The sequence below is a fragment of the Lichenostomus cassidix genome, chromosome 2, assembly GCF_008360975.1.
Source record: "Lichenostomus cassidix isolate B80296 chromosome 2, HeHo_3.0, whole genome shotgun sequence".
Lineage (NCBI taxonomy): Eukaryota > Metazoa > Chordata > Aves > Passeriformes > Meliphagidae > Lichenostomus > Lichenostomus cassidix.
The window spans coordinates 108,763,152-108,835,240 of NC_139482.1; the positions used below are offsets into that span (position 1 = coordinate 108,763,152).

At 35.9% G+C, this 72,089-nt stretch overlaps 1 long non-coding RNA gene across 1 annotated transcript; it reads right to left on the reverse strand.

The window, feature by feature from the left end:
- Nucleotides 1-22,091: 22,091 nt before the first annotated feature.
- On the reverse strand, nucleotides 22,092-36,920 carry LOC146441954 (uncharacterized). Its single transcript, XR_014849545.1, has 3 exons — nucleotides 36,859-36,920; nucleotides 35,462-35,493; nucleotides 22,092-22,244 (listed from the first exon to the last, which is right to left on the reverse strand). It is a non-coding gene; the product is annotated as an uncharacterized LOC146441954 (long non-coding RNA).
- Nucleotides 36,921-72,089: the final 35,169 nt, after the last annotated feature.

Below are 72,089 nucleotides of genomic sequence, written 5' to 3' on the forward strand. Positions count from 1 at the left end.
CTTCAACACCAGTTCTAGGCAGTGATGACATGCTAACATCACATTGGATTATGATTACAAACCTATTTCCCCTCTTAGTTATGTTTAAATAGTGAAATTCAGTTATCTGAATACAGCTGTTTCTCTTTTACCTCTGAGAATGAAAAGAACCTCTATGAATAAAATGTTATTTCATTCTCAAAAAAATTGTCTCAAAATAAGATTCTGCTTAAATTTTGCCAAACTTTAAACATTTGATCTAAAAATGTGAATGGCAGGTGTTTGCCTCAGGCTGATTTTTTTTGGATAGCCTAAGAATTTTGCTTTTTTTTTTTTTTTTGAGGAATTTTAGGTAAAATACATTCTTCTTCTCCTATTACAAAATCATACTGGTATTTCCTTTACTAGATACAGTTTGCAAAGGGGACTCACATTTCAGAAGGGACAACATTTCTCAATGTGATATGACTTTTTCTTGAAAATATTTTGGTGAATACTGTAAGTCTTTGGAAAACTATTGTCTGCATATAGTCTTTAACAAATGTTTTCGCTTTTATACTTTTTTTTAAACATGTTGTCCTCCGTAAGCATTCTTGACTTTCTCAGTGGTCCTACAGTTGATCATACTTTTTATCAACATTGCTAAGCAAGTAATAATGCTTATTGCTGTGTAATTCCAGCCTGTACATAAACCATCTTCACTAAGTGATTTGTCACACATTAGATCAGGAATGCAGCACTGAGACTTTATTTTTGTCTATAATGTCTGTTATTTTGGTCTAGGATGAAATTAATTACTGACAGTAATGTGATCATCTGTGTACCAGCATAAATACCCATCTATTGGTGCTCAGAAAACCTGGAGAAACAAGTCTTTTCAAAAATTGGATGATGCCAATTTGTGATTAAGAAATCCAACTGTTAATCAAAATTAGTGTAATTCTAACCATCATAGTCTAATTTAGGCTTTCCATAGCAATGCTAGAATACAATGACATCAAAGAGGGAGATCCAAACCTAGACCGTAATATGGAATATCCTTTCCCAGTGCAATAATCTTTTACCAGAAGAAAAAATGGTTTTGTGTTTTCTTTCAAGTGCCAACTGAAATTTCCTTTTCCTTTCCTGAATTTTCTTTCAGAAACAGCCTGAAAAGTAGGAGTGAAACTCAGCCACATGGCTCAAGGAATGGGAACTTCTCTGATTACAGAGACTTGGAGACAAAACTGTGATGAAGAAAGGATGATTCCAGACTAAAAAAATCCAAGCAAATGCAAATCGAAACATTTAAAAGAACGAGTAGCTGGAAATAATGCAGCTATAGTAGGTATATAGAGCTACTTACCAAGGGATCAAAACCATTTGTGGATATTAAAATGAAGAAATGGACTAAGCATCAGCAAGAACGGAAAAATACACATAGCTGAGGCAGATGAGAGAAACAGATGGGCAGAGCATTTCCAAGAAATCTCACTAGACTCAGCCCACTATCTATACCATATTTTGACAAAATATTATGAACCTAAACCATTTAACATTAACAATAACCAATTGAGATGTCAGCAATAAACACTGCAATACAGAAGCTAAAAAATGTCAAAGCAGAGAGCAAAGATCATTTTCACAGAGAATAATATTATCCAGTAAAATATATACAGGATACTATTTAAACTCATAGGATTATTCAGAAAAAAATCTTTTGTGTCCTTCCTGCAAGAGAAATCATTTGCAAAGTAATATTACACAGGATGTAAGGGGATGTAGGGCAGAAATCTTAGTAAACAATAGGCTGGGTTCAGCTGAGGTGAATGAGTGAACCAGACATAGTCATGGTAAGTACCATCATAAAAGTATATCATCAGTTTTCAAAAACAGTTGAAAAGTTTGTGTACATCTGCAGTCATATACTGAGCATGAAATCAGGTTTGCTCTTTGAAGAAGACAGAGAATGGAAGAAAAAGTACACTTTAATATCAAGGCTCTTGGATATAACCCTGCAGAAATATATTATGTTAATATCTCTGCCATCACTGTACCCCTGGCATGTCAACTAAATAATTTAAACTCAGCTTTCCAGAGACAAATGGGAATTCCACCCTCTTTTTTTTGTTGTTGTTGGGTTTGGGAATCTGATTTAAATCTTTAATGTTTAGAGATAATTGGCAACAGCAGATTCAACTGAAGGTAGCAGGGAGATTTGGAATCACAGTGTGCCATGAAGAAGGTGTGTTGCTGACATTAATGTTTCCAGGGATAGATCTTTAGGTAACTGATGGCTATTTTAAGCAGTTAAACCCATAGTTATTTTATGGCATTGACAGTACAGGAAACTAGCATTATTTTGCTGAATTGTTTTATTCAAACACAACTCTGTTTTACATTCAGTGACTATAACCCTTTTAATTCCACTCCTGATTGACACTGATATAACTGACCTTCTGGATTCTACATAACATCATTCTGTAATTCTGCAGCAGTCCCTCTTGAGACATCAGTTTATTACAAAATGTAGCAGACCAAAATGCAGCTAACAGAACAAGCACTAGCTGCTACTCACTGCTATCTGTAGTAGCCTACTATGATTTTCAGATCCAAGCAAATTAGCGTTCCATGTTGAACAGAGACTGATATGTCACTTCTAAATCTACACGTTGTCTATTTCCAATGATGCTAATCTGATATCAGAGGATCCAATATGTGTGTCATATTAATTCAACAGTGCACTGTGAATGCTAAATTCTATGTAAATGACATAAGCCTTATCAGTTCCATTCATTGTTACAACTCAAACAACGGCAATTACAACAACTCTACAGGTTTTGGCACTGTAAGAATGGCAGATTTATTAGCAAAATCCAGTTAATATTTATCTTTTTATACTATTCCACTACCAAGTTACACCTGTACAATATACAAAGCTCCTAGGTAATGAGATATTTCTTTATTGTCAAATCTGCTCCACAGACTGCTGGTAAAGATTACATAGTTCATTTAAATAAAGCTCTTTTGTCAACAGGCTGGATATACTTTAAAGATGAGTAAAAGCCTCATGAAAAAAACAAATCTCAGCTGATGTGCAAGTACACATGGAAAGATGCACTTATTTTTTTGACCTTATTCCAGTTGTTAATGCTTTAGTAAGCAGATTAGCAGTATTAAATTTTAAAAAAGGAAAATTGTATTTCAAGATCCCCTGAAAAACAAACTAAGAAAAGTCTGAAAAATCAGAGTACAATCTTCTGCAAAAATATTGGTGAATGCAGACAGAAACATCAACTAATGGAAAAAGAAAAAAATGAAAGAGTGGTGTTATAATCTTTAACTGCTGTTGGGAAAAATGAGGGAAATAGACAAAAGAGTAGGATCAGGGATACTTCCTGGGCTTTGTGGCTACTAGTGAATTATCAGTCTGAAGATTTAAACTGTGCTTTTTATATAAGATTCCTAAAAATATAGCCTAGAGTTTGATACTGAGTAGATATAGAATATGTGTGATGTTATTCTTTCCTCCAAGATTTCTCTACTTACCAGTTTCTACTGCTAGAGAACGGAAATGTATTTGCATTTATCATCTCTTTACATCATTTAGTAACACTTAGAATCAAATACTGTTATTTTATCCCAAGGAGTCTGAAGCAATGAGTGGAAACATCTCAAAAAGGTGCAGATAATTGCACTTACTCCAAACAAAAGGTTTTATTATTTAATTTTTTTTTGCCTTCTTAGCACTAATCTGCAGAAACCTACAACTTTTTCCAACTTTTGTTTGGTATTTGCACAAAGCCATTAGAGGAACATGTCAGACAGCACAAGCTGAAGTGTTAAAACACTGAAAGTAAAGATGATAGCTCCAAAGAAATTTCTGACCTTGCCATTAATTTCTTCTGTTAAAGCAGCCATAACCCCTAGTCATTCCTTTTACAGATTCTGCTGCTTACTCTGCAGAAACTGCACAATAAAATACCATATCTCATCCTCTGTCCCCTCCTAAAGGATTTCTGGAGTATAAATGTTAACACATTTTTCAAAAAAGTGAACTAGGGCTCTTTTGGCATTTAGTGCTGTTGACACATTTTTTCATGAGCTAATACTTTGAAAATTAAAACTAATAAACAAACTTTAATAGGAACACTACTTCCCTAAACAATTTAATGGTAAGGTCTAAGATCAGCTTCATCTTTGTGAAGGGTAAATTTATGTTTATATCTTCTTTGCTACCTTTGAAATACACTAAGATTAATTACCAAAATGTGCTTCATTTGTAGATCTAGCAGAATAGAGAGAGAGCATCATGTCTGTCTTGACTAAGGCACATCAAATATTATGATGATAAACATTTATATTCAGCTGTTGCTTCCAATTCCTATAAAGTATCTCCTGATCTTTGCAGAACAGTAAAATGAAATTCAAAAGAATACATTTTATCTTTTTCTGGATGGCACATACATTTATTAGTTATCCCGTATGCGTTCATGAAAACGCAAGGATCATAAATCAAGCTGATCTTGCTCTCTGGCCAGAAGTGTGCCTGTTGTCACCAGGGAGTATTGCCATTCTCATTGTGTTTCTGGGCCTTTGGCCACTGGCAGTGATGTCAGTCACCCACCCATCCCTGGGTTTTGTGCAGTGGGACCATGCATTGCAATAACCCAGATCATACAGCAGGCCACTCTGCTCTTGCTCACATCCCTGGATGCTGGGCTGAATCCCCACCAGCATACCTTTATCCATGACAGAAAATTATCTTCTGGTTAACTATTTCAGGAATGACATGGCCTTCAGCTGCATGGGGATCTCCCATGTGGATTTGCAAAATACACCACCCAGCCACCAAAAGCAGCCCAGGGGCTCAGCATTCTGAAGGGCCAACTTGAGCACGGGGAGGTAAGTGTGCTTCCTGGAAGGCAATGAATCAATCAAGAGAACAGCTGGCCAATAAAGATATGCATAACTTCTTGCCAGATGTTACCTTTGTGCTGATGGCTGACTGCATCTTAGAGATGCACATTGTTTCTCAGCCCCTGGGGCTACTTTCATATCGTTAAATAAACAGAGCCAGGAACCACTCTGTGGCAGTAAGGATGAGAGGGGTGGGCAGGGTTTGTCCACATTATGCAGTCCACTGCCACTTCCCAGCCTTGTGTAATGAACTCACTGCCCTAAGACACACACAGTATTTTAGGGGACAGAGGGGTTAATGTCTGAATGACTGAATTAATGTAAGGTTGAACTTCAGCCTATAAGACAAGACACAGAGTAGGCATTGGCTACCCTTGGATATGGCAAAGCTTCTTGGGACAGTGGTGGAGTACTGTATTGTGTTGGGGTAACAAAAGCTGGTGCTGCCCTGCTTGCTCACATTCCCTGCTTGAAGCAGAGCCTGATGCACCTTGCTCCTCACACTGTGTTAGGCTTTTTCCTGGAAAGTTGATTCTGGCTAGCACAGGTCAACACAGCACCATGTGGTACCATAAATATATGGCATGGAGCACCACAGAACAGGTCATGCTACACCCCTAATCCTCTTTCATTCTTCAGACTAGATGTAGCCTTCATGGCCAAGGGTATACTGAGCTATCCTGGAAAGACCCAGATAATCACATGCTCTTAATAAACAATAAGCACGGAATTAATAAATATTAAGAATTAATGCGCAGGAAGGGATTAGGAAGGGATTGTGAAGACTGAAGGGGTCCAGTTTCCACAAGCAGGGGAATAATAGTGAAAATGTGTGTGGCTGCAAGGTCTTACAGTGGGTCAGGTTAGGACCTACACTGTGCAGGGAAAAAAGAAATCTCTTGAGAGTCATAAACTGAAGCTTTTAAGTGATCAACTAACTTGAATTCGATATCCTTTGTCTAACCAAACACCTTTTTCTCCTTATCTAGAAGCAGAGATTAGATTTCACAAATCTTATGAAAATTCTTCATCCCAGTCACCCCTCTACCTGATTTTGACTCCATCTTTAGGCTAAACAATAGTTTTCCTTCTTGCTCACCCCAGAGGTAAGCATGAAGTGAGAAAAAGGCCTTTCTTCCTTACTAAAGATGAGCATCTTCTGAGGTTTACAAAGACGCAGATTCCAATACCCACCACATCTACAAATCAGCTTCTTGGTACAGTCATTTATTCCATGTGATTCTTGGTTGTATTCTCACAGAGATCTCTAAAGAGTCACTTAATTCTTTGATCTGAAAACATAGCCTTCGAAGAGACAGTCCTATATTTTCCCACCCCCATTATCTGCCTGTCTTCAGAAAGGATGGATATTATATTGCAAAATTTAATATTACAGGGAAGGCAGAAATTAAAATGGTGTTCATGGAATATAGTTTACAATTAGTTAGATACTTAACTTCAGTCTGTCATAATATGTATTATATTAAATAGCCATTAAGATAATTGGAATAAAATATTTCAGGCCTTGCCAGAACCTTTTGTCCTCAGAAGGGCTTAGGCATTCTGCCACATTTCTACAGGAAGCACAATGTGAGCAGAAGGAAAAGGCTAAAAGAAGTCACACACTGTCAGTAATTAAATCCCTCAATAGCTACTCTAGGTCATTCACACAAAAGGATCACATTATAAGAAACACCACATGTAATGTGATGCAGGTTAGGACCTAATGTGAAGGAGAAGCTTGAATAGTATTCCAAAAGCACTGATTCATTGCACATCCTTATCAAAGTTCTGAAGAGAAGAAAGATGAAGAAAATTATGAACAAGAACCAAAAGAACAAGAAATCAGAAAGCCTGTGTCTGAGAAGACAGGAATTAGAATTCTTCACCTTGCAGGTCTATTTCAATCTACAATTTCTCCACCTTCATATTTCACTAAATAAAAACCCCAAAATATGAAAAAATACTGTTGGGACAACTTCCATATACATTACTTGTGTTAACTTCTTAAAGTGTTTGGGCAAAAAAAAAAAGAACAAAAAAAAATAGAGGGGGAAAAAAAAGCTTCTTCTGCTGTTCTATCTGCTCTTCTGTACTCCACAATACCTTCTAGCTTTCAAATTTAGGGAGCTCAGTCAAGTAAGCAAATAGTTTACTGTTGCATTTCCAGTCTAAAATTCAGAGTTTAGTCTGTGTCTCTCCTAGTGTGTGCTTCTTGTATTAGGTTTGCATGGCCAAGTTTTGGTAGCAAGTTTTGGTAGGGATGGCTTTGATGAGAAGCTTGCCCATGTCCAGCAGGGCTGCCAGAGAAGAGAGGAGTGAGAGTGTATGAGATTAACAGCCCCGCAGACACCAAGGTCAGCGCAAAAGGAGGGGCAGGAGGTTCTCCAGACACTGCAGCTGAGATTCCCCTGCAGCCCGTGGTGCAGCCCACAGTGAGGCAGCTGTGCCCCTGCAGCCCATGGAGATCTACAGGGAGCAGAGATCCACTGATGTATCACAGGCCAGGAGGGTGGCACAGGCCGGCTCCCCCTCGGACTGGGGTTCCTGGTTCTTGTAATCCCACCGGATTCGGGGCGGGCGGCCCCCGAGGTTCTGCGGCATGGTGTGAGTCTTCAAACCACGTCAGTTCAAGGAGGAATATAGTGAGGCTAAGAAAAGAGCTGGACTCCATCTCTGTTCTGTGAGGGAGGTTTATCTGGGGTAACGGGGAAAAGGGGTGCAGGGAAGGAGAAGGGAGACAGGGCAGGCAGCAGGTGCTAGCAGCTCAGAGATGGAAAGACCACGAGCTGGTCCAGGCTCTGCCTTTTAAGGGGAAGGAGAGGGGGCAGGGGCTGGCTCTCTCTGAGCCAGTCCCAGGAGGACGAAGGGAAGATTGGCAGGAGGGTTACACACCAATAGGTTTTGAGGTACAGCAGAGCATATTTTAAAATGAACCAATGGTACACCGAGTGGGGGAACAAAGGGAGCACATGGAGATCTGAATATTGCATTACTACAATCCACCTGCAGTCCCTGGAGGAGCCTCACACCAGAGCAGGTGGGTGCCTGAGAGGAAGCTGTGACCCTGTGGGAGGCCCATGCTGGAGCAGCTCCTGTCAGGGACCTGCAGAGCTGTGGCGAGAGGAGCTCATGCTGGAGCAGCTTTCCTGGCAGGACTTGTGACCCTATGGGGGACCCACACTGGATCAGGCTGTGCCTGAATGACTCCACCCATGGAAAAAGTGACGCATGTTGGATCAGTTTGTGGAGAACTGCTGTCCTTGGAATGCACTCTGGTTGGAGAATTTCATGGGTAACTCTCTCCCATGTGAAGGCCCCACACCAGAGCATGGGAAGAATTAGTCCTCCTGAGCTGTGACCAACTGACCATAACCCCCATTCCATCTGTGCTGCTGGTGTGGAGGAGGAGGAGCTGGGAAAGAGGGAGAGATGGGGGAAAGGTGGTTTTGCTTCTCATTACCCTGCACCATTCAAATGGACATGGATCATACAAGATGGCTAATAATGATATATTGTGCTGGTAACTAGCACTGAGTCAGCTGCAGCAGTGTAGGTTTCAACAGTGATGTACTTTTAGCCAAGGAGAGACTAATTTGAGCATTTCACTGTTTTCTCTTTATTTAGTCTTCTCATTGCTCAAAATATTCTTTAAGAGTTTTTCATTCTTTTACTTCTGAACTTTTACTCAAGCTGATTTCTGTTGTTTCCATGTGTATATCATATTTCCCTCACTTTTCCTCCTCAACAGCATCCAGAGATTGGCAGCCATCAATTAGATTGTAGTCCCATTGTAAATTATTTATTATATTTCATAATGATAAAGCAGCACTTGATCTTGCAGTAAGATAAGACCTCTGGTACAGTCCCTGATAAAAACTTCAATCACAGGACCATATTCTGTTTGTCAGTTAAAAATTGAATGCAAAAGCTAAATAAATCTTAATTTACTGATACATTAGGAAGTTTCCAGTTACTTCATCCATTTCTTAAGATAAACACACCCTGCTTTGAGGAGTGAAGAGCCACAGTGATGCCAAAGACAACAGCCATATTTTCACTTTATGAGAAAAGTAAGAATCCAAAAGCAATTCTACTAACAAAGTTAGTAGAATTAACAGCAATTCAAGCCAAATTTGCTCAGCATCTGCAATGGCCCCTAGGATTTGTCATTGCCATACTGCAGCAAGGAAACTGGAAGTCCTAGGAGGCCAGGCTCTAGCCCAGATAGATCCATGCCTCATCCCTGAGCACCCCAACAGGGAGCCTATTAACACTGACAAGGCTGACTGCCCTGAAATTGCAGACTTTTAAAACTGACATTCTTGGCACCAGTGGCACAAGGGCTCAGGACCTGTGCCCCAGATTTCGGGCAACACCTCAGAACCTCTGGGTGTCAAGTGCCTGCCTCTGCTGTCAGTCACCAGAGCCCCTGCAGCAGAACTGAGACCTCAGCCTCTATTTTGGGGGATCACACAGGCACAGTCATGCTGCCGAGGCTGCTGGGTTCCTCCAGTTTGTCTGGAGTAACTGTGCTGGGGACACAGACCCCAAACTAGCAAGTGCAATTCAGCATCTTCCAACTCTGAGCAGGGTAGCACTGAAAACTCAGTTTCTGTCATTGAGAAATTAATTGAACACAAGACATTAGGTAGTCACCCTGCTCTTTGTTTCATTAATGTTGCTGACAGATTTTCACTTATTTGTTAGTATCACTTAGGTGTGTTTCTTAAAATCATCCTTTTTTCTGAAAAAGGGTTTTATATATGCACCAATATCAGCCTTTAATAGACAAGTATTATTTTTACAAGGCAAATATGTTAAATAGAAGGCATTAAAACAAATAAATCTGACAAAAATGATTGGACACTCTCTTCAAAGATGTATGTTTTTCATGGATTTCCTCTTAAAATTGGTGTCTTCTTAGCAAGGAGTATGACTGTATAGTGAGCTTTTCCTAACTCATAGGAAATTCTCCAGAACTGATGAAAATTCAAGTGCATATGAAAATAAAGAAATCTTTTCTACTGTGTTAGCTTCAGACTGACTTTCACTATGTTTGTCAAGAACTTTGAGTTCTATAATCCTTCTTTGAAATGTGATTTCTATAAATCCTTTCAAACAGCAGTGTTCCTAGGTAAAAGCTGGTGGCAGTAATTAACAGGACAGAAAAAGCATCTTTGGTTAAACTATTTTAATGAGGAGACACTTAAACCATTAATGACCTAAGTCAGTGACTTTAGTAACCATGAGTTAGTTGGCAGGTTCCACCTACCTTGATTTCCAAGATCCTTAACAGCCACAATTACACAAATAGATTCAGTATTATCTTCCTGATTACCAGATAAATGAAAGATGCAAAACGGAATCTAGTTAATGCCTTTATAATCACACACAATTACCTTAAAAGGATAATAAAAAGGAAAGAAAAATGTTCAGAAGTTAGGAAATGCCAGACTTACGGTTGCTTTTGCAATGTTAATTTAAGATCCTATGCATTATGACACAACCTTATTTATATGGTTCATAGTCCTTTTCATATCTCCTTCAAAGCAACGAGTGGACTCACATTGTGAAAAGATCAACATGTGGAGTGAAACAGAGTATTTCAGGGAGAGGCTATTTCTGCAGAATGGAGAATATTCCATGTGAGTCAGAGCTAAAAGGGGGTGAAACACTATCCCACAGATTTTCATAGATGTTGTTGACAACACTGACAGCTGATAATTCCTTTTCAGCCTTTGAAAGCAGAGTGGCCCTAATGCCTTTCCATCTTCTTCCATGTTCTTCCATTTCTTCACAGATTGACTCAGACTAAGCAGAGACCTTCTGTTTCTCCGTGGACTACTCTTGTGCCACATCTTGTGGCATATTATACATACCTTCACCTTTTCTAAAAATCTGTTCTGATGGATTTACATGAAACTGAAATACAGTCATTCATAGTATTAACCACCAGTTAAGGCCAGAAGGTCCCTGATGAGATGCAGAGGACCAAAATCCATGGTCAAGTGCTGTGTAGGGTGGTCAAGCCGTTGGAACTGATGAAGTCACCTTGGCATGGTAGAAACCAAGAACAGCACCATTTGGACTGGAGCCCAAGGTCTCCATGGTCTCTTTTTTTCAGCCTTTTTTTAATGTATCAAGTGCCTGAAAAGCAATGCTGTCAGTCTTTGTTGCAGGCAATGCTGAAAAATGGAAAGCATAAATGTCAGAAGCTGAATTTTCTGGGTTTGGTGATTTTTTTCTATGCTTATTTTTCTTCTGCTTTTCAGGACACAGGTTCAGATTCTGTAACAATGATTAATTTAACAATAATTAATCAGTTTTCTCTTTCTGCAAAAAGAAAAAGAAAGCAAAGACCTGTACACATTGCATGCATCTAACTTTCTTTTGGAAGAAAATTTGGGCACAAAAGGAAAGAGAGAAACATTGTGCTTGAAAAACTTCCCAGTTTGGAAGGTCAGGAGAGCAGGACTGGAGAGCACACAACAGGTACACTTAACATCAGCACAGACAGAATAATCATATCCTAGATAACAAAATTGTCATTTTTTTTCAAATTAAAGTCTAGACTGACTAGCACACCAACTGTTTTGCACTCCTCTAATATAAAAAAGTGCTTATTTTCATGCTTTATGGTATTCAAGAGTTTGGAAAAGCAATAAAGTGTATATAAATAAATTTAGCTTTTACAAGTTGATTTTTTAGAAAAAACAATACATAAAACCATACTGTGATCACTTTTCTTTAACTTATCTTTAAGTATTTCATTCAAAAGTTTAAAGGCTCCTTAACCCTGACCCTTTCTGAGGTCAATCATATGTGCTATATGGAGTAAAATATTACCATTTCTTTTTTCTGTTACCTGAAACATTTGCTTTAAATAAATCCACCAAAAGTCCAAATCAAGAAGAAAATTACCTGTTGAGTGCCAAAACTATCTCACGTAAGGCAACCACTTGTGTAGGAATACAAAAGTCTTATCTTGAATGGAGGCTAGACAACAGAGGATAAAATGTATCTACAAAGTCAGCTGTCTTGGTATAGATAGCAAAGAAATACAGAAATTTAAAATATGTGCTCAAAACCCCTCTAGGTACAAAACTTTGAACTTGGTCAATAGTCTAGGAAAGCCAGGTTTTGGCAACTACACAATAACTAAAGGGTTGATAACTAATAAACTACATGTTGTTGGACATAGAAAGGTTTATATTACAGAAATCACTGAAATACAGTCACTGGGAATGTAGAAGAAGTATTTAATTTTATTATATAATCTGATAAATATTTATTGTATAGTTCAAGAACGCATCTCAATAAGAGTTTAAGACTCTCCTAAATCACATTCCCCAGCAGAATAGGCATGTTTGTTACCAGTGGCTTTTCACTGCAGGGCATTTTAGGTAAATAAACCCAAAAACCCTAAAACCCAACAATACCTTTTCTCCCCAAAACTGAAAAGGGACAGCTTCACAGGCATTAAAAGAGTTAAATTAATAAAAGGTGGGATCATACACTGATTTCAATTTTGGCTAAATGTAGGACTGTAAATAAGACTGTAAATGCAATAACTGATAGTTAACATCTGTTTATAGTACTAGCTCATCTCCTAATCTCATTGATTATCATGCTGTCTGTAGGAAATGAAACAATAGTATTTGCACGCCTACAGCTCAAGTCTGTTCGACTTCCCGTGGATCATCTGTGTATATCTAGACAGGTGTGTTGCCTTCAGGCTAGTTTTACAGGCAAAGCATCTGAAGTCACAACTGTGAATCAGTTCTGCAGGTGAGGATTTTCCCAACGGAGTATTTACATTTGAATTTGAAAAGTTCTGTGTAGCTTTAAGGAAGAGTAAAGTACTTACTGAACAACTGTGGCCACTGGTTTTAGAGCTGGCTTCCTTATTGGGACCCATATTAATAATCCAGTCTTTCAGAAAGGCTTATTTATTCCGGGAAATAATTTGGGCTACTGTTATCTAAGTGCTTAAATATAAAGGTTTAGGTACCTTGCATGAGGCACTGGAGTTCAAAAGCTTTGCCCAACATCTCAATTAAATAGCATTGTGCTAGAAACATGTAAGAACAGGACCTGCAACATCTCAAAAGAAAAACTGCACCCACACTGCCTGAGGCTACACTTACTCAGAGCTTGACTTCAGAATTCCCTTTACACCTTTAAGAAATTACTGCTTGAGGGACAGTGTGAAGTTCCTATGAGCACAAAAATTAACTTCAATTCAGTATAATTTTCTTATCTGTCAGATTTTTAACTATTCCTTTTCACAGCTTCAGAAAAAAAAAGTAGAAAAACCCAACGTTTTTCTAATGGGCCACTGATCAGAACTGTTATTCTGATGGTGAAATCCCAAAGGGAAACATGTTTCAGATATGAAGTATTCCCTCCAGAGTCCCTGGCAATCATAGAAAGAAGAACTTCTTGATGTATAAAGACGGTGTCACCATTGTCAGAGAATACTGCAGCAGGAAATGAACCACAAATAAAAGCAGTGTCTTTCTGCCTGGGAATCAAAATAGTTGTTTTTTCACCTACAATAATTTTAGAGAATAAAATCTTAATGAAAGCTTGCACACATTATGAGAAAAAACCAACTTGTCTATAGTTATTTTGAATGTGCATATGCTTGGACAAATATGCTGATAATTTACAGAGGAAAAGGTTGTACACAACATGTAGAGAAGGTCCCCATCAAGAAATCAAAATATCATTTTATAGGAGGTGAAATAATGTACAGTTCACAGCCAACCTCACTTTTCCAACAAATGGAGCCATAAATGCAATTTTCTGTCCTCTGCTCTGAAGAATTAATTTTAAGGTATTCATATTTTTCTTCAAGTACATCTTAAGTCTCAATTAAACCTCAAAAAGCTACAATAAAGTAACATTAAGAGCCAACTTAAACCCATCATAGCAAGGAAATTCAGTCTTAGGCTAAAAATTTTGTCTCACTGTTCATCTTTAAATCACTCTGTTTTGGTTAGGAATTGTATGGCCTGGAGAAGTGTGTGATTTTTCATACTGCACAGTACATACGTTCCAGCACTTAGGTTAAAGGAAAGTCAGAATTTTATGCCTTAACTCTGAATTTCTTTACCTTTGAAGGCTTAACTGAAGCATCTATAATTAGTTTAACACAAGTTTTAACATTTAAATCTTTTCACCTTGGAACAGAAAGTGGAATTTCAAAAGCTCCAATTTTGCTGTGTACTTCGATGGCACTTTCTAAATTTAAAGGATTGAGCACCACTTACTACATGAGACTGAATATATGCATTTTTAAATGGCACTTAGACATGAGTGGCTTAAATGTGGCAAAGAAGGCATACACATTGCCAATATAAGTTACAAATTCAAACATTCGGGCATGAAAATCCTTTCCCTAAGTTGTTTTCAAGCTTCCTCCTTTTTTTTCTGTAATAACTAAAGCAAAGCCACAGTAGCTGCAGCCATTTGCATCTAAGGAAGAGATGTTTTGCTTTGGTGATATAGTTAATGAGTCTAAAAATATTCAGTATAATAATTCTGTCAAAGCCCCCACAGTCTCCTCAATGAGCAGAAGCCTGCAGGATTCCAATGGGGAGCCAAGTAATGAGCTCTCAGCATTCGCTCCCACACCGTCCAGACGAAATATACTCGGGCCTCCACGGTTCCACATCATTAGCAACATGAAACAAAGACACATGCTTGACTTTAATAAGCGACTAAAGTTGCTGGCTTATTAGGCTGTCACTGCACATAAACTCTATTTCAGTGTGACAAAACAGTTCCCTGCAAAAACAACAGCAAAACAGAAAACAAAGCGAAACATAACAACAACCAAAAAAAAAAGAAGGAAAAAAAAGAAAGGACGGGAACGCTTTTCCGAGAGGAGATTGGTATAATTTAGTGTAGTAAGTGGTGGAACAGAGTTGAACGGAGGCACATGGGAAGTGATGGGTTTCTGACACCGACTCTCACGGGCACGCTGCAGTCCGCGGTTTCCCTGCTGGAGACGGCGGATACGGTGGGCTGCAGTGATCAGGCTGTGGGCATATGTGACTGAGTTTTAGTTGATATTCCTGCAAGACAGGAAGTGAAGAAGCTTATTTCCCACTGGGAAAAGGTTCAGGCATGATTAACTTGGGCATGACCAAATAGGTCAATGATATGACAATGTGTCTAGCACAACAATTAAGTGGAAAAATGTGTGTAATTTGTTTCTTCTTGTTCTTCACATACCAATAATGCATTAGCAAGGATTCATTTAATCCTTTTCATTAGATAAAAATTGATAGCAACACAGTATGATAGCCTTCAGTTGAATATATTCCTTTAAATTATATTTATCACCTCAGCACAATAGTTGCACTGATGAATGCTCTTCAGTGTTTAAACTTTGATGTTTGACTTGCAGAGGTACTGAAGAGCTTTTTAAATGTCAATTTCTGCTAAAAGTATACTGACAGAGACAGAAACAGAAAAATTATAATATTTACATTTTTAAAAGGATGGCCTTTGATCTTAAGTAAAACTCAACATTTGGGATGTGCAGGAAAGAACCCTCCTGTGCCACATGCTTATTCCCAATTTTAAACATTCTCCTGTTTCATATCAGGGTGACACATGTGGACAACTAGGGACTGAGGTTAACAGAAGGGTTCATTTGTGCTGTTAGTCAACCAGCAGCTGGCTATGGCTCTCATCTGAGGGGTGAAGATCAAAGCTCAGGTTCTCTCTTCTGCATTAATTCAGAGCAGGCATTGATATTTGATGCATTACAGAGTCACCAGAAGAGCTTCAAGAGAAGAGAATGTTAAAAATCTAGCCATACACATTCAATAGTGTGGCCTTAAAAAACCCTGGATTTTTTGAGACAGGTACTGATGTCCCAGTTCCGAACTGGGTTTACCCAACTCAAGTAGTAATATCATCCCAGGCTCAAAGAGCATGTCCGTGTCAAAGCTTCTAAATAAAGTCCTGTGAAGAATTCAATTCTGCAACCCTGCTATTTTTCAAAGTATAAGATTTCTTATGCAGGTATACCCCACCTCTTCAAATATTTATTTTATTCAGAATACTTTTTACAGATATACTTTCTGAGTTCATTCTCAGACTCTTTTGATAATGGTAACACACTTTCAGGATACAGTCATCTAAATATCATTGACATGCTTATATATAGGTTGGTGGGCATGTTTAGGAGAATAATATAGTGATTAAGGGGTAAAGTAAAGATCTATATTTGGGGGCAGCTCTGTAGCACTGTTGTTAATTTTTTTTTTGTTTTTGGAAAATGTTGAAGAAAAAGGGGTTTTGTATACATTGGAATAGCTCCTTTATAATTCCAATGGAGGTGACACAATTTAAAATTATCACAGAACAAAAGAGACAGAACCTCCCTGTTGGCTCAACAGATTGATCCAACAGAATTTCCAAGCGAAAAAATATAGGTTATCTTTTGACAATTTTAAAACAAAAGCAGTTGTTAATCACAGGTTTTATATAAAGGAGGACTTGCAAGGATGAAAAGCTCAGAAAAAGAAAAGAAGCCATGAGTTGCTCTTTTGTAAGCTCCTGAGAAAAAACAGATAATAAATCAATAACAATGAAGGGTACCTTATAGCAAAGAGTATAATCAGCTGCTAATTTCAGATGTAATCTTAGGGTTCTTCACCAGCCAGAACTATGAGCAGGAAGCTACCCTTACCATGAAGCTCAGGATCAGAGTCTGGAACAGCCAGGCCCAGCTCTGTACCACAACATGACTGTGGGAACATAAACCTGAAATGCTGCAGTGAGTGTAGTGAGGAGGACACACATCGAGCATTCCATCAGCATGTACAGCAATCACAACCAGCTGCCTTTCCCCAGAAGGCTGGGAAACATAAAATTCATCTAGAGCTTTCCCAGAGACATGTCTAAAGAGGGACTCGGGTGTATAGATCCTGAAAAGCTGGAAAGTCCTCAGTTAGGCAAGCAACAAGCCTTTGCCATAACTATTTCACAAGCAATATAAGACTTTGTAGCCAGACGGAATGGGCATGGAAGATACAGCAGAAGCAAGTAAAGCTAATAAATTCTGGAGAAATTTCAAAACTTTGTGGGCAATATTTCCTGTAAAAGAAAACATCATTATGGAATCTTGTACCTATGTAGCTTTTATCTAGATCTGGCTAGTAAATGCTAAACACCAAAGTACTGTCAGAGTTACCTTTGCAAGTTCAATAAGCAAAAAGCTGACCCGTACAGGCTAGATAGGCTCATGTGTTTTTCTTAATAATCTCAGACATTTTTTCTAATGATATAATTAATTTTGAACACTTGAAAAGCTTCTGTAATTTATATTAAATGGTAAATAAATACGTGAAAGAAAAATAAAACCCCCAAAATTTTCCTTCAGCAATAATACACTCACAATCCATAACTAACAGGAAGACAAACAATCCATATTTGGCACAAAATACTGAAACTCTATTTATACCCTGGTTCCCAGTTGATTTAAACCTTCATTAGAAAATATACAACTGTTAGTGCAGAAAAATAGAAATATCTCATGTAATAAGAGTAAATTATATAAGAATGAGAGCCAGGCACCCTTTGACACACTGCTGATAAAACCCCTGGCTTCAGGCATACTACTGAATTGAAAACTCTGTTGGGGTAGCACCCCATACAGAATAATGTGAGAATAAAATTATACTGTAATAAATTCATCCTGGTGACAATTTTATGCACCATTCACTACTGTTAATTTAATAAAATACACTTGCAGGGTAGCTGCCCCAGTGTCCCAGAGTGCATGTTCCAATACCAGACTCAAAGCAGCAGCTGGACTTCACTGAACTGATTGTCAGTCACTATTCAGTGGCTGAGAGTACTTTCAGTGATCATGGGCAATACTTTAGAAAATTAAAGCATTCTAGCTATAATTCTGTACTAGAACTGTCTTCCATTTAATTCTGGAAGGAAATTATGGCTGCAGGAATCTGGGTTCCCCACAGAGGTTCAGAGTAGCTAAAGATCTTTCAAGTACCATAGAAATTCTCTTAATGGCTTGTTTGCTATACTTTGATCACCTTGCATCTAAATAGAAGAAAATGTATGAGGAAGGAAAGAGTAACATATTTTATCTCATGTACCTTGATTTAGTATCTTTCATTAACTCCCTTTCATGCTCCTATGTGTTCTTCTATAGGTATTGTCAGAAGGGTAACAGATGAAAGAATTTTGCAATATCTTATGTCTTTCTTAGTGGTCACTTTTCTTCACAACATCTCCTCTCTGGGCAGAAAATATGTTCACAAGGTATTGACTACGGAAAACAAAGATAATCCCTTTTACAGGATGCTCCACATGGCAGTAGGGAGAAATCAATTATCCTGAGCCTTTGTTCCTCCCCATAAAAGAAAAATTGCAATTAGAAATATCTGATGGGTACAGGATTTTCCAAATGGTAAAAAGAAATGTCAAGCCTCTTGACAAGTGTCAAAATACTAACATGAAAGAAAGCTGGTAATCTGCATTCTACCTGTGTGTCTCTCGGACCAGCTCTGATCCAAAGGCTGTCATTGCCACCAGCCTTCCCAGCACAATTGGGTAAATACACCCATGAAGGTGCCAATATATTTGGGCACATATAGGTGGCACTGGGCAGTATGTGCACCATAAATACTTCAGGGAACTAAAAAGGGTGTGGCTGCCTTAATTACTTTGACATTTCTGACCTTAGACAAACCCTGGTAGTACTAAACCAGCAGGGAGGCAGGCAAACTGTATTTAAATAGTTAAGAAAGCATATATATACAGAACTTCATGTTGCTCTAGGAGCCTGTTAAAACAGACCAAACTCTTGTTGTATGAGCAATTGTTTTCAAAAATGCATGTTTCAATGGCATCACCAGAGCACAATCCAAAGCAAAACAACCCTTCGCTAGCAATTCCTCATGACAGAACAACTCGAATTTAAATTCTTTCCCCAGTCTTACAGAAATCTAAGAAACTCTCAGAAATGTCCATTCTTGGCCAAATAAAGCAAAAGTAGTCTCTGATCATTCAACAGCATAATTTTTTGCTTGGTAACAGCATTGGCAGATGGATGATTTAGTGTTAAAAATCCAAAAGCATATGTAAAACTCAAGTTGTCAGAGGGCTTTGACACATGAAAAGGTTACCATGCATCGGCTGCTCTGTCGTTTAGTCACTCTGCATTCTTCTACTCTGTAACGAGCGTTCAATGCGAGGTAATTTAAGGCAGGCACAGAAATATCATGGTGGTGGAGCTTAAAAGACTATATAGACTTATAAACAGCACCACAAGACATGGCATTCATGCCTCTAGTTAAACGGTTTGCATATCTGCATAAATTCTCTCAGTCTCTCCATGCTGCAGGTGCATCCATTGTTCTGGAGTTGATAAAGAAGGCAGTGGCTTAAGTTTCCAAAATATTTTGCTATTTATATTTTTCATCATAAAATCAATATTTATTAAAAGCAAGAAAAATAGGTATTTGACAGTTATTAAACCTAGATGAGGTAACATTTAAAAATTCAGTTTTCTACCAAAGTTTTCATTTAATTATACTTTTGGGTTTTTTTACACAAAACTATTCCCAAAAGTTATTTCTGCTTTCTCATTAAATTTTGATAATTTCTGAAAGTTTCATTTTCTCTAGTCTTCATTATTAAATTACTTGTGACTAGTACAGTATTTGAAAAGATTGACATGAACATGAAGCATGTAATATATATAATACATATATTCTATATACATCATTGCAATATCTTGTCTATGTCAAAATATGTTTTTGTATGACAAAAAATCAGAGTTTCAAACTCAATGGCTTAAAAAAATTTCTTTCACAGAAAATTTAGAGATTTTTGCTCTTCAATCTAATGTCAAGTATTTTAAAATTATTGCAACTTCCTGCTTCTAACCGAGTTTAGCAGATGATAATTTACACTTTCATGGTCCAATAACATATACTTTCCTGGAAAATAAGGTGCACCAGGCAAAACTGCCAGCTACAACACACTCAGCCATATACACTGGTACAAGAGGCTGCAATTTTTGCTCCCAACCAAGGGGCTTAATAAAATACAGAGTACTGAGGGATCTGGTGTCCAGAATAAAAGCTGAAGGACACAACAACAATGTGGCAGATTGAAGTCTTCCTTACCTGAGGCTAGATAATGAAAAAAATTACTGCCACCCACTGTAAGAGAAGGAAAACACTGATTCCAAACCAAGGAGAAGGGATATTTCTTTGCCTTGCCAGCCCTGCTGTATGTAGAAGGAAAGATCCAAATTTTTCCCTGGAATGAATGTAGCTATCAAGCAGCTCCAGCACTTTTTTCCTGTCAGAGCTGTTCTTCATGGCTAACACAATGCTGAGCTGGAAATGGCAGGGTGAAACAAATGGCTGCCGGGAGAAGTGAGCCAGAGAGGGCTGCAAAGCTCAACATTGTTTGGTTCTTTTGGAGCTCATCCAGGCACCCTAACCTGAGCTGTCCTGAGGTGCATAGGTGGAAACCCACATGTTCTGAAGCTTGCAGACACACCTTAGCACAAAGGTTGCTGTGGTGAGAAAGACTGGACATCTCCACACTAGGAGGAGGATCTCCTCAAGGAAAAAAAGATTAAAATACATACAGTGTGCCATCCACCCTTGTAAAAGCAGGGCATACAGAAATCCACAAAGACTTATTGCAAAATCTGCATCCACATCCAAATTAAAGAGTTAAACTGAAGGTAGTTAAGATAGGAAAAGGTGCAATGACTATTGACAATACTTATTTTTATCAACTAAAATATAAATACAATGAATTCTCTGGCTCCTCTTTCCTTCATTCTATTGTCACGGTGGTTCCTCTTTTTAGGCAAGGTGTTCAAAATATGTAAATAAAAGTAGTGCAATTACTGCTTAATTACTCTTTCTAGGAATAACAAGCAACCTATAAAGATGTTAAGATTTTCTGTCTAAAATTAAGGTTGTCCTGAATTTACGCAAATCTCACCCCTGAAATAAATGCTTGTAGTGATGTGAAGATTCAGAAAATGCTTCAACAGCAATAACTGGGATGGACGCTGTGTTGTAATAATTTGGATACACTTGACTAATGCAGTTATTCGCAATGAGGTTGGCACAGTGCCCAAAGCATTGAGCAAACAAATACAGCAAGACATTCAGTCTAACATCTCCCAGCCCTGTGTTGAGATCTTTGTTCAGTCCAGGGGTGCTGTGGACACTACAGCACACTCTGTCATCAAAAATTGACAAAATATATTTATATTTCTTTGTTAAATTCACTAGTGTGTTTTATGCAAAAAATGCTGGTGAGGCACAAGCATTTTTAATCAAATTAGTATGCAACATAAGGCAGCTGTGTATTCAAATGGGTTTTTAAGCAATTTGGTTGTTTTCTTTATAATAACAGGAAAGAACATTTTGATTTTGAAGGTGACAGAGGCAATATTACCAGAATTAAACAATCTGAATTAGCTTTTTCATGAAATGTAATATGTTTTATGCTTTTAGATGGGATGCTCCACTGCTTTCAGATGAGCCTTTCACTGTCACAGTCAATGGCCAGGAACAGAATAAGCTCTGGAGGTAGGATTATCCTCAAATTTAATTTTTTTTTTAGAAGAAGCTAATGGCAAATGTTTCTAGCGAACTTTAGGTGCATCTATGTTATAACTAGAGAACCAAAACAGGATATTAAAAGAAAATATAAGTATGAAATTAGTAAACAAAGTTTGATATTTTGCTTAGCCTGACTTTGATGTATGAAATGAATAAAATCTCTTATATATGTATATGTGATATGATACTGTATACACTTTTGTTTTCAGATACACATAGGAAAAATATAATAGAAATAATTTACATGTATAATATGCTGCCAAAGAAACATCTTCCAAACATTGACATATTAGCCTGTGTAGCATGATAGAGATTTCTGCAAGGAGTGAGTGTGAATTTGTTTCTGTTGCATCTCAAGATGAGGAAGTTTTTCTCAGTTCTATAAAACTGCAGTTTAAATCAGATTCATGAAGGACACTAGTTGACTAATACTGCAAATAATAATTCTCTGGAAAAATAATGCAATAAGTCAGTATTTTAAATCATTCACTGACTTTGAGGTCAAATGTAGTAAGCATAAATTAAAAAGTATCTTTCTCACACCAGCAAGGGTTGTTCAGCAAATCAGGCTTGATTCCTTCTGTCTGACACCTCATCACACCCCTCCCAGGTATCCAGAGGGTTTTCCAGTTGCTCCTGTGCAAATCCACTTCTTTAGAGAAGCCTTCACAGAGATATCTGTGTGTGCTGTATGTCAGGCTCATGTGCTCAGCTGGCCTAAGGAAAGCAGAGCAGGGATATGGGGAGTGACAGAGAATATTTGGTTTGTCTAACACCTTGGTGTAGTGAAGTGTCAGAGCAGTGTAAATCTGGACAATTCTTGATGTATTCATTGCAACAGAATGAAAACTTGGGGACAGAATAATCAGTGGAATGGGGTTCCCATCCATGGCAGGGGGATTGGAATCAGTGGATCTTTTAGGTCTCTTCCAACCCAAACCATTCTATGATTCTCTGATTTGCAGCCCTGTTTTAAGGTACTAATCTGGACTTTGCACTAAATCAAGTGATGTTCACAGTCATTCAAGGCCAAGAGATTAAAAACTCTACTCCTTGGTTTAGGACCCCTTTCTGGACTGCCAATTACCACTCTGGCCTGAGTTTTTACCAGGCTGCTGGCAGCTGTGTGCCCTCTGAGGGCTGTATATAGGACACAAGCACCCAGGATGGTGGTTCCCAGCTGTTCCCAGTGGGTGCTGGGAACAGCTTCCAGATTTTGCTGAGAGTACTGACAAAACTCATGGATCTAAAAGCATGTTTTCCAAGTTATGCAGCTCTAATGGAGTCAGAACATTCATGGTTACAGATTAATCCTTTGTATAAATCTTATTTTTGACTATGTAATCTTGAGGTTTCATTTCAGAGTTTGTTTCAATTAAAGTGGGTAACTGCCTTCTCTGCCTGCCCCAGAATGAGGTAGACAGTCAAGAGATTTTTTGCCTGGTTGTGTCAACTTATTCCTAGATCAACCCAGAGAGGAGTATTGCTGGGATTCCAACATGCAGAAGAAACACGAGAGTCATAGGGCAATATGGGAAGTGCTGGAAAGGTGTCTGCTTGAGTGGATGACAAAATGTAATCATTATTTCAGTGGATCTGAAAGAAGGTGTACATCCGATATGACATTTCAGGAAAGGGAAATTTTTCTTGGGATCTTTGTTGCTGGCTTTGAAAGACCATTTTCAGCATATCTAAAAATGGAGAAACACACATTTAGAATCAATTAAAGAAAACACATGGAATGGTAGAAGGATCAACACTGGATTTCTAAAAAGAAGAACAAGAGGAAACCCTCATGTTATCTGCTAGTTCACCAGTGCAGAAATCAGATTGCTATTGTTTAAAATTATGTTTGGGTTTCTTTCTGATGTATTACTTCAGCCAACTTGCTCTCATCATCTGAAAGAAGCTGGTCATGAAGTCGTGACATCAGAAATGTAAGTACCACTCCTATTAGCATGTGCAAAATTACCTACAAAATTCCTGAAGGCAATCTTTGAAATACAAGGAAAAATCTTCATAAAGGAAAGCAAAAGGCCAAAATTAGATAGCCTTTCCTATAATCTTATACTCTCCGAGAACAGAGGTAAAGATTCCAGCAATATAAGAACTGTAATCACCTAGGAATAGATGTAGAGCATCCTGCAATATGTTAGCAAAAAAGGAATTATTCAGAAAACTTCAGGCCATTAGAGTTAGCCAGAATTCTTTTGCAAGAATATTACTAGAAATAATGGTATGGGACAAGACTACAAGACATTGAGAAATGGGTGATTTAGTTAGGGACAAACAGCATATATTCACACTAAAGGAAAATTGTGTTTGACAAACTAGCTTAAATCTGATTATTTTAATGTTCTGTTGTTGAAGGGATGAATTTGTGTCTGCAATTTATCTGATTTCAAAAGTATGTTTGATATTTGCCATGAAAGAGACCTAGTTTATGAAGGGGGAATTTCAGGCAGTTATCCAAATAGAGTAAAAATTATCTCAGGAAAATGAAAGAGCATGTCAATTAACAATAACACTTCAGGTGGAAAAACATATACAATCAGCAGTCAATAAGCGCCACTTTACTTGACCTATTACACAAATTGCACTGAAATCAATGTCAAGAGTAGCTAGATTTAGTGGTAAAACATATCAGGACTAATAAAATTACATTGGGTTACTGGAAAATGGATATTAAAGCTGCATCAACACAGTTTATCTCTGGAAATTAGACCAGTTTGGGTGCTCTTTTATACCATAATTTCTCATTCTCACCCTCATTTTTTGCACTCAGTCATTCACTCTTCTATTTAGCAAATCCTTTTCAGAAACTGTGAATACTTTTTCTTTATTAAAAGGTCTAGATAACTTTAAGATATCTATATAATGGATTTGTTCCAACAAATCCCAAACCTTTGGTTTACCTGTAGTGATTTCAGGGATTCATACCCAAGAGCACGAATCAATGTGCTACAACTGCTCCCTAGAGAAGTGAATTTCTAGCCTAGATCATTATGTCATTTCTGTCTTTGTCTTGTGGCAGGGGCACATCACACTCCTGTCCTAAAGACCTCTTCGATCAGAGCTTGTCTGACAATTCCATCAGACAAGCAAGAAAAAGGGGTTTGCTTTATATTCTCAGTTTAACTTCTAATAAAATATTTCTCTTAATGCAAGCCTAAAATTCTTCAGGAAGCACTCAGTCTCATCTCTAAGATTATTTGTTTCAAGACAAATTGGTGTATTATTTAATGTCATAGTAACTTTATAACCAAGACTAAAGGGATTTTTGCACGTTCTTTCATAACTGATAGAGTTTTTGAGTGTACATGGTAGGTCAGGTTGAAAATTTCTACCAAAACTGCTCTACAGAAGGGGCTATGTAAGTACTATTAAAAAACTGAGGTATGAGAGAAAATCAGTGTGAAGGAGCTGGGAATCACTCACGCCAAAACTATTGTCCCAGCAGACTGGCTCACTGCAATCAATGTCTGATTGCAACCAAGAAGCAGCAATAAGATACAAATAAGTGTTTCTATGTCAGCATAGTTTTTTTTAATTTGAAGGTTGACTCAGCCTCTCAGGTTGATTGAAAGATATATCCTTGCTGTAAATATAAAATAGCCACAAAAGGGCGATACTAGAATTTCACACCTCATTAAAGGAAAGGGCTGTTTACCAAACAGTTAAGTATACAAGGGAACTTCTGGGTAAAGAATGAACCATTATTCCAATAAAACTTCACTTATTCTCCAGGATCATGTTTTCTGCTAATTTCAAGGAAAGTGCTGGATTCATCTACTAGCCCTCCTAAAAGTTTTGAAAGATGAGAGTGACTGTAGCATGTAAGCTATAACATTAAGAGAGAGGAACATTTGCCAAATCTGAAACACTGTCAACCATCTTACTGAGAGGGAAGCAGAAAGATGGGAATTGACATCTATTTGCAGTGTAAATAGAGTAAATGTAGCTTTTATTTTACTCTTAGTTCACATTACTTTTATCTGTGTTGTCACCTTTTAATATACTAAGTTCTATTCTTACAGATTCAGTCTAATTCCAGACAAAAAAAAATAAAATTAAAGGATCCGGGCAAAGTTACTCTTCACTGAAGGGAGAGTGACACTAGAAACCAGTTCTCTGGGACACCTTAAAAAGTGATCTAGTGTCCCACCACACCCTTACTGTATCCCGGGAGTAAGGAAAAAGCTTCCATCTATGCAGGCCAGGTAGAAACTGGAATAGCAGTGACTGCCTTGGAAGTTCTCTGACATGCAGTAGTAATGTGAAGGGGTAAAAGCTTGAACCATGAAAATCAAGGATGGACTGCTCTCCAAAATCGCAGGGTTGAGGGTTCTCAAGTAGTGGAAGACTCAAATTCATATTCTTGTTTAGAGAAGAGATTTGAAAGGAGATATCTGCATTTGGCATATGCAACCTTTCAGTTGCCTGCCCAGATCTGGGAGCTACATTATTCTGGAGTTCCTTCAGCATTACTGATGAAACTACTTTTAGCATACTTCACTTAAAATTTGTTTCAGGCGGGGATTCTACTGTTAGATGAACATCTTAATGACTATTTCATCCTTTTTGTCTCCTTCAGAACTAATTATTCACAGTGTGTGAAAATACAGTGAGAAACCAAGAGAGACTTAGCCAAGGATAATTTGTAACCTGGTCATTCAGGCAGGTGTACTTAGGAAAAGAGAGAATTTTATCTCCAACAATATTAACAGGACACCTGAACCTGGGAGGATACTGAGCATTGGAATTACTGACATTTAAATGGGGAAGAACTCCATCTCCCCTTGCTGAAAAATATCAAATGTCATCTTTAGATCTACCCATTGGTTTATGGGTATGTCATTTCTAATAAAAACAAACTGATACTTTTCAGAATCTAAACTTTTGTTTTCTACAACCTACAACATTGCTTTCTTTTTTGTCTCAAATTCTGAAAATCTTGGTTATAGATTAAAAAAAACAAATTTGAAGAATCCATGGTATTTGTTTCTAACTAAAAATTGACTTGCACAGCTCTGTTATGCTCATAATACACCAGGATTAGAAAAGAATGACAATTTTTTCTCTTGCATAATCTATTATTCCAGTAGCTGTACTTATTTGTAAATAATTACAGCTAACACAATGTAATAGTATAGCTGACTCACTAATGCTAAAGTCCAGACACTGTAACCTCAGAGATACCCTCATTAGATAGTAATTTTAAATTTTCCAAGGGAAACTTAGTTTAAAGCCCTCTCAACCAGCCCTGCAAACTCATGGGCTAGAATCCTTTTGTCCTTGCTAGATAGATGAAGCTCATCTAACTCTAGCAGGCCTGGTGCTGTAAAATCTTCACCAGTCTTAAAAAAACCTCAAAATTCCACTGATGGCACCAGTCCTAAATAAAAAATTTTATGTTCTCCCTGCGTACCTTCCGGCTGCTAATGTAATTCTTTCCAAGAGTCATTGCCTGGTCTCCTTGTTATTGTCAAGAGAAACCCCTCTGGTTCTGCCTTCTGGTTCTTCCTATGGAGAGGAAGATCTTTTTGAATCTCAATAATTCAAAACTACAGGGACAGCAGGATGGCATATCAGCTCTCAGTATGCTCCCTTCTCAATTCCATGGGTGTTTGCAGTGGTGGGTGGTTCAGTATCTAACAGGGGTCAGATGTAGCCTACCGAAATCACTGAGCTCACCTTGCACAGTCTGTGGCAGTCCTTCACTCTTATGCTTGGAAGTGAACCTGAACTGCTTTTAGTGAACAGCAGTGATAATATTAGTTCCCCAGCAGGCCATGGTTGTGATACAAAATGAAGGTGTAGCACTCTGAGGTGGAGCACTGAATGCCAGAACAGACTGATGTACGACAAATACCAAAATAGTCAAAACCATCTAGTTACTCTTTTTTTCTGAGATAGGTCTCTTTAATAAGATCTTGATCCTTGTTGTGATAACGCTAATGAGGCCTTCAACCAAATCTGCATTAGGCTATTTTCTGTGACTTTGTGAAAATTTCTGATTTGGAAAGCTAAAGTGAATCGTACCATGCAACAGTTCCTTTCTCTGTTTCAAGGAATGCAGTGATTTTTTCTTTCTCACTCCAAATTTCTGTTTTGGAATGAGCCATCTCTCATTTTTTAAGCTGATCTGTAAGATTAATCATTAATATGTCTGGTAGCCATAGCGCTGTCACTTTTCATAATATTCCTTATCCTCAATATATGAGACAGCAATTCTACCTGCTCTTCTTGGAAGGTGGGATATTATCTATGTGTAGAAACTTGAACAAAAAGGTCTGCTGGCAGTTTTAATAGATTCCTTGAAATGGTTGCTTACATAGAATTACATTCTCCATATAAATTACAATGATCATTAAACTTGCAATACCTTTACCCCTAACCCTGCTGAAATATCAATAGCAGACATTCAATAAAGTCAGCTAAGAATTATTTTTCAAACTGTTCCAGCTAATTGTAGCTGAGACCATTCTTGCTTATTTATGTTATTATGCTCCTTCTGGAGCAGAAAGTTTTAAGAAGGCACAACACAAAGTTTCTACCAGTTCCTAGAACAGTAATTTGCCTAATAAGGCACATTAACCTTATATGCTAAGCTGTTAAGGATTTTTTACTTTTCCAAGAAAATAAGCATGGAAAATGTAGGCCTAAAAAGACTTTAACATAAGTACCCCTACTGTAAGGCATTTGGGGTGAGTTACAGTGTAGGTGAGCTTTATAATCATGAAAGATGCTAAGAAATGCTTATTACCCACAAAGCAAAGCAAAAATATTATTATTATTAATCTAGAGAATTTTGTTTGTTATTTTCTAAAAGGTTTTTTATCAGTTATTAAGTGCTAATTCAAGTTACTTTGACAATAAATATTTTTATAATGTATTTGCAAGATTAATCTGTAACACTGTGACCTTAATGATACTTTTAATGTAAGTTTGAAGTAAATCTGAATGAACATGAATTTATGTAGCTATTAAGAATGTAAATCTCAAACTATTAATCTGTGCATTTAAAAATAACAGAATCACAGAAAATTCTGAGCTGGAAGGCACTCACAAGGATCATCAAGTGCAGTGCTTAAGTGAATGACCCATATGGGGATCAAACACACAACCTTGGTCTAGTTAGCACCATGCTCTAACCAAGAAGTAGATAAAATAAGATATGGTTATCTTTTGAACTTTTGGACATTTCTTCAGGATGTTGTTTATTACTCTAGTACTATTAAACTTGGCTGCTTTACATGTAAATGAGAGAATGAAAGTAAAAACTTGAAAGAAAAGAGGGGCTTGAATTGAAGCTGTTCTGCCTCCTAATTATAATTTTTTTTAATTAAATAAGTCTGTGACTCAGAAATAATTCTAACATCTCTGTAAAGTGTTACAGAACAAACCAGTCTTATAGTAGGGTCAAGTCAGCTCACATACATAGATTTCCCTGTACAAAAATCTCACAAAACAGGATCAGGGCAAGGTTTATTTCCTAAAGGAAGTGTATTGTAAAACTTGTCAAAAGCTGTCTTCACCTTGTGAGTATTTTCACAGACATGAAACAACACAGATGATCACAGCCACCAGCTGACCAAGGATGGATCAGCCTCACACCAGGCTTTTCCTGCAGTTTGTGCACACAGACATATTAATGTTTATATACATGTTGGAACTGATAATCTAATAGAATTGCTAACAATGTTCACCTCTTTCTACTTTGCTTAGTGCAAGAGCAGCGCTTCCCAAGTGTCTCTTTTCCTATTGTGTTCAGTCTGGTGCTTAGAGTCTGGAAAAAAATATAAGGATGTGGGGATAAAGAAAAAGCCAAACAAACAATTCTTCTTTTTAATTAGGGATAGAATCTGCTAGAAAATAACAAAAAATAAGTTAATGCAATAAGGTAAAAAGCTTCTGATGGAAGAACTGAGCTCACACATATTTCTTTGATGATTTGTTTCTAAGTGACATTACTGACATCCAGAAATTCAACACATGAAAAAAGCACTACTGATTAAATTCTTTACAAATGTTTTACAAAAGATGATTTTTGTTTATTTGCCTGATACCCCTTAACTCAAAGGCTGATATCATGACCTTCTCAGCATCAATTCATGTCAGTATAGCACTGAAGGAATATTTGATCTGCAGTCAAAATTTCTGGTTTTGTGAATCAAGGTCTAGTGCCCAATGGCATCCACACCCTTCTGTTTAAAGACTATGTACTGTAAGAAACATGAGCCACTAAAACTAGTAATGTTCCTGTTCATCTAATTTGTCTTAATACCACAGGTGTCACTGAGGGAAAAAAGGGGGAAAGTATCCTTAAAATATCTATGACTATTCAAGACAAAAAGAGCAATTTTCCATCATCTTTACTCTCCAAACATTAAGGAACACTCAATTTTTAAATGAAATGGCTAACCAAATTATCAGATTTCAACAGTATTTTAGAAAAAAAAAACAAAACCAAAACCAAACAAACAACAAAACCAACAAACAAAACCAAAAAAAAAAAAACAAACAAAAACCAAAGCAAAGTGATTTCCCTGCTGCTCCTGGGAGACACTAGAATTGAACTAGCATTGAAGTCCAACAGACTTCACTGCATTCTCTGACTGCAGAACTATTGTCTGCATCAAAACTGTGATCTGATTAGCCACTGATATGGCTGATGCATCTGAAAGGGAGATGTCTTCTCCACAAATTAGCTTAAAAACATCCTTTTGCTATCAAACTAATAATTAGGTTTGGTTGCCTGTTGCATTAATATTCTGATTGAATCATTTGAACTTATTGAGTTATTGATTCAAATTTAATTGTGACATTAACTTGATGTTTACAGTGCTTAAATATAATTAGCTCTAAGGAAGTTTAGGAAATTTACATAATAAAAATCTTATTGAAGATACATCTTTTTCCCTCATGTTTTCATATGAAACTGGATATTCTGTCAACATATTAGAGTATCAAAACTCTAAAACAAAGAGAACCTCAGTTAAAGATTCTGTAAACTACACATTTTTGCTTGCTAGTACTATCCAGTCTTGTTACATTGGCAAAACCCAAATGTCAGCTCGATTACCCATTTCAGTCCCTAATCAAAATAATTATGAAAGTTGGTTAAAGATTTAATATAAAAATAGATTAAAAAAGATTAATTTCCTTCCATAACATTTTCATTTCTTTCACACTGGATCCTTGACAGTTTTATTTGCCTTATAAGTTTTGTAAGAAATTGGGAATGGGTGGGAGTTTGTGCCAAAATCTTAACTATGCTTTCAGTATTAGTCTTATGAAGACATGAAGCAAACCCTGATCTCCAGAGAAGTGAACTAAAACCAAAGATTAGAATCAGAAATTATTTTTTCTTTATATGAGAGCTGTATTTTTTTTTCAGTTAGGTTGATGCATAAGAACAACAAAATCAGAAGGAATTAGTTGCCTAAACTGACATTTGCCCATTGTCACGTTTTCTTTATATTTGGCCTTTCTAAAAAACAGGGACATTATTTTAAAACAGTTATATCCCAGATGAGAAATACACTAATGAAAGAAATACCCAAGAGGGCTCAGAGTCAGATATATGCATGAGAAAGACATGAAAATATGTTAGCTATAAAAGCATAAAAGAACTTCACTTGACTTGCATGACTTTTTGTATCAAGCATGCTACAGCAGTCTCTTGATTCTAATATGAAACTATAGTAAGGATCATTGCACTAATGCATGAGGATTTGTGATAATGTTGCAGAAATTTTACTGTCAAAACTGAACTGCAGTGTAATGACTTTTGTTATCATGGTTTCTAATAACTATTCAGCATGAATTGACCCTACATATGTTTTACTGCAATAATGTGTCAGTTATCGAGAAAGTAAAAAAAAAAGAAACAGGAATTAATAGACCCCCTATCCCCAAAATATTACTATAATGTGGCCACCTGAAGATACCAGGTAGTGAATATGAGAATAAATGCTTTACTTACATTTTAAAGCAATTAGGGTTTGCATTGTAGTTTCTCAATAAAATTATATGAACAAAACCAGTAGTCAATATTTCGTAAGACAATGCCATTTGCAATGTTAAGGACAGATACAAATAAATAGGTTCTTAAGTTATAATGACATGTCATACCTCTATATTTTGGATTTTTAACTAGAAGAACAAAAGCTGATGTCTACAATACAACCATTGGCACATTAGCACAACACATTGGAAGCAACAAACTTTGCTCATGGAATAGATATTCTAAGATAATTCAGGACAAAAAGAAAAATATGGTAAATAACTAGATTTGTTTTAAAAGCATAATCATGTTCCTGGAGCTAAAATGCTAGCCCATTGAGATTTCCAGAAGAAACTGCTGCTATATATTTGTAGGGAAGAAGCTCTGTTATGCAAGATTTTGAGATGGGAAGTCTACCACATAAAGATCAATCTACAGGTCTTTTACATGCAGGATTTTACCACACGAACATGCACATGTAAAAATCAGTAACTTATCAACATTACAATCTCCCTCCCTGTCTCTGTTGAGCAGCTAGCAGAGTAATGAAAGCACCAGTTCTCAGTGGCAAGAAGGAATGACCTTTATTGTTTTGATTTCATCACATATATAGAGTTCTCAAAAGTTACCCAGATTGGTCAGTCAGAAGCCTTCCCCCAGGCCTGATTGGCCAGGCCTGCACTGCCCAAGTTCTGGGACACTGTTCCAACAACGTCCAAACTTTATCTTTATTTATAAAACACAAGAAAATTTCTCATGGGAAAGACCTGTGCTAGCCACACCTCCCCTCCCAATCTGTTCAAAAAGCCAAAACCCCAACACTTACCCGCAAAACCAAATATTTAGGGGAAATACTAGGTACTAAATAGAATGTATTTAGAAATAATATCAATATCTATAAGATAATTCCAATATCCAAAGTCATCTAGGAAAAGTGGACATATATGATTCATGTTTTAATGAAGATTGCACATTCAGCATGACAGACATGCCAGTGATCAGTGGAAGGTATAGCTATAAGTGATATATAAAGAATGATGCGTGGACAGCAGTGTTTTTTTCAGTAAGTAAACTACTAAGAAAGAAAATTGAGGATAAGAATTTCTCAAGGTAAAGGACTATAATTTTCTTGTTCAGAATAATATTTGATCAAATTAAACATTAGAACCATAGAATCATAGAATGGTTTTGGTTGGAAGGGACCTTAGAAACCCTCTAGTTCCAAATCCTCTGTTACGGGCAGGGCTCCACTAGACCAGGTTGCTCAAAACCTCATCCAACCTGGCTTTGGGTATTTCCAGTTAAAAGGAAAAAAACCCAAAAATAAATAAAAAAAAAGAAGTTGTTTGCCTTTTACAGTAGTATTTGTAAAAACTGGCTTCTAATTTTCAGTAAGTATGTGTCTACAGAGAAGAAATTTCTCAGGAATTAATTAGGGATGAACACGCTTTCTTCTTGAACATTCATGTCATTGTAGTAGCTCACACATAATACAGAGCACCAAGAAAAATCATTACTTTGACACTCCTCCAGAATTGATTTTCTGTTGCTGCTGTAATTTGCTTATTAGCAAAAACCCAGGAAGAGAATGTATCTTCTTTTTATTGGCAGAGTATATCATCAACACTTTTTTTCTCCTTTTGTTCTAATTCCTAAATACTTTTTTAATGTGAGAATGTTAGGAATATTTTAATAGTTAGACAAGTTATTAATTTAGCAAAATGAAGAGTTGTCAAAAAGGAAATTAGATTAAGGTGTCTCTGTAATACTTAAATTAATATTGTAAAGAGAATTTCTCTTCCTACAATAACACTGCTGGACTGTCCAAATTTCTAAATATTGCTATCACTGATTCCTATGACAAGCTTGGTATATGTATTGTAAGGTTGATTATAAGCTCCTATAGAATTGCAATATCCTCATAACCATTTTATTCACAAACAAGATTTTTAAAAGCAATTATTATATAGCAAATTATTATATAGCACTGCTATGAAACTAGATCCTGTTGGTATTGCATTTCTATTTTGCTATATTTTACTATGTTTATTTTATTGTATTCAAATTGAGAGGCAAAAAAGCAATAATATATGCCAACTCATTTGCAATTTTCTTTTGCTTCCAGACTACATCATTGAGATGCACAATAATATCATCCATACTATGTCCAGAAGAGGTAAACTGTTGAGTGAGAAATCTTTTCACAAATGTTATCAAGAGCTACTAAATTCTGAGAATGTAGAAGCTGGTTATAATAACATTCAAAGAAACAAAATGTTCAGTTGATAACCTTACATAGATATATTTCTCTGTAGAGAGCCTTAAAGAGAGTATGTCCTAATTCCACATTCAGAAAAAAAATACTTTAAATTCCTGCTATAATTCAGTCCCTTTAAGAAAAAATTTCAATACTCCTAGCATTGCCTCTGTTGTCATATCAACGGAATAAAATTTATACTCATTTGATGAAGAAAGATAGGTCATTACTTCTTCTACTTTTTGTTTTACATCTCCAACTTATTCCCCAAATATGGTTATCCCTAAGAATGTATGACTTAAAACCAGTTTTGTTCTGAAACACAGAAGAGCTATATAGTTAACAAGAATATCTGTTAAGGGATTTTCTTCTTTATATTTGTCAGGAGCAAACTGAATCCAGTGAATTTTAAAATGCAAGACTAATCCAGTGAATTTTAAAATGCAAGTGGTAAGAAGAAATGAGCAATGAAAATATGGGTATAAGACATAAAATGGATTGCTAAAAGTAAAGTACTAGCAAATAATCTGAATTTTACAGCTAATTGATTTATTTGAACACTTCTGCAATGTACTTTTAGAAAATGGACTAAAATATCAATATATCAGAACATGGTTCCTGAGTAGGGCCTGACTTAATAAAAATTCCTCCCTGAAATTGTTGGTGTGAAGGTAAGGTCTGTGAAAATGATAACTTAAATGCATATTAATTTTCAGAAATGTAGACATTGAAGGCAAACAAGCAGAAACCTAACTAGTATACATGAACAGTATTTGTAATTGATCATGGTTGGTAATGATAGGGTCTTACTTTGACAGCTATGTATAAACACAAGAAAAAGAAACAGAAAATATTTTTTCTATCAATTGGCATTACACTACCATAACAAAGTTCTGCAATATCACCTGACTTAGGTTTCACAGCACTGTTAATTAAAAAAAAAAATTAAAAAAAAATCTAATGAGTAAATAAAACACTATAGCTAGCCACTATACTTCTGTCAAGGAAGATAAACTAGATTTTACAATTTTTTTTCACTTGACTGTTTTCTAAACTAAAAACTTACAGAGTCTAAATGTAAATGTCATAACACTCACAATCACCAGAAAAAGCTATGAAGAAGCTATATGTAATGGTATGGTACATTTTAATCATTGCAGAATATATTTATATATAAAAATAAGTACATTTCAGTAGCAAAAGTGGGATTTTTGAAAAATGAATTTTGGAAACCTTAGATGAACTGCTCTGTAAAAATAATGAAAAACCCCACTACAGCAAGCAAGCAAAAATGAAAATATGGAAGTGGGAAACAGCAAAGAAGAAAAGAAGAATTTGGGTGATAGGTATTACTACAGGTATCCTATTGTTATTAAGTATCTGTATTGAAGAAATTAATTTTAGAGAAGAGATAAATGAATTGAATGAGTGATATTAGCACTTTAGCTGCTGACAGCCTCTAATAGCATCTCCCACCCTCATACTATTGTCATAGTGTTCTGTGAGATCTAATTTACTGTTTAAATAGTCATTTTGAAAGTTTTGATATTCTTGAGATAACCAACAGTTTTCTTTAATGATTTGATCCAGAGCAGCCTAAAGAGGAAAGCAATTGATTACACTTATTGGAAAATACCTTTCTAAAGAATAAAATTATAGGTCACTTACACAATTTCCCTGAATCATTCACATATGAATATCTGCAAAAGATAGATGACAAGATTATGGTCACAGTGAAACAAATGGAAAAACTGCAAATGAATTTTGGGTGGTCAGGATATTTCTGAATATATCTATAGTAAAGTACATGTTATTAATAAATGATTTGTACATAAAAAAACAATGCAAATAGTTACAATAGGAACTAATAAAATGAACACATCCTCTGTCTTACTACAGAAGACCTTTCTGCATAGAAATTATATTGTCTTAATTGCCAGAGAATACATCAAATTCATTAATGCATTTTACTTTTTCTAACTCTGATTTTCCAACTTGTCTGTAAAGCTGACACAATGAAATACACATGTGTTTCCTTAATAATTTTAATATTTCCAATTGGATTAACATGATTTTAAAGACTAATATAATATTTGACTCTCATAGTCTGATATCAGGTGAAGTTCAAGTTGTTTGGAAAAGATGCTTCTGTAATAACAAAAATTTCCATTCCTTTAAATCTGGTTTTGATTGAGCCTTCTCTGATTATAATGCACTATAATGCATGATTTTTGACACTATACTAATTTTTGGTTTTCTCCTGTTAAAAACCACTTAGGGGAAAGAGAGCTTGGGTAGATTTTGTCATAAGTTACTTGAATATTGAAATTTCACTATTTAACATTTGGAATTTCTTTTAATTTCATCACTATAAAAAAACAGGATGGCTAACTTCCATACTTCAAAATATTTCTGCAAGTACAGCTTTAAAATGCATGTTTAAAACAACACCTGATTAGTGACTGAGTGCTACTCAGTAGATAATAACAAAAAAAAACCCCATCAAGCAAGTGTGAAACTTATTAAATTTGTGTATTTTGCCAGTTATATTTGGGAGATATTTCTGTTTAAAGCACATGCACATGAGAGTTTACAATTATCAGAGTGTGTAGAAACCTGGACCAACTAATTAAGCCCAAATGTCCATGTGATGAGTGGCTGCCATAATCTAAGGCAATATTTTAAAATCTAACACAAAACTCTGAGTCTAAAAGCTTTTAAAGGTAGAGGATTCAGCTTAAGACCCTGGTTTATGCAAGGGGACTCTATGTAAAGCCATTTTCAAAGCCATGTGTGCCCTTGCAGAAAAGCAGAGCTAGCAGAACCACTAGAGCAGCTGGAGCAAATGCCAGCATCGTCTGCTCCCTGGATGGAGCCTGTTGACCCAGCAGGAGTGAGGGCAGCCCTCTGGCTTGACAATCTGAAACTGGGAGTGAAACAGGACCACAGGCGGTGGGATGCAACCACCTGTCCCACTGGTTGCCTCACCAAAATCCAGAAAAAGGAATTGTATATAATTTGGGGTTTATTTTTGAGAGAAGTATGTTACATGTTATTCTGTTTACCTCTCTGCTGCTCTTCTCCCCTTCAACAGAAAACTCTACAGTTTAGTTTTCTGAACATTCCTAATGCAAAAAAATATATTTTGCGCATTAAGGAATTTAGATTAATTTTGTCAGGTTCAAATCTCCATTTTTATGTGAATCCTACAAAAAGATCTTGTTGCTGCTAATCAAGCTGTCTTAGGCAAGACAAGATAAATACATATTGGGAACATTTCTTAAACAACAAACATTTCAGCCTTATATTATAGCTACAAGTTTTTTCACAACCCAGGAGGTCTAAGGAACATTGGTAAAATTCTGACCATGTTTCAGACCATTCTCATATCTCGAAAAGAAATCTTGTGAATTAGTGGACTAATAAAGTCTGAGTCCTTCTGGGGTCCCAGAGCCTAACATTGAAGAATCATATGTTTTCTGAATCTGTTCCCTAGTAGGTAATTTAGTGTCTCACCTTTTAAAGACAAAACTGTCCAAGGGAAATAGTAGCATGCCTGAGCAGGTCCCAAAGAATCTCTCGGAACCACTTGAATTTTGGGAGTTCCCAAGACAGTTAGCATATTAACACTGATTTTACACTTTTTACTATGCAATGTCTTAATCAAAGGCACATTCGATTTTATTTCTGTACTAATACAAAATTTAGAAAACCTTGACCAGAAGCTACTTGTGGTTATGCACATAAATCTAAAAATTCTTTCTGTATAGACTGTCACACTCTACGTCGTTAAAGTATTAAAATGCTATGTGTCTTTTGGAAACTTCAAAATATTAAAAAGATGGATAATTAAGTGAATAAGATGTGATTATCCTCTTGATTAATCTTTGGACAGCGATACAACCTGTTTTCAGGTTTCCTTAACAGATATAGACTGCTTGATGTTAATATGTTTACATTCAATACCTGCAAACAAGTAGTGTTTTCAGCATCCCAGTATTTTCTCATGTATAAGGGAAATGGGGAAATGACAGAAAAGTTTGCAATGTAATAATTTTCACCAGTATGTTTACCTTATAAAAAAAAATCAAAGTGAAGTTCTTCTATTTTACATGATTTAAAATGGCCCAGACATTTTGACAATGAATAACAATATACCAAAGAAGACAACATCCTTCTTCAGATGTTACTAGCCTCAATGACTGTTTCTATATGGCCAGTTATACTGGTTGTCCAGTCCCCAAAATTGCTTCATTGCATAGCTCATGTCAGCTGAGACAGACAAAGTGAAATGGTCCTTTTTCTCTAATTCACTCCACTAAAAAATGAGCTGAGGTTTGGAAAGTGAAGTGCATACACCCTTTAAATACTGGACTGTCACTCACTAACATTTCTACAGAGGATTTCCCAGAACCTAGACAGAAAAAAGAGTCTTTAAGAGCATTCTGATTTTAGGAAAGAGGTAAATGGTCAAACTGTGACCAAACTTAACATGCAGAATATGCACTGCACCTCTTTCTGCTGACCTACGAAAACAGGGATATAAATCTCAAAACTGATTGTAAGATATTCAAGTGGACGATCCTGACATTTTTTGTTTTATCTGTGGGACTCAAACTTCCAAATTTGTAGACTCACAGACTAATGAAAAACACCACTATTCATGTTCTTTGCTCCTCAACAAAACTTGATCAAAGACTTCTAGTACATAAGAATCCGTGTGTTGGTACATTTGACTTCTTCAAACATTCCGGAATTTGCATTCAAAATATGGGAAGAAATTTTTTAGATTTGTGCATTCAAATGAAGTTTCTTTTTTTCAGTGGAAAACACCCAATAATTCAGAGAAATATCTTGGCGGCTCTTACATGAAATGAAATTTCAGTCACACAGTAGAGAAGTGAAGTGAAACTAGCCATATTAAAAACAAATGAAGGAAGATATTTCTTTTCATTATGTGTACTTAAGGAGTACAAATTCTTGTGAATATAAAAAAAAATTACAGAGATTTAAAATGGACATAGAATTTCTAGGAGGAGACCCAATCACTTTGTGTTGCAAGTGATCCAAAAATTATTTTATGGTTCCATGTAAAGAATTGTAGAGACAGATCTTAAGATCAATGATTTTGTCCACATAATGATATACCTATAAACATGATATAAATCCTTGTGGTTTACAGGGTCAATTGTCATTTCTAATGGTCACTCTGACAGCCGTGTTTTATTCGAAAGATAAGAACAATTGATTTTGACAATCAGGTGCATCAGCACAATAAACTAATTATTAAAGGATCTATATTAATTGGCTATACTACTTAAACTTGATGTTGTGAGGAATGAAATTGGTTTCCTCAGGCAGAAATGATGGTTTCTTTTGTAGGCATAAAGTATCCTCTTCATAACATGACCACCAAACCCCAAAATAACTTACCTTAAAATTTACTGTGTATACCTCTCTCCCTGACACTCCACAGAGCTTTCCCAGAGGAGTTTAGCATGTTTTTCCAGTAGTGTCTGTTCCGAATCAAACATGTTTCTTCTCAGGACATGTAGAGCATGGTGGTACCAAGTGCCACAAGGTCATTGTAACAGAGTTGACAAGTCTCTGTGCTATGGTAAGGAAACATTTTGAAGCAAGCATGAGGTGCTGGAGTTTTTCCTCTGTCTGAGGGTCAATTGATCAATGAATGCTTGTTAGGGAATAGCTTGGGCTGCACAAGTCACAGAAGATACAACAGAAATTGAGATGATATAATCAGGGATTCACTCACCTTACTTTTGATCTTCTGTTGATTCTGCCACCAGCATTTGATATTTGGTAATTTATGCACCAAGGATCACGCAGCTACTCAGTAAATCTCTACAGCTGCAACCCTTTTAAGGTACACAGTGCAAACAGCTGAGCCCTGCTTGAACAAGCTCTAACACGAGTCAGGGGATTTATGTTGTTGATATTACGTACTGATCTAATACAGATTTTGATGGTCTCTGAGCTGAAACAGGTCTTCCCCTGTATCCTCAGCCAAAAAAAAAAAAAAAAAAAAAATCCACATAGCCCAGAGTTGCTGAAACTAACTCTTCATCTGAAAGACAATATCTTTTTACATCTGTGGCATGAATTTTTCTTCATTGTGTTTGGGAGGAGTTTTAGAAAATGCACATTTAATTATATGCACAGATTGACAGAGGGAAGTGAGAGATCATATTTTTGAATAATTTTATAGAGGCCATTTGGAAAAAAATAATTATTCTTTCAATAGGAATATGGTGTAAAATAGTTTCTGACAATTGCATTTTTCCTATCTGCAAATTGAAGTAGCAGTAACTACAAGTAGCCATTCACTGATAACACTTCTAATGGCAGTTCAAACAGTTTTAAAAAAAACAAGTTTCATTCTTGTAATTACTCAAATGGAGAATTAATATAGGGAATAAAACCAGATATGCATTAAATGCTTGGTAGAAAATTTATGTGGATGTCAAGTTATACAAATAATAAATGCTGCTAAAATAATAATGAAAAAAATGTTACTAAAATAATAAAGCTATTAAAATAATATTGGGAAATATAAGCACAGACTTGTCTGCTTTAACACTGCAAGTATTCAAAAAGAAATAGTATATTATATTATAAAATAGTATACAATTCTTCATGTCAGCCAAAGCTGAAAAGTTTTTTTTCATATACAGTCTTTCCTATGTATGAAATATTCTTGACCTCTCCAAAGATATTTTTTGGCACATGAACTAAATTTTATTGGCAAAAAAAAGTTTCAGTGGTTGTAGAATAATATCTGAATGCTCTGTTATTTTCTGTTGATGTACCCTTTAGCCATGATTACATTGATGCAGAAGATGTGAAAAAATAAAAGGATACAACAATTTGAAGTACTAGAAATACTTAATTTTATCCGACTTCAGCCTTCTTTGGAGACCAGAAAATAAATAAAGGCATTAATCTTGGAGAAATCAAAGGATTTACCAATCTAAAGGCCTGAACTGATAAAGCAGTGACCATTTTCAAGGCCAGGAAACAGTCTGTTCTATAGGACATATAGTGACACTAATTTTTCAGATGTGAAAGAAAAAAAACACAGTATCTAGTTTCAGTCTTCCCTATAAAGGTGTCTACCTCCAAATTATAAAATAGAGAATTAGAAACACATGTGCAGTTCACCTAATGATAATCTGCTTGCTACTACTGACTGCATTCTGGGGGCTCAACCTGTGATCAAAACATCTAAAAAACAACCAGAAAGGCTCTGGCCAAACAGCAGTGTATTAAATTTATCAGTGTTAAAGAAACATTGGAATAGATCTCACCACTGATTATGCATTTTTAGTCTTATCTTTACATGCAACCAAGAAATACTGATTGCATTCTGGGGAAGTTTTTACTTAGTAGGGTCCAAACTCCTTGAAAATCAAGATGTGTCCATTCTGGAATTCTTCTAATGGCTTCAGTGTACTCCAGAGACTTTTGCATATGCTCCAGCATCAATAGTCTGTCAACAGCTACATGTAAAGAAGCTTTGAGCAAGCTGTCCTTCAGAATATAAGACCAACATCTATCTAATATCTATCAAAATTTTGAAATATTTATTGCTGCCCCACTGAATAGAAATGTACCTCAATGGTGCTGCTTGACAGTTAACTAGTTTTGTTGTGGATAGAAGACAAATATATTTTTCTTATTGAAAGAGTCAAGGATGGGGGAGAGCTTTGTTTATGACTAAACTTTTGCCTCTGCTTCAACTTGTGATCTGGTGTGATCACAGATGTCCAGCAGAAGAAAGGCAATAGTCAAGATCTTTAGAAAGCAACTGGATATTTTGTGTTTTCATTTTTCAAGATCAGAAAATGGCACAGCTTATAGTGTTAACCACATATACATTATGTATAGGTGAATTCAAAGGACATGCAGGAGACCAGAAAGTTCCTAAGACTTGAACCAATATGAGATGAAGGTTAAGGTTTTGATAATTCCCTTCAATAATTCCTGGGGAAAAAATGTAAAATTGTGTTGGAAGAACACTAAAGAATTGGCATCATGCAAGATTATAAAGGAAATGAACTGATGTAGAGATCTTCATGATATCTGATGCTATGGTTGTGTTAGGGCTCAGTATGGATTTGCTGGCAGCAACCTGGATATGTCATTTAAGTCACAGTTCTTTTCTTTCTTGATATCATGGAAACAGATTGGTATCAAAGCACTGAACTGGAAGTACAAGCATGACGCCTTCAGGTAGTAGGGGTCACTGACTCCACCAGTCATGTCAAGAGCAAAGCTTCAGAAGGCATAGAAGTGAACTAGTAACTCCACAGAAGTGAAAAATAGGGAAGTATTAAAGCAAGCAGAACACAGGTTACAGTTCAAAGAGAAAAAGGAGTTGAATAAATAATAGTGCTGTTGCAGAAAACATGAAGGACAACAGATTATAAAACAAAAAGGAAGAGGAAATATGTTGGTTTTGATGCTAACTATGGAAAAGTGACACTAACTATGGAAAAGATTAATTTTAAGAGATTTTGTTACAAGTTAATTGTAAACAATTTTTATGATATATCGTGAAAATAATCAGGGATTAGGGTTAGAGGATGTAATCCCATCCATTGGTTTTGAATGGTTTGGAAGAAAATATCAGTCATACAAAGACCAGAAAAGATAAAAAGAAAAATTCTTTAGAGTTATGTAGTTGGTAGCAAAATACCACTGTATCACAACAGATTTTTACTTTTTTATTTTAGTACATTTGCTTTAAAACCAACATTTATGTTAATTGAGAATAATGAGGGAAAAAATAAATATAGAAATATTCCTTCGAAGTGTGTTATGTAATCTAAAACATTGAATTTAGATTAATTGTTGCTGAATTTTTCATACAGAAAGTTTTTATTTCACAAAAAGCAAAAGCTACTTGTACCCAATTCAATCTAGAAATATAATAGAATGCAATTGAGTATTAAAACTCAGGTTGAAGTTGATATAAATATAAAAAAGATTTTGAAATTACATAGAATTGAGAGCTTCTCCAAGCCTACATTCTTCTCCATACTTAAGTTTATATGCTTTGTCTGAAGGGAAAAAAAAGAGTTTACGATTTCATTATTGTTTTCTGCAAAACATAGTTTTAGACTGTTAAACACAAACTGATTTGCCTATTATTGCATCATTAATTTTGCTTCTATATCATCACAGTTTGATTATATATACCTGTCAATATTTTTAGGGCATATTATGAGGGAAAACTTCACTTGCAATGCTATTCTGGAAAAGATGAAACTGCATGGGAACATCCATTTCTTTATGTTACTATGAACTGCTAAATGTTTATACAGGCTCTCTTTTCTCACATATTCAGGAATGGACAAATCTGCATCACTAGGGGAAAAGGCTAATTACTCACAGTAAGGTCATTAGATACAGACTTTCTTTTTGTCATTACAAAGACTAAGATTTTTGCAAGAATGGCACTATGCAGAGTAGATGAAGCAAATAAAAAATAAACCTCTTTATTCTGAAGCTGACGCAATCCAAATGTTCTTTCAGTTGTACAGCTGTAAAAATTAAAGTGAGAAAGGTATTGAAAAAGCAAACAGAATTCAACACAATATCTATTATTTACACACACTTCCCACATGACTACATTGCCTCTGAAGTGATAGAAAGACACAAATAAAGATAGTTGTTTTGAGTTTTTATTAAATTCATTGGAAATTAAAAAATATTTGTTGCTTCATTTATTGAATTGATTTTACAGAATAATATATTTTAGTTTTACAAACACTGTAGTCAACCATAAAAATACCAGCATTTAATTCTGGTTTTGAAGCTCATCCATTTAAATTTCCACACAGCTAGAGAGATCAGTTTTAAGATTTTGTATCCAGAAGTTTTCATAATTTCTCAAAAAATTATTACCATTAACTAATCTCCTGATGGAAATCAACATTGCTATTTTCTTCTAAATCTATGTTCTAAATTAAATTTTGTAGGACAGCGTTTTGGCTAATTTCAGTTATGTGCTTTGGTCCATGGACAAGCCATTTGACTTCCCTGAACTCTGCCATAGTGATAATGCACGTGACTGATGCCCAGTGGACTTCTTGACCACTGCATTTTTTGCAGTAATGTTTAAAGATTAATAGTAAAAGTTTTGTTTCTAGAATTTTGTTTATTAAATCCCCCTAGGGTTTCCTGTATGTGTATATAGTTCGATTCTAATCATTGTTTCTCATGAAATTCTGAAATCCAGTAATTGACATTGAACTATTGGCCTATTACATTATTTATTTTCCTAATATTGAGACAATTAAGAAGATTAAACTTCATTCTGCACCTCAAAGCACTTACTGGAATATTTATGCATATAATGCATAAACTTCTTTAAAAGATATATTGTGTCTTTCTGAATGAAGAAAACCTCTCATTTCAAAATGGAGCAGAAAAAAAATCCATTCTCAGCTTATTTTTTCCAGATTTTTTAAATAACAGAGGATGCATCTCTGCAGCTTTCTATTCCAATTAGAATAAACAGTTTTAAAATACTGAAAAAAGACGGTTTAGGAAACCTTCACTAATCAAAAAGAAACATGCAGGGAAAAATTGAACAAACTCTAGTTTTTATCAATGGACAATTTTACAATTACATTTTCTGTCAACTCCATCACCTTTCCCAGTAAAAATCTCAGAAGTATCCTGTATCCTTTAATATGGGGGTAAATTTTTCAACATGGAATATATTATTACTATAATCTAATGGAATACCAGAACTTTAGTTATTCTGTTAGGACAGATCTGCATTCTATGTAAAATACATCAGTAAAGGCATCATTCAGCTCTCTGTCAATGCAATAGTGTGACTCTCTGTACAATCATGTTTTGCAAATATGTTGCCATGTTATGCTCTCTATACCACACTAAAATCTTACTAACAGGAAACTTGAGAGATTATTTTATTCTCATTTCTCCACCCTACAGAGAGCGCTTGGCAGAAATTCCAACAAACAGAGATTAAGAGTTTTGAGTTGTATTCTTTAGGCTGAAATCTCTCTTTTTATGCAAATCTTTTCTGTCTAAAACCTACAACAAACCTGTTAAGATGGCCCCATTATCTTTTACTGGAGAAAAACCAAAAGCCAAGAAATACCAATATTAGAGAACAAACACTAGGAGACAGAAGATTATAACAACTGCTGCTGGATGTTCACTGTACAGCATATGTCACCATTCAAATTAAGCCTCAAAGAAGCCAAACTTCAAATCATAAATGGTCTCATAAAATCTAGTGCAGTAACTGTAAAATGAAAATATAATAATAGTTTATGTAAATTGCAACATTTTATGCAAACTACTTACATGGGATTGTTACAGAATTAATAGTGAGGTTTCTTTATTAAACACTCATTTAAAAAAACTGGTAATGCTCAGAAAAGAAAAATATTTTCCCACATAATGGTAAAAGTATATTCCCCAGGAATTTTCAAATCAGGATAGTATTTTACAGTAACTCTTATAAACAAACCAGGATAACTATGGCAAATATTTTAAACTGCATGTAGCATTTTTTCTTCATTAGAATTTCACAGAATCTGACCAACTCAGTAGATGTGTGAAATCTGTAGAAAACAGGTTTAAATACATGGGTATTTAATGTATCTTCTAAGCAAGTAACTATAACATGCATACAGTCACACAATCTCTCCACATTTTTCTACATTTTTTCTACATTTTTTTACTTATTGCACCAACCAGGAGTTTAGAAATTATTTAAATAATGAGATACATTTTTTTCTAGAGATAATGCATATTATAATTTTATTTGTATTTATATTAATAAATAGCCTGTTCAAACAGTCACTGGACTTCAGGATGTATTTGATATAATAATATAACAGTAATTGTAAAGCCAGCTGGTTTTTTCCAATAACAAAGTTAAGTCCCTCCTTTTCTGCAGGTGTTTTGTTTTTCAGCACTGCTCTTTCATTTCAGAAGTGTCATTTTCTGCAGTAATGGTACAACTATTGTACTTGTTCTACATAAAAAAGAGTAACCCTGTATCATTTAATCATTCTTGTAATTTCTATGTAGTTAACATAACTGAAATCACAGACATGGTCATTGAGAAAGGAGCTACATCCTGTGTTTTGGATAAGCCAAAAGCAAATTTTAGGAGGGTTAACCGAATTGCACAAACCAGCATGTTCTACAAATAGTTTCAGAATGAAAATCAGGACAAAAAAAAGAAAACTGTCAGCAAGCTTTTTGAGAAATACCTCCTAAATGTACTTTTACCCTTGTCTGTGTGTGGACATGCTGTCACAACTGAAGAAGATTTCTCTCTCAGTGTCACAAGAACATGGTCAGCTCATAAATGGGCAAAGGGAGCCACACACAATGTCATTTTGTCCTCTGCTACGGAATCCTGAGGGAAAAAAGGAGATTGTTCAAGGACAGGAAAGGAGGGATATAGGTATAAGAATAATTTGTATGTGGATTAAAAAACCTGAAGAACTTCAGTGATCAGAAAGTGGTACCTTTGTCTATCTTTGAGTGATGTACGTATTTGTAATGTGAATGCTTCAAGCAGTAAGTTCCCATATCCACAATCATCACAGGAGCAGTTGCTGAGTTCTTGAAGCAAATAGAATCACTCTATCACATGCTGCATTAGCTTTGAGTCTTCCTCTGTATTACTGCAGTGGTTGATAAGAATATAGATAAAGCTTCAGGAGACATTAAGAATGGAGGTATTTTAGCAAAGCCACTGATACAGCTTCAGCTCTGATGGGCACATTCCAGTGACAGCAAAAGGCTGTATTTCAGTGGTTTGACAAGACACCTTGACAAATTCCATATTCAGTTTATGTATGCAGGCAGAGAATGCCATGCCAATGTCAGCAATTAATATGAACCATTTTGCACGCCATCTTAAGAGCTTGGTATTACCACTCCCAGTTTTCAGGTATGAAATATGGAAAGGTACATGGAAACACCTTCTCTGTGACTAAAGCCAAAGTAAGGAAGTAAGAAAAAGTGTAGGACAGCTACTTCCTATCTGGAAAGAACATCATCTGTGGTAGATAAGTCATAAAGGTCTGAAGGGGTTTATCCCCTCACTCCTTATCAGGAAGCTGTTTCACATGACTGTATTTTAGCAGGAGTTTACTTTGTTGACTTTGGAAGAACTAGTTCTTCTACACGCCAAGGGAAAAGATTCTACTGCCATGTTCAGTAGTGCTGTGATAAAAATGAGGATTGCCACTCATACAAACCTACTAACCTTCAGCAAGATGCTGACTGATCTGGTTGCTCATCCTGGACATTAGTTGCTCCCATTCTTCCCTCTGGACAAAAGCCTGATCACCAAAATATTAGATTTTTCAGTACTACAGTCCAGTTCTTTCAAAGTTTGTTGAATTAATGGCCAAAATCTCATGTCACCTCCCTCAAACAAGTGAGAGAGGATGTCTTAGTACAGTACATTATTTGTAACAATTGGGGGGTAATAGATTTCTTGCATGAATTGAATTCTGATATTTGACCACCTAACAACTGATGCCAGAAGCTACTGGCATTGAACATGTCTAAGAGAATGTATTTTATATTATATGCTATTGCTATGCAAATGTATAAGGAAAATATTTTCTATTTTATATTCATATAATATCAAAACAATGACATGACAAACTTTAATAACAAAATTATAATATATTTGTTTATTTTTTCCCACACATCTAAGGAATTGTCTAATGGTTTATTCCTAACACACCATTAGAAGTCCTCTAATTTATCCTAGAGCTATCTATGCTACCTAATGGAGACAATGTGCTCAGCTTTTCTATTTCCAAACTGTTTCTCATTGGTATCTCATATTTTATTTAACTATTGAAAATACACTGGACTGCTTTTTCTCTGCAATTCAGTGGGATCATTTCAGTTCATTTCATGTGAACTTCAGAGAAAGGAGAGTAAATATTTGTAAATCACAGAATACATTGTCTCTGAAAAATCTACATACCTGGGGCATCATTACATGTCTGGAACTTACGAGGAATGAAATGTATAGCAGTATTTGGCATGTTAAGACATAATAATCCCCATTTGCCTCTTGTCCTCAGTTCTTTTCCAGTAACACTCGAGGAAAAGAGATACCTTTGAGGAAAGGGAGTAGGAGTCAGTAAAAAAGTCTAAAAGCAATATACTCATAAAGACTACTATAGGCAAATGACATCCTTGGCTCACAAAAGTCCTTCTGCTTGTGAAAGATCAAGCAGCATCAAAAATCTTCTTTTTAGAGGACTTTTTAGAGGGTCTTAGTTCATATTTCATGAAGATTGGCTCCACATAATTATGCCAGCTACTGATTTAGATTGGTCAGCCTCTATAGGTGTCTATTATACACATTGAAATACACTATACATAACAGCCTTAACATAAAGCTCCTCATTCTACATTGAAAATAAAAAGAAATATGAGGAAAACAAAGTAAATCTAATATTTTCTAGCCTTCAGCCAACACTGTAAGAATGTGTTATGTTTCTCACAGAAGGCCTTATAGATACATAAATGTTCCATAATTCCTGTATTATAAGAATCTTCACTTACTGTACTTTACTAACCTTACTCACTGAGCAAATTAAAAATAAGAAAAATATAAATGTAAACTGAATAATACCTTTTCTGAGCTTTTCAATTGCTAATCCCAAGCACATGTCACACTGTCATGATCACATGCCAACTCCCTTATTTCCTTCCCATCAATGTAGTTTGTATGCACAAAACTGGTGCTGGGGGCATTGTATTCCTGTAGGAGTTTTCTTTTGGATGAGATATAAATGGAAGGTCCTACCCAAATTGGCCATTAGCAATCCCAGGGAACTCTTCTGAAGAGTAGGTGTGTTAACTTCAGTCTGCTGGCCAAATTCCAGCTCAGGTAATTACATTCAGCCTACCTAATTTCCCACTGCAATTACAAATACAGAGAGATCCTTAATTTCCAGTCCCAAGCCACAGCACAGTGTTGAAGAGTTGTGTTTCACCCAGGGTGGCTGAACCTCAGCAGTGGATAAAGCAAGCTGTGTATAAATTGTGAGAGTTTGTAAAGTTTGGAATCATCTAAGATGAAAATGCTATATATTTAAGATCATTGTAATTTAAATAATTGCCTACCACTGATCTAAGTATCACTTGTAAAAAAGTCATTAGGGAAACCTTTCTGGTGCTCTGGACAAATCAGACAGCAAATATTTAAACAGTCTCAGACAGTAAATATTTAAACAAACTTACTTAAATGTAAGTATTGGAATTTGAAACTGCATATATGCCATAGCGAGATTAAAAAAAAACCCCCAAACTCTAGCAATCTTTAATGCAGTTTGCAAGTATTTCAGCCATCAGCAATATAGGATCACTGCTCCAGTGTAAGATTAATGGCACATCCAATCTGTCAAACTTCACTCTTACTATTAACATCCCAGCAAAGGCCTAGACATGCATAATATACCCCTATGTCAAAGTTATCTGTAAAGCAACAGTAAGAAGGTTACCAGATACCATTAGACAGGGATTGTTTCCAACATGGAGTACTAGACCTCACATTAAAATCCTGTAACACCTCTACACATTAAATATGCAGAGCCCGGAATGGGTCTCATGAAACTAGTACACTAGTTCATTTTTCCTAGTTCAGTGCAGTATCCTGTGATTGGAGTAAAGTTATATTCTATGTCAACTTCCATGCAAATTTAGTGCTGCCTTCATTGCCACCATTGGACAATGGGAATGCATTATCCTGGGGCATAAAAGGTTCCATAAAGGGTAGGTGGAAGACAATGGAACTCCGATGCTGTTTAAAGAAATCAGTGAATAAATTACAAAAACTGTCCGTTTGCCCGCCCCTTTTAATCTTACTGTCGTACTCAAACTATTGGGCATGTAACTGAATATCTCAACTGTACCTGAAGAAATAATGGAGCGTGTCTCTGCAGTAAAACAGAACGGCACTAAACTGATGAGTTTAACCCAGCAGAAAGAGCGGCTGTAAACATGACAAATGCCTGCTATTGATTTCAGGTTTAATTACTCTGTGCAGCACTGACAAAGCCCATCAGATGTTGTTGTGAAGTGTAAATGGAACAAACTACACTTCACTGCCCATAGGAAACTGATGGTGTCTGCAGTTTGCATTGTTTACTTTATCCTTCGTAAACTTCAGCCTTGATCAAATTAACAAGTGCTACTACCCTCCAACAAACTACAATGCACTATGATTTTACAGCAACAGCCTTGGAACAATAGTTCTGCAGCATTTCATTGATAACAAATGTCTGGCTAATGACAGCATAATGACAGCTGTTGAACCTTACTGTCCAGCATGGCATGGCCTCTAACCAGGCTAGGAAGCATTTTTAAAGAGACTCTTTTGCATTTCTTCCCATTTTGGGGGAAAGGACAGATTAGTCACTTAATATTCTAATCAATTTTTGTTTAAAATATACTGTACAGGCTGCCAAGGAAATCTCTAATAACAGCAGAACAATAAAATCAGACCACACCTAATGTGTTTCAGCTACCATTCAAAATGTTCTCTGAAATATTTTCCTTTTCCCATGTGCATACAGCCCTACTTATTCACCCTTGAAGCTTTTCAGTTCTTTCTCCATTCTCCTATACTTCCTTTTCTTTTTTTCATTGTGCTTATGTAACATTCTAGCAACCAAGAAATGTAACATACAATGATGAAAAAATGAATACAGCTTGAATCAACTTATTGTAAAAACCACCCTTCTTTTGTTCACACACAAGACAGTTTCTTGGCTTCTATCACTTTGGGACTGAATTTGTTACTTTACAAATGAATGCTGTTGTTCATGTTATTCAGACTTCCTCTTTCTGGAATAAGATTCTACTGTCAGCAGGGACATAAACAGCATTGTGAGGTGCATCTTCATTGCTTTTCATGTGTGCTATCCAAAAAGGGGCTTTGTTACAAGCAAACTGTCAGGAAATGGAAAACCGAGGTGCCAGTTTGCGCTGCTCAAACACTGACAGGAGAAACATCTTTTGATGTGTAGCTTACTTAGGTAAGCAATAGTTGTGCCTCCAAACTGCTGCTCTGCAGACCCACAGCTCTGAGGATTTGCCCTTGTTCTGCAATGACGTGCATCTCCTCACTGTTTACAGCAATAGACACAAATGGGCTAAGCAATCTGGACTGCCTTATTTCCTTCTAATAACCAGCAGAATCTAGAGGACTCTAAAGAGATGGATAAAAGGATGGGATGTGTGTATCCTCAGAGCCAATATATACTAACTCTAATAATTACAAGTAAGCAGACATTATTTTCCTCATCATACACCCATTTTGTGGGGAACAGAATGCAGTATAATCCTCAGGAGATTTGGTGAAGTAAACAATGAGTGCAGAATTTCTGTTCCAAGATAAACATCAGCATAAGATGTCAAATCAAATAGACTAGCTCTGTGCACAGGCAAGATGAAGGAAGAATGATTTTCCATGAGCGATATTAAAACTACTTTTGCATTATGAAGAACTACCCTGGCCTCAAGGTTGATGCTGGAAGACCTGTGTCATGCAAACACAAAAGTGACATGATGGAGAACATGAAAGGTGTCCTTATAGAAAGACAGTGACAGAGAGTTGTTTTTTATTTAGAAAGAGTAAGTTTTTATAATATAAGTAAATTATTGGCAGAAAAGTTACATATTTATGTCACTGCTAAGAATCTATGTCATACTGACATGTATTAGGGTTAGACTTGCTCCTAAAGCAGGCTAATTTTCACCTGGAAAAAAATCCAGTCCTGAATAGCTGATTATCTGCAGTCAATATGGGAAAAATAGTTTTCCCATGAAATCTAGAAATTGTTATTAAAGTGTAGTTGGGAGGTGGAGTGGGCACTTAAACACAACTGTTTTCCTAACTATTACAGCTTGACAGGAGAAATATAGGACAGAAATTAATTGAAAATCCACTTGAGTCAGAATGAATGTCTTATACCAATTTTATTAGCACACAGTCTTATATGCAACAGAAAATATTTTATTTTACTGATTTTATTTTACTGATTTTAATTTTTCCTTTTGCAGTTCAAAACTTTATTAAACAATATTAAATAAGGATATGAACACTGTTGATTTTTTTCCAGCCTTTCTAAAGAAGCACTCTGTCTTTTTTTTTTTGGAGGACCTTCTTATAAGGAATTTCTCTACAGAATTACATTTGCAATGAATACACTTTTCCATCCATCTCAAAATGTACAATGAATAAATGAACCCTTAAGCTCCAAGGACTTCCTGTACAGTATCCTTCCCCTCTCAGTAGAAAAGATCCAAAATGTTAAAAAAATGTTAACAGAGACGTTCAAGAAAGATTTAAAGGAATGTAAAAAAGTAGTTTGGATCATGTTGTTTCTCCTCCCTTCTGTTCTTGACAGATTTACAATTTGTGAATTTAAATATCTTCAAAGATTGAGCTTGTTACGGGTGAATTTGACTGAGGAGATTATGGAATTCTGGCTGAATCCCAAGAGCTGAAAGTGTCCCCATCATTAATTGAAAATGTCTTTTCTTAAAGTGCTGACAGTCCTAGATTCATGATTATGGTCCTATGACTAGTCTATGGAGTAAACTGACCCAATTTACCAACTAAGGCAGTTTTCTACCATGTCTTTTTAAAAGAAGGAAGGCTGGTGTTCTCCCAGCATGTCTTTTATCTGTGTGGGAAAGGATAACTGAACATTGAGATTATCAATCACCAGGCACAGCAAAGGCTCTTACACTACCAAGCTCTCCCTTCCACCTAGTAATATCATGTTCTTCCCCAGGTAGCAACTAGACAAGGATCTTGTTATTCTAGGAAAGGACACCTTTTGACATAGCCCAGAAAGGTGTTTGTATTCTCACTAGTCCTGACTCTCAGGCTTATATTAATACCCAGACAAGGAGAAATCCATATAAAGATCTGTCTAGGTGTTGGTAATTAACTTTTTCTTTACAGTCACTGGGTGCTACAGAACCAAATGTGTACACGCCAGAAACTTTTGAGTGCCCAGCTTGAAGAACTTAGAAAATGGCTATTTTACGGATTTATTTAAATGAAAGATACCATTCTTCTGTGTTTCTCATAATATTATTTCGAAAGAACAAAGCTTTTGTTTCATAATTCCAAAATCATGGAATTCAGTACAGAATGCAAAGTGTGACTAAATTACCTCTGGACTGTAGGAATTCACAGAACTCCAAAATCTGCCAAAATTCTTCCTTGTATTAAAGAAAAAAAAAAATTGATCAGACCGGCAGAAGAACAGGATTTTTTGTTTGGGTTTTTTTCCTTCTGGATTTAATCTTCAGTGTAAAATCCCCCTTAAAGTTCTTAAAGGATAAAGTTCTTATCCTTATTTCATGTTAGGAAAATTCATTATCAGTACTGCAAGGCAATAATTTTCATTTCAATCTCTCTTATAGCTAAAAATGGCCATTATCTCGAAAGATGCTAAAATAAAGAGAAAAATTCAAGGTCTGCTCACAGGTAGGTCTAGAAATGGTCCATAGTGATACAGACCAGAAAGTTAAAATTCTACAGAAAAGTTCTAGATTTGGAGAAAAGTGCTGCTCTTAAGGGAAATAAAAATAGATTAGACCTGTCTCTTGAAGGCAATTCTAGATTCCACATGTCAATACAGATTGTGGCTATCTCAGCTACTTTAGAAGGCTGGCAAATTTAGTCTCTCCATCTTCTCCCATGATCAATGTACCTTTAAAAATGCACTTTCCTCAATTCTTTGGTTTAAGTTGATCAACTTTCTGGACTCCATGGAAGATTTATCTTTTCCTCAGCATGAATGTTCCCTTTCCAGTCTATAACGCTCATTCTATTCATGGTGACAGGATCTAGTACATCATTGTAATGTCAGTGATGAAAGAATTTTTTCCTTCAAGTTTCCTACTGAAAATGTCTATTAAGGTCTCATCACATTTTTGTTTCCTGTCTACATTAGTCCTCCTTATTCTACCTCAAGATAAAATGGGGATACTCAACAAACTATATTACCAGCAAACATTCTTTTTTAATAAATATATTCAATTTATAAGATTCACCTCATTTTCTCATAAAGTTTAAACACAACACAACAATTTTGATACTGAGTGCAAGATTCAACACCACCTCTTCTGTGTACGTTCTTCAAAAATTAGGCAGATTTTAGACAATAATCAGTACTCAGTGTTTTTTAATTTGAAGAATACACCATATTGGGGTGGGTGAAAGAGTGGAACTGTACACTTTATGTGTAAATCTCAAATAAGGCTTTTAATGTACTTGGTTAGCAGATTTCTTTTTAGAAGTACAACATGTTGATATTCTTATTTTGAATAATTTGTCTGACTTCAGAAACATTTAAGAGAGCTGGACAAGCTGAAACTACCTGTAACTCATGGCTGACCTTACCAACAACTACTTTAATTTGAATTGCATACATGGCAGGCTTCAAAGGAAAGGGTGACTAGAATTACTGGCACTTCTCTGTGTGGTACCCATTCTAATGAGAAAAGGAAAGGGACAAAAGACCTGCGGAGGTCTCTTTGGCAACATGGCTGGCATCTCTCAAATTGTTTTTGAAAGAAAAAAATACCTTCTAAATAATCCCCTTCTGTCGCTGTTGAGCCGCTAGCAGAGAAAGAAGACCCGGTTCTCTGTGTGGCATAAAAGAGTGTCTTTTATTATTTAATTCCAATTTACATAGAGTTTTCAAGGGTCACCCAGATTGGTCAATTCGAAACCTCCCCCTGGGCAGATTGGCCAGGCCTGAACCGTCCAAATCTCAAGACGCTGTTTTTAATAACATCCAAACTTTATCTTTGTTTATAAAACACAGGAAGAAGAGAGAAAAGAATTCTCACGGGAAAGGTCTGTGCTAGCCACACCCTTCTAACTCATGTGGGCAGAGAAGGCATCTATTATTTGAGATTAGCTGTCTCAATGTGGAGAAAAGCTAGATATTCTCACTGCTCTCCTACATAGAATCAAAGAATCATTTAGTTTAGGAAAGACCTTTCAGATATAGTCAAACTGTTAACCCAGTGCTGCCAAGCCCACCAGTTAAACCACTTCCCCAAGTGCCACATCTGCACATCTCTTAAATACCTCCAGGGATGGGAACTCGCCCACACCCCTGAGCAACCTGTCACAACGCTTATCAACAGTTTTAATGAAAAGATTTTAGTTATTATCCTAACTAAACCTCCCCTGGCACATCTTGAGGCCATTTCTTTGGAAAATTTTAATATTCAAAAATCATTAGGGTGTAAATTCCTTTCAGAACATCAAGTCTCAGTTTTATTTCTTAATATGGTTTGTTACAATTCATATAGTAAGAAGAATTCAAACCCCATGGTTAAGGTTTAAGATGGGCTAAACAGTTACATATTACAGACTATATATTCCCTGTTTGCATCCTTGTTATGACAAGATCCCTTGGACAGTCCTTCTCTGTCCATGAATATCCTGGCCTTAGCAGCTGCAATCTGCAATGATAACTACATTGAGTGATTTAGCTGTTAGAAAGAACACCTTGAGGCTGTGTTCAAATGTCCTGAGAATTCTCCTGAGGAGAGGCACACTTATCACGGATTGAGGAAGAACATGTCACAGAAAGAATAATGGTAAGAGGAGAATAATCTTCGTAGAGGTTAAGGTAGAAGTATCCTCAGGATACTTATTATTAAGAACAGTTATGCTAAGGGAATTATAGAGACATTATCCTAAGTAAAATTTGTTTTTTTTATTTTTAGATTTTCACGTGAATGTGAATAGTTGGATTGAATGCAGAAAACTGAAACACAGAAACTGCAGGAGTTGATTCATCATTAAGTGGTACACATCCTGGTTGTTTCAGTATTTTCAAGAAGCAGCACAGCTTCAGTTATTGCAGATAGTCTATACTATCTGCACCATAAAATAAACTATGAAAGAACCACAGAATGGTTTTGGTTGAAAGGAGCTTTTGAAGATCTAGTTCTAACCCCACTGTCATGGGCAGGGACACCTTGCCCTAGACCAGGTTGTTCAAAGCCCCATCCAACTTGGCCTTGAACATTCCAGGGATGGAGCATCCACAGCTGCTCAGGGCAAACTGTTCCAGGGTCTCACTGGTATCTCGATCTTTTGCCCTAGAGTGACGGAAAGGGTTTAAATATCCCTGGAGCTAAAAACCACTAAACTAAACAATACAATTGTTCTATTTTAGAAAGCCTTATTTAAAACTGGGTGTCTATTACGGGTGCTCTGTGAGGTGAGGGCTAAGTAAACAATAAAAAAAGTATTAAAATCTAGCGTGAAGTGGGTCATGTTTGAATTATTTTCTTTTTAGTGAAGGCTTGATTAGGAATTTTTGGGTTTGTGGAGCTAAACAATCAGGAATATTTTAAAGAAATAAAATAGCAAGAAACAGTTGACAAACAGTTTCAAGTCCCACAGACACATGGGCACATTTAAATTAGTGGATGTGACTAATCCTATTGAACATGCAGAATCTGAGCTTAAGTGCATATTTCTAAAATACACTACAGAGATGGAGTAAAGCAATATTAGTCTTGAATATCTACGTGCATATGAACATACAAACACACACGTTTATAATATGAGGGATTTTTTCCAAACTGATGTCATGTGATGACGAATTTGCCTCAGTTCAAAATATGTCTTTGCTGTTTCATGATAAAGACCACACAGAATATATGTTAAAATGAAAAGTTAAACCACTTATACTGTAAGTAGAATAAAGATGTGCAAATCTGTATTGCATAAAGTGTGAAGTATCCATGTCCACCTGATACATAAGACTGCATTAGATGCTCTGTCACTGTCCAAATACAATTTGCTTTTTCTTTTTCCTTTTTTTTTTTTAAATGAGTCAGTCAGAAACCTCTGATAGCACCATTTCAAATGCAAATAATTCTGTTCCAACTGCCTCTTTACATTAGCTAAATGAAGTCATCAGTAAACAAAATTGGAAGAAATCTTAACACAACTGCTGTAAACAACTTTAAAAGTTTTATATCCCAAAAGATTAAAAGTGTTAGAAGACAGTTCAGATTCACTGGAGATGTTCACCACTGATAGAGTTTATAGTCAAAAAATAACTCTCTCATCTCACCCAAACTGATACTGGTCACAGCAAATTATAATCAAAGATAGATTTCTTGGAGGGTGATAATACCATTAGATTTAAGGAATTAAAAATACATGAAACTTTTGAGTTAATGAACAGGGTCCTTAACTGCTCATTTAATTCAAACAGCTGTTTGTTAATGCCCTAAGCAGTGTCATAAACTGTGAAAATACTGTTGAGTGCAAGACACTAGTTAATGCTATAAAGCAACACATGCTCTAATATTAAAAGGATTTAATGGGATTAATAGGGAATAAAACATTAACTCCCTATTATGATGTTTTTGGGACCCAAGGGCAAATTCTGGCTAAAAAGGACTCTGGTTCTAAAAGCACAAAAAGTAAACTATAGCACTGTACAGCAAATCATGGCAATTTTATGCTCCTGAAAAAAAATGGAACCCTGATAAGATCACATCTGTTCCAATCACAGACTGGATAAAATCACTGTTTACTAAAGTCCTAAATAACTAAATATGTGGAACCCCAACAAGATCCCATCTGTTAAGACTACAATTTGGATAAGGTCCCATTACAAAAATTTCTATATAATAACATATAATGAAAATTTTTTATTTTCTTCAGTTTCATAAATTCTGTCATAGGGATATACAATATTGTAAAAATCCTACAGCATAGCTACCTGGCTTGATGAACATTAATAATATATTAGAATTTGGATTCTCAATTCAAAAAAGGAATCAAAAACTAATCTTAGTGTTTAAGCTGTAAAACGTCAGTCATATGTTCTTAATTCTAGTTATTTTGAATGTATCTATACAATTATCTTTTCCTTCCCAATGCAATGACAGGTTTGATAGCATATACAGTTCATCAGTAAACTACAAAAGCTTCATATTTTCAAAGGTGCAGTTTTTATGATTTTCTTTTGAAAGAAAATTCTTTCAGAATAGAAAACAGAAAGTAGGCTGAATTTACCTGTATAGGTATAGCATATTTGAAAATTGCCTCTAGTAAGGGAATTTTTTAAAAAGTTCACACAAGCTTAATATATAAATAAAATCTATTTCAATGTCCAAAACTTGTTTTTAAAAGTCATACTGCAGAAAAGAACAATTAAGAATTTGGGTTTTTTTTTTCTAAAAATGAAAGGCAGCAAGGTTAAGCATTATATTTTTGGGCCATTTGGGGTGAATTTTCCTCTAAAACATTATTAATTGCTTTATAGAGTAGTCCATAAAATGAGATGTTCTACTGTCCTTTTAAATTGAAAAATCCCACAAACCTAGCAATATTTTTAAGTAATTTAATTGCAATTTTTTTGTTAATTCCTGTATTTATTATTCTTTAATATTATTATTAATAATTTGCAACTGCACTTGAATAGCAGATATTTTCACCAGGATATCTCAGATCATGACTTTTAAAAGATCACAGGATCAGACAGCAAAGAGCCATCATTTATAATAAAAGTGAGGGCTGACAGCCACCAAAAAGGCAATCAAAGATGTGAATGTTCATAATTTCTGCTTAAGTTCATCGAGAATATGAATTTCCAGTGTTTGGTACTTCAAAAGGAAATTGCTTAAACCCAATTGTATATCTAGGGGATAAGAATATTTACCTACAAAGTAGGGGTCTTCAACTAAAGATTGCGTTTAGATTTTCATATATCAACGTTTTCCATACAGACACAGAAGTTATTTATATAATGAGGGAGAAGGAATAAAGAGACAAATTTAGAAATAATTTTCCACCTTAGACAAATTTTCAATATTTACAACCATAGAATGGTAGAATTGTTAAGGCTGGAAAAGACCTCTAAGATCAAGTCCATTTAGAAAAGCTAATCAAAGTATATTGAAATGCCCTGTGTGTCCCAGCAGAGATTTAATTTCAGATATGGGGGTTTTTTTTGTTAGTTTGTTTTAGTCTGTGAACCTAGAAAGAAAAATAATCATCCTGAATGTTTATATGGATTCCACTTGCAATAACAGTCCCTATTTCCCTGAAGCCTCTGGCAGGCAAAATCATCTTGACCTTTTTTTCTTGGACACAGTGTTCTTCCTTATATAGACTTTCTTTTTCATTTAAAATACAACTTTGAAAAGATCCCTCCCATGCTCTGATCCACCTTTCTCGTTTTGCTACATATTTGCAAGAAATCTCCTCCATGAAAACAGTTTTCTACCATCTGAACTTGTTTATATGTACAGAGACATTAGAACTTGCTTCCCTAAAATTTCAGCAGCTGCTTTTTGTGAATTTGCTCTTATGATGCTGCTTCCAGTGCAGTCGTCATCACTTAAAAGTTAGCATTTTCCAAATGTTATTACATGGTAGTATCTGCCAAGTGTTATTGCATGTTCTGAGGTCTTGCAGTGCAGGCACCATTAGAAAATTCTGGGCATCTTTTCTGCAGAGGTTGATTATTCTGTTACTTTAAGATTTTCTACCACACTTAGGTTCACAAACTAGTAGGTTTCCTACGACTTAATAAAAAGATGACTTGGTATTTTTTCTTCATCCTAGTAGAAGGCATATTTCACATCACAAAACTTCCAAATACGTTATTTTCATGTTACTCACTCAGCCATGCTCACTGCTGAGTAGTGAGTAGCACTGGTTCTAGCTGGGATAGAGTTAAGTTTTTCATTGCAATTGGTATGGTGCTGCCTTTTAGATTTTTTACCAAAGCAGTGCTAATAACAGTTATGTTTTAGCAAGTGCTGAGCAGTGCTTGAACAGTGGCAAATCCTTCTCTTGTTTCTCATTCTGTCTCCTGCATCGAAGAGTAGCAGTCCCTTCCCTTCCCTTCCCTTCCCTTCCCTTCCCTTCCCTTCCCTTCCCTTCCCTTCCCTTCCCTTCCCTTCCCTTCCCTTCCCTTCCCTTCCCTTCCCTTCCCTTCCCTTTCCCTTGTATTTTATTAACTGAAGTTCTACCAAGACCTGTATCCATCTTCAGGTAGACATTTAAGCCTGAAAGTGAGATTCTGAGTGTACACAGGACTCGAAGGGATATTAATCAAGTTTGCAGAGGATACAAAATTGGGAGGAGCTGTTGATTCCCTCAAAGGCAGAGAGACCCTGCAGAGAGACCTCAATAAATTAGAGGACTGAGCAATCACCAATGATATGAAGTTCAACAAGGGAGATTGCTGGATTCTGTACCTGGAATGAGGTAATCCAGGTTGTGTGTACAGACTGGGGAACGAGATGTTGGAAAGCAGAGCTGCAGAAAGAGACTTGGGGATCCTGGTCAGTGGCAAGCTGAACATGAGTCAGCAGTGCCCTGGCAGCCAGGAGGGCCAGCCCTGTCCTGGGGGCATCAGGCACAGAATTGCCAGCCGGGCAAGGGAGGGGATTATCCTGCTCTGCTATGCTCTGCTCTGCTCTGCTCTGCTCTGCACTGGGGCAGAGGGCTCACCTTGAGTGCTGGGGGCAGTTTTGGGTGCCACAATATAAAGAAGACATTAAGCTCTTAGAGATCATCCAAAGGAGAGACATGAAATGTGAAGGACCTTGAGGGGAAGCCATTTGAGGAACAGCTGAGGTCACTTGGTCTGTTCAGCCTGGAGGAGACTGAGGGGAGACCTCATTGCAGTCTGCAACTTCCTCATGAAGGGAGGAGCAGGGGCAGACACTCCCCAGGGAGGTGGTCACAGCACCAAGGCTGAGTTCAAGAAATGTTTGTACAATGCTCTCAGGCACATGGTGAGACTCTTGGGTGTTATGTGCAGGGCTAAGTGGTGGTTGGGGGTCCCTTCCAACTCAGAATATTCTATAATTCTTGAATGGATCAATTTTACAGAAGCGTGCAGATTAGAAAAAAATAATTTTCAGGTTTTTTCAGGTTACTAGAAATTAAAACATTCATCATTCCTGATTAGTAACTATGGATGCTGACACTATGGACTTCTGGTTATCTACAGACCTAGTGGTGTCAATAATTGTTGAAGCTGAGATGGTTGAAATCTAATGTGAAATATCACAAGAGCTATGGGTGCTGTTTTTCTTTACTCCCCTGCCTCACATATATTTTAGATAATTTAAAAATAATTCAAACCAAATGTCTAGTGCATTAAAATTACAATCCAGCCCTTGTTAGAAAGTTACAGCTTTCTGTGTAATATCTAATTTGTAAGTTTAATTTTCAGTTCACAGTACTCAAGATGTAGATGCAAATAAAGGTGAAGAGAAAGATGGATAATAATAGTCATTAATATTGTCACTAAACAATGAGGCATAGCCTCCCAGTTTTTATCGCTGCTGTCAAGATAGAATATTAGTATTGAACCTTGCCTTCCTGTGTATAATGTTTCTATATTCATTTGTATCAAAAATAGTATCAAAATTGGTTGCAACAAAGGGAAAGCTAAAGACCAATAAAAGTCTTTCTGAGATAGTTTGAGCTTCATATCTAGAGCCATATGTACAAGATAAATGTTTATCTTTACTAGAAATATTTTCTATTGTTGTGGAATCCATAAGATCATCACTGAAAGCCTGAAAATGATCTGTGATGGTCTTCTCTGAATGAACAACAATTTTAAAAAGGTTTTTTTTGTATTTTCCAAAGAATAATAAATCTCAAAAAATATTGGGTAGAATGATCAGATAGGATATCAAGATAAAAAAGTTAAATTGACTTTAAAATCCATATCATTAAGTATCATGTCCAGATTAAAAATCAGGATTTCCATATTTTCAATATACTAATCAACACTGAGGGACATCTACCATGAGGCAGAATTAGAATTATTTCTACATTGATAACTTGTTTTCATCTCAGAGGTTTTTAAAGACAAACTGAGCAAAACATTTCCATTGTCAGAAGAGAAGTAAATATTTATTTGCAGGTGCATATGTGATCTGTTCTAAAATGTGGTCAGGGTTTAATCTAGCAAACAGAAGGGAAAAAATGAACTAAGTATTTCAGCTTCACAGCATGTAAGTCAGTAACCCACTGGAAATGCTTAGAGACAACTACACAATAAGGAGAATTACATCTGTTAATACCTAATTCTTGGACATTCCAGCACACAAAAATTTATCCCAACAGCACACACTATACTTGCAAGTTCCTAATATGTCTGTGTCTCTGTGTCTACTTAGATACAGGGATATTTTATTTGTTGGACAGGAATGACAGCATTAAGAGCTGCTGTGAAGGACGGATATGGCAGAATCTCCTGAACTAGAAGCATCTCTTCCAAAATACTGCTAAGCCAAGAGTATGGCTCCAGTACAATAAAAACCTTTACTTCTTCATGTAACAGAAAGGAAATACGGACATTAAAGTTCTCTCCTGTAGCACTATTTTGCAAATAATTCAAATTAATTTCAATGGCAACTTTGATATATTAAATATAACAATTTGTGTATTTTTAGATAGTGGCTACATTAAGAAATGTAAGAATATTTTGAAAGAGATGTCTGAGATACATGTATGGTAAGTGTTTCAAGGCCCTTTCCCTCCAAGGATCCTAAAAGTTAAATAGTTCTTTTCTTCTCGATGAAAGACTTAACTAAAATAAGCAGTATGAACAAATCTCCAACTGTGAACTAATTAAAGACAATTCCCCTTCATGGTTTTCCCACTAAATGTTATTTGTGATTTTATTTTGCTTTCCCAAGTTTGTCTTACATTACATATCTGTCGTCTATAAGGATAATACAAAATACTAATTATTTTAAATACCAAACAATATACCCAAACCCTCAGAAAGTTAACATTATCATTTATTAAGTCTGGGAAAAAAATTAAATTTTAAATTGTGAAAACACTTGCAGACTCATGCTAGAAGCACTCTTTACCAAGCAATAACAAAACATAAATGAATAACAAAACAAACAATCAAACAACAGAAAAATCAGGAACCCAAAATTTTAATTTTTTTTATTTAGACTTCAACACAGCATAATACCCAAGTACCTCTACAATGCTGAAGTCAGCCTTTGAAATATCAAGGCTACTCTAAATTAAGTTTTCAGTACTTCCAAATCAATCCAGCTATATGACAACATGAGTAACAAAACCTAACCAATCCAGTCAGCATCCTTGGGGTTTTATATTCAATGCTACCCAAGGCACACTGCCCCGTGGCACAGGAAAAAGGAATGCTGGAGTTGTTAAGAGGTAATTGACATTTATAATGATGTAGGAGAAAACCCACCAAGGTCCAGGGAGAACCAGCTTGGCTTGAATTCAGTGTTGACCTGTTTCAAACAGGAGATTGGACTACAGACTTTCTAAGGTCAATTCAAACCTGGATGAGTATTTGATTTTAAGCCTGGGGAGTCTCACCCTCCTCCTTGACTGCAAAGGTGTTTTAGCACTACTCTGGCAATATGACACCTTTCTGACACTTGCTTCCAAAGTGGGGATGGAGATAACATGAAGTAACCTGACAGCTGCAGCCTCATGTCAGTCTCATAACCCATCACCAGAAATGCATCCATGGTGCCAGAAGTCAGATGCCTCACATCCCATGGTTGCTGAACGTGCAATGATACAATAGGTATTTTGTATATTATTTACCAATTAATCTAGTAATGGACATAACCAGCTGGGAAAGCAGTATCCTTCCCTACAAATTGACTCACTCTCTTATATTGGCCACTACTGCATTAGCTTAATAAAGAAATGGCACTATTTAAAACTGAGTGATGAAGTTATAATTCAGCTTTCAAAAATTAAACAAGATTCTCATTCCCTGATAAGCCTTCTGGGCACTTTGCTGAAGTCGAAAGATCAGCTTTGCTGTTCCTGATACAGCACACTGGAAGTATTTTTATTTTAATTTAAAAACTGACATTTTGTCTTAATTGCGTATGCAAATCTCTAAGACATGATGCAAAAACTCTTACCTTATTGACATCAATCACAAAAAGTACATCAGATTTGTGCTTTGAAATTATTCATCACATCTGTGGTAGCACAGAGGGGTCATGCACACATACTTGAAGCAGAAGTATTTAATAATTATTCCCACTGCATCTGAAAATATCTTCTGCTGCTAGGGAGGTTCATGAAACCTGAGAAATCTCTAAAATCTGCCATTAGAGACAGCTGACAATCTTCTCAGTTCTTCCTGATAGTGCTTATAAGAGGAATAAATTACAGTAAATGTTATCTTCAAACATTTACTCAGCATAATTATGCCAATACTTTAAAATTAGCAGAAGCTCTCATTTTCCTAAGCAATACAACAGATCAGAAAAGGGAACTGAAACAGAATAGTAAAATATAGCTTTAGAGAAACTCAACCTCTATTCAGAACATAAGCTTCCTTTCTGCCAGTGCCTTAGCTCCAAGGAGTAGGTTTATGAGCTGACAACTTGACAGTATTTCTTTGTTATGACTGGCTAAGGACGTCCAATTGTCATACAATAATTTTCAGTAATTAGTATACATATTAGAAGTAACTCATCTTTTCAGAAGAACAATGTTCTTTTGGATAAACAATAGCTTCTGCAACACTAAATTATAGAGGCCAAGCTACTAATTTATGGTGGGTTACAATTATACATGTTGTGGGCCACAAGCACTCTGTGGGCTGTGTAATGAAGGCCAATAGTTTAAAAACTGATTAGAATTACAAATAATCTGCCAGGTGTTTTCATCGCTGTTTTGGAAGACAGCATTATCTTAGCTGGAGTCTCCAAAGCCAAGAAGAAAGAAAATATTATGGAATATCTGCGGTCAATAACAATTCAGAAATATCTTTTCAAAGAGTGTATTCTTTTTATATCACAGATCGAGAATAAGGGTAGCACCACAGTGGCACTACCACATAAAATCTCATCACTCCATGCCCATGTTGCACTGGCCTTGTAAATTTGATCACAAATCTGGTCCTCTTAGACCATCTGTAAGAGATTTCTGGGCACAAAATAAATTAGGAATAGAATAATTATAGGAGGTGGTACAATAGTTGAATTTATCTGTATTTACATCACAGGAATTAGTTACAACTCTCTATTTTACATCATTATATGAAAATTCAAAACAGTCCTTTCAAATAAATTCAGAATAAGCCAGAAAAGCAAAGTCTTTTATTTTTCTTCCCTGTAGAATTTGAATGCAGAATTTTAGATCTATCTAAGAAAATATTATTGTATTAATATAGGTGATGGTTATCTCTGATTTATAGCCAATTAACAACATTGCCGTAAACAAGATTACCATTACATGAGCTCTACATTTCAGGTATCCAACTATATAACACCTAATAAAATAATATGAAAAATAAAATAAAACATCTAATAAAGTGATTTGAATTAAAGGGTCAAAATGAGTAGTATTTTTGTACTGAGTCATAGAATATCCTGAGTAGGAAGGGACCCAACTGGATCATCAAGTCCAGCTCTTGGCCCTGCGAAGAACACCTCAAGAGTCACACTGTGTGCCTGAGAGCATTGGCCAAACACTTGAACTCTGTCAGGCTTGGTGCTGTGAACACTTCCCTGGGGAGCCTGGTCCAGTGTCCAACCACCCTCTGGGTGAAGAACCATTTCCTAATATCCAACCTAAACCTCCCTGACACAGCTTCAGGCCATTTCCTCTTGTCCTAATGTAGCAATGTGGTTTTTCAGATTTCCACGAGGTTTTCCTTTGTTCCCCTGCTCTGTATGTTATTGGCTGTTTTTGAAATATGCATCCTGCTTTATCAGCAATCTATTGGTGTGTTCCCCAGCCTGTCTTCCCTTCAGACCTCTCCCCTTCCCTTCCCCTATAAGCCGATGCCTGCATGAGTCCAACTGTCACTATCTCCAAGCTGGCAGCCCTTCTGACCTACCCCTGCTTTCCTCCCACTTCTCCTTCCCTGCAATCGCCCCTGAAGACCCTAATAAACGACCCTGGCAGACTGGAGGTGGCATCCAGTATGTTTCTTTGCCTCACCTCATGTTTCCTGCAGAATTTCTGTGGCCGGAGTCTCATGCCACACTGAGTGTGCCCTGGAGCCACCTGGCACGGATTGCATGGAGATACACACTGCAGCAGACGTCTTTTTGTGAGGTTTCCACGTCCTGTTGCTTCCCTGAGAGAGAAACCTCATCCTGGCTCTGGGCACCACAGAGAAGAGGTCAGAGTCTCCACTTGCCCTTGTGAGGAAGCTGCAGGTGGCTGTGAGGTCTCCCCTCAGTCTCCTCCAGGCTGAACAAGAACAGCATTCATATGGATAGCATCCCTATTTTGATTTGGGAATGGCCATGATGCAAGGAATATAATTTTCTGTTTTGTAACAACTTTCAACAGTCCTAAATTAGAAGAGGTGTCAAAGAAAACAGGTCACAACATGGGATGTAAACACATACTCTGACATTCTGAATGTGAAAAAAATCAGTGTCGTGGATTTAAAACATTAGCTTTAAGTACTTTTCAATGTAAAAACTAAGGAGCTTCATTTGACCATAGAGATCATACAGGTAGGTTCTAAAGTCTAACTGACCTGGAAATACACAGATTTTATGGATATACAATTGATAATATCTGTTCATTATTAAATTGTCTATGGATTATTATTATATTAAAATATTCAGTCCAGGTCTGATACTAAACACAGAGGTGATTAAATTGCTAAGGGAAAGTATTTGTTTTGCTCAAGTGGCAAATGTAACTGTTTTCAGAAGTACAATATTAGGAACATAAAAAGTATAAAAATAAAACACAGATATAAAGAACATTAACTGGGTATAATGTATTGAAAATGTCAAAACCACACCACCATTCATTAGGTCAGGGTAAAACTGTTTTGCTATTCATTCAATACAGATGTATCTTATTAAATTTCATTGGTTAAGGAACACTAAATAGATGTGGGTTAGTACGGATTTCCTGAGAGCATACGCCAGGCCTTCCAAGGATTATGTTAGAGAAGAAAAAACAGTAAATTCAAGTTCATATTTAATATTATGAGAAAATACCAGTACGTCAAATTTTACTTTGACACAACCTGGTTTTAACATTAGAAATTTAATTTATTTAGAAGGTGTGCACTAAAATATCCTCACTGAATGAATGTTAATTTTAAATTTCTTTTTTTTCTGCTCTTTTTTATTTTATACTTATAAGTCCATTAAAATTCTTTGAATTTAGATGGTAAAGTTTTTAGACTGAAAATATTCTGTGATATTTAGATTTCATATATAAATTAATTGGATGCTAAAGCTTTTGTTATTCAGGTTTTTGGTGTCTGGAATTGCATGTTCTACTCTTGTAAATTTAGAATGCAAATGTAGGTTTCTAAGGCATTTGGTACTCTATAAGTTTATAATTCAGATAGATTAAATCTTTTTACAGTCTACAGTTTAAATCACTACTGCATTTGAAATATATAACTTAATTAACATGAAAAAATATGTTGAGCATATGTGCTAAATTGAAGAATCCCTGAAATTTTAAAATAATGCCATAAAAAATTCAAAATATAGCATTCCACTTACTTGTAACAGATTTTTCTAATCCAGCATGTTTTTAAAAGATAGATATCACCTTGTCCAGTGCAGAAGAAAATCACTATGCAACAGTGGTTTTCTGAACCTTATTGCACCAAAAACAATTGCATTTGTGGAAACTGAAGTGTGAAAAGCTTTTAGGAATGATAAGAAGGGAACTGAATAACAGTACATGTTTCTGCATAAGGGTAACTGCAAATGGTGATCTTTGCAACAGAGTAAAACTCTTCAGCTTCATTTTGGGAACTCATTGTGCCTTAAACTATCTCTGTAGGATAAAGTAAATTTAGGTCTAGATAAACGCAACATGCAAAACATTAAAGAAATGGGGAAAAAGAAAATTTAAAATACTTTAAAGCCAAGTTTCTGCTGAAGATAACAAGGTTGCATAGATTTTGGAGAAGGGAGACACAGCCTGTCTATTCTACAACAGCCAAAAGGTGTTCTGAAATAATAAAGGTAGATAAAACAATGAATAGGTGTCATGGTCCTGACTTCTAAGTAGTCTGTAAATTACTTTCTTTACTGTAGATCAAGTTAAAAATTACTATTAAACAATAAATGCTTATCAAGTAAAAGTCTTTAGTACATATTGGTTATACTTGGATTTTGAATTAATTTGGATGTTTACAATTATTTTCTTGGTGAAGTCCATAGGAATTTTCAGGTTTTAGTGGAAAAAGACTAAAAGATTTCTAGCCAATCTTCTGACTTTATCTTCTGATCCACAAGAATGGAAGCCAACTCTTTCAGATCTCCTAAGCCTTGCTGTATGACTAGGTCACTTGAACTTGCACTCATAACCCTTACCAAAACCTACATCAACCTGAGGGAGTCTATTTATGATTTTATTCTAAGAAAAGGAACTTCCAGTGCTGACTTTTGTTCAAATAAACTCTGACATACAAAATCTGCACATGCAGGTCCTTTTACAAAACTGGGTTATTGCAACCACACTGGATTATGGCCCCTGAAAATATTTTCATTTGTATGTATTGCACAAACTGCCTTGAGACACTAATTTGTAGATTCCATTGTGATTTTGGGCAAAAAAGAATGATTTTTTCCCTTTTCTTTAAAATCTCATTTGCTTCTTTGTCCCATTTTTTTGCTTTGTCTACTATCCATATGAAGTCCACTGTGATATCAAGTTTCCTGTAAAAACCCATACTTCCAAACTGGCAAACTCTTTTTAATTCTTATATTACTGGTCTGTACCAATGCCTACTGAAGACTGATGTGTCTATTAAAATACTATTTACCAAGATTGGATCATGCTAACATGCAAAATGGTTTGCAACTATTTTGATCTCTGACATGATCAAACAGTAACAACATCTTTTGGCTGCCATTGCTGAAAAAAAAACAAACCCAAAAACCCAACCAAAAAAAAAAAACCAAAAACCACCCCCAAAAAGCAATATACATTAACAAAGAGGGGTGTTGTGTCCTAGCTACAGAGCCAAAGGGTAATTATACAAATTGCCATAAGATTTAAATAAAGATTTTTATTTCTATTAACAAAGCATAGGTCTGGGCAGCTATTAACATCTAAGTAAAATGTGTATTCAAATCACACCTGTTCAGTTTCTCAAAAGTGCTATTTCAGCTAATTTAACCACTCATTCCTCTTAGGGACACATTTTCCTGGGAAATTTAAGCTATTGAAATCAACCTGAGCAAATCATGCAGTTAAATGATTTTTGATAATAGAAAAATTTGGCTGAGTGAAAATGCTTAAAGACTGTGGAAGTACAATATACTGGTGGATGACTAGACAGTTTTGCATTCCATATGCCACAAACACAAGTCTCAACTAACAAACTTGTTATGATCTAACTACCAGCACTGGAATTGCAGTGCTAGAAAACAGGACAGATAAATCATTCACCTACAGAGATTATTATTTCTCAAGAATGAATATTAACAGAATATACTAGAGGTTTTTCCCTCCTTCCTGAGAAATGAACAGGAGCATCACATAATAAAACTGTATAATTGGGTTCTCTTCTTTATGTCTGCCAGTTTATTTTGGTTTGTATCAAATCCAAATATACTGTCCAATGCCATTTATTGCATTGAAATAGCCCCTTGCATTCCTATGGGGCTTATTTGCACTGCAGAAACAGGTCTACCCAAATTTCCTGAGTATGACTCAATCAAGCAACCTCTTAACAATTATGGTCCTAAAAATCCTTTTATTCTTAGCTAGTACAATAAATACTTACATTATTTTGTGTTAAAAATGAATAGAAAGAGCAAAAAATATCTGCTTTGCATTTTATCCAAACCTCTGCTCCTTCATTGACCAGAGGGAGACAATCCTGCTGGAGCAAGCTTGCATCTCAACTGCCAGCACTCTGAATATCTCCTTTCCATGTCCTGTAGACATAGCACTCTTCTTGGAAGGCCAGCAGGCCTATTTTGAGCTGGATTTTAGAACAGCTGAGTGAGCTTCTCTCTTCTCCAGTAGAAAAAGTGAAGTGGTATGATGGGATGTTTAGTTCTACAGTGAACCCACTGCTGGCTCACTATAAGAAATGGCAGGTAGGAGATATTTCTGTATTTCCAACCCAGTTAAGGGGATTTCAGAATTCTTGTTTTAATATATATACTAAATTTGGGGGTTATGCGCAACAGACTCCAGGTCTTGAGCTAATGATATTAATTTATTAACATAAAATCAGAATTCTATTTCTCTTTCAGACTATCTGATAAACGAAGTCTTCAGTTATGACCTTAGGCATGCACTGACCACAACGAAGCACTGTTGTTGCCTAGCTACAAATTTTCACTTTTAGATTCAGCACAGCCTCTGAATGGTGACCTAATGAAGGGCGTCTTTGCTCAAAAAACCCATTTTTTTTAAACTTAATTGATGAGTCTAGTAAGAGTTAATACACACTATGTGTCTTGTAACACATAATAAGTTTAAGTGCACATCCATTTGAAATTCTTTAACATTACACTCTCATGTTTTCTCAAAGCTGCATTTCTTTGATATATCTTAAATTGTCATGATTTTAATGATTAAATTTTAAAGGAATTACTTAAACCATAGTTCTTTCTCTAGTGCTGCTAAAAATTCTTCAGTAATTTCTCTTTGAAGAGATAATTCCATACAATTACTACAAGACTCACCACACCCCAAATTGACGTATAATATGTGCATGTGTGATTTCACTGTCATGAATCCCAGTAACACAATTTTTGGGTTGTTAGTTGAACTGTTTACCAATACTTTTTGGCCTCAGGCAACTATCTATACTACCCTGTAATGTTGTTGTAATCAAAAATATCTTTTACAGAATCATTGTGGTCCGTTTATTTATCAATGCATTGCCAGTTGAGACACTTTGAAGTTGAGACTTCAAATCCCTTATTCTCTAATCAGATAGTTTAAAATGATTGTAACTAAAATTGTTCCATCATATGATGGCAGGTTCAACTTTTTTTTCTTTTTTTCATTTTTGGCTGAAGTATGTGAGCCACAGCTATTACCTTTGCCTAGTTTTCATGTTATTGACTATGGAGTCAGAATGTAGTTCATATACTAAAGAATTTTTAAGTTGTTACTGATGCACTCTGTGAAAGTTGCCAGACATATAATGTTGCATTCTGGAAACAACAAAGTCCCCTGCAAATCAATTAAATCATCATTTAGACAAGCTATTTAAAATACAAATTTCTAAGCAATTGCATAAAGCTCTAGAATTAAAATTTCATAACAAAAGGAAAGATGCTTCACATCTTTACTTCCTCAACTGCTAAAACATAGGATGTTATGCCCTTTCACTGAAGATTATGCTTTTTTTAGAAATTTTTTCTTTTCTTGAAGACAAGTGGTCAAACCACAATCAATAAATTGTTATTGAGTAACACAATTGCAACTGACAATTGTTACACAATTGTTGTCTTTATGTTGAGAAAAGTGAGTAAAAAGAAGAAGCTCCACATCAAACTAGTGACACCAATGTGTCTCCTACTTTCTTAGGTCTCAGCTAATCAAGATAATGGGTTTAGTATCAAGGAAGGTGTTTTGCCTACAGTTAACTATCCTAAATTGGCAGTTTGATGGTTATTGATACTTAAAGACTACACAAAATGCCAAAAAAACATGCTACATTGGTATCATTCCTTTTTTGATCTAGTTTTTCATCCCTTTGGTGAAAAGGGAAGAAACTAAAATGAAATAAGGAAATAATTTAGGTTGATGAAGTATTTGAAAAGTTTTGCAGTTCCTTACTGCAGTATATACACCACACACTTCATAGACCAATGAGTCAATGAACTATAAACATAGGTGAAAAATAATTTGTCTGTTCATGAATAGACACGTTCAATGTACTTTGACAAAATAAAAAAAAAGCTGAATCCTCACTTTAGTACTAAAAGCCTCTGGTTCTTAATAAAAAGGTGGCAGCCAGTTTTGAAGTTGGGCAGGAAAAGTATATATATAGGGTTTAGATTGTTTGGTGAAGTCCCGGTGATTGAAGCTCTACTGACTGAACTGATTCAGTGACTCAGGCTTCTTTCTATGGACTGCTACAAATTTCAGTTGCAGAGCTAAAAGAACTTTCAAATTAAAAATTTTGCTTCTACAAACTGAAGTTTATGTGGGGATAACAGGAACTGAGATACCATAGATCTGTGCTTTGCTTAGTTGTGGAACTGCATT